Source organism: Carassius carassius, chromosome 39 (genome assembly GCF_963082965.1).
Source record: "Carassius carassius chromosome 39, fCarCar2.1, whole genome shotgun sequence".
Lineage (NCBI taxonomy): Eukaryota > Metazoa > Chordata > Actinopteri > Cypriniformes > Cyprinidae > Carassius > Carassius carassius.
The window spans coordinates 6,300,747-6,361,752 of record NC_081793.1 but is presented as its reverse complement, the minus strand read 5'-3'; the positions used below and the strand labels follow the sequence as shown (position 1 = coordinate 6,361,752).

Genomic DNA, 61,006 nt, shown 5'->3' with positions numbered 1-61,006 from the left:
CGATGAGTTTAATACTTTTACTCCGATATTTTTTATGTGCTGCATCGTTACTCGTTACAATTATAAAAATGTTACGAATCATTCCATTACAAACAGAACTGTAGATGGCAGGTTTGATGAAGCTGGCACATCATTGAGCGAATCAAGCGATTAAGAAGACTGCGCGTGCTGACTGAACTGCTGTGAAGAGAGAGATGAACACCGAGCCGAGCCAGATAATGACTCGTTCACGAGTCAAGAACCGGTTGCATCGGTTTTCGAATCACCAGTAGTTCTTTCTGACAGTTCGATTCAATAAACCAGTTGAAGAAAACAGTTAACCGATTCTTCTGCACTCGACGTAATGGCGTCATTGGCGTTGACTGCAAGCCTTCGGTTTACCTGGGCTCATAACATTAGCACTCATAATCAATCACCAAAAGAATCAGTTCGGTTCAGACGCTCTGTGTGTCGGTTTGCTTTCACGCTGAATCACACATGCTTATCATCAGCTCCTCGGTTCTCGAATCGGACACGTCTGACAGAAACGGTTCTTGACCACTGATCTATAATATAAGTTATATATATATAGATCAGTGTTCTTGACTCGTGAACGAGTCAGTCTGTTGTTCGTTATCTGGCTCAACTCTGTGTTCATCTTCAGTTCTCTCTTCACATCAGTTCAGTCAGTGTACTGTTTGAGTAAATTAATTACTCCGGGATATTGTTTTTTTTTTTTAACTCAGAGGGAATGTCAGCCACATTAAACAAGTTAACAGCTCAAGTCATTTGTGGATTAATGCGTATTGGAGACGCGAACCGTTTAAAACAATTCAGTTCGATTTGGTGAACTGTTTCAAAAAGATCCGGTTACATCGAATGATTCGTTCGCGAACCGGATATCACAAACTGCTTTGTTTTGAACTGTCTTACAACAGACACGGAAGAGAAGACAATGATGAATAAAGTCGTAGTTTTTGCTATTTTTGGACCAAAATGTATTTTCGATGCTTCAAAAAATTCTAACTGACCCTCTGATGTCACATGAACTACTTTGATGATGTTTTTCTTACCTTTCTGGACATGGACAGTAGACCGTACACACAGCTTCAATGGAGGGACTCCGAGCTCTCGGACTAAATCTAAAATATCTTAAACTGTGTTCCAAAAATAAACGGAGGTCTTACAGGTTTGAAACAACATGAGGGTAAGTTATTAATGACATAAGTTTGCAAATTGGGCGAACTAACCCTTTAATCTGTTTTTTGTTTACAAAAAGTTACAGTCAAAGGAATTGTGATTGTCCTTTAGGTTAATCATTTGAAATAGTAAAAACAATATGTTCAAACTTTTGACTACTTTCTTTAATAACTACATAACACAATACTTGTACTTTTACTTTCAGTACTTTAGTAAGTTTTCAAATAGACTACTTGCAATACTTAAGTACAAAAAATGTTGAATACTTTAGTCCTTCTACTTAAGTGTGGTGCTTAAAGAGCACTTCAACTTCTACTCAAGTCATTTTTTGATAGAGCACTTGTACTTTTACTCAAGTCTGGGTCTCTAGTACTTAATACATCTCTGGCAAAAATGCACGCTCTGTGTAAAGTAAGCACATCTTATGAGAAAGGATATTTGTCACTGAGCTCAGGATGTGTTGAGCAGCAAATCCTTGTCAGACTTCTCTCCTTTCAACCCGTCTGAACCCCACTTCTGTCAAAGTCCCTTTTTTATTCTATAGTCTTTGCCACTGTCCTCTTTTCGGGAAACTAAAATATGGTCACGCCAAGTGGCAACCTTCCGTATTCTTTTGTGAGGCCAACACGGAAGTGACTTAAACTGTAATACATCGACTGGCCGCTAAAGGCTGGCTGCCAAAGGGAGTCAATCCCATAGACTCCCCATGTAAAAATTTGAAGAAAAAAAAAACTTTACAGCAGATAAAACATGTCTACAGCCTGGTTAAATTTTTTTTGGTCTATATAGCTAATTTTGCCCTTAATGACAACTGTGAGGGGGGTGATTTTTTTTTTAACTCATCTGTTTAAATTATATTAAGCCTTAAAGTTCTGCATAATTAAGGGCGTGGCCACTTGAGTGACAGGTGGATTGCCGCGCTGTCACTGCCTTTGTGCAAGGTGGGCGTGGCTTCAGCAACCAGCTCCCACCTTTTTGCCCATTTTCGATTATCTAGGCATAACATCTCAATTACGTATGTAACCATGGTTCCCTGAATAGGGAACGAGATGCTGCGGTGACGTCATCTGCTGGGAACACCCTTCGGTGTGACGAATGTCTGAAGCCCTATACCATCCCACCAATCCTATTGGCCAAATAGCGCTTGGCATAGCCCTACGCATGCGTACGCATCGTATACCTGGGTGCCGCGCGCCATTTCGCTCAGATTTCAAGAACTGAAGAAGAAGAATGCTATCAAGGTATGGCACGGCCAGGACCGCAGCATCTCGTTCCCTATTCAGGGAACCATGGTTACATACGTAACCGAGATGTTCCCTTTCATAGGTCACTTCGATGCTGCGGTGACGTCACCTGCTATGGGAACGCTATACCATAACGCCTGACGCACCTGATAGCTGGGATCCAAGGAAGCATCTGCTCAAGCGGAGAGAACCCGGGAGCCAGGGGCCATCCTTACATCCAGACTGTAAGACTTGATAAAAGTGCTCGGTGAGGACCAACCTGCCGCAGCACAGATATCATCCATAGAAGATCCACTGAGAAAAGCTTGAGGAGAAGCCACTGCTCTCGTGGAATGAGCTTTAACTCCTAAGGGCGAAGCGAGTCCACGCGCCTCATAGGCTAAAGATATTGCCTCCACCAGCCAATGGGACATGCGCTGTTTTGTAAGCGCATGGCCTTTATTCTTATGTCCAAAACAGACAAACATGGGGCTGTACGATCCACATAAGTCTTTAAAGATCTCACAGGGCAAAGACTTAGATCTCCAGACCCCGCCTCAGCAGGGGATAAAGCCTCCAGTACCACTTGCTGAAAGCGAAAGGGATTAGATGCGACCTTAGGGACATAATTAGGCCTCGGTCGCAACAACACCTTCACACAGCTCGGTGCAAATTTCATGCACGAGGGTGAGACAGAGAGAGCCTGTAAATCCCCAACTCTCTTGAGGGAGGATAAAGCCATGAGAAGAAGTGTCTTCAGAGTCAGAATTTTATCCGGTACCGTTTCCAAGGGCTCAAACGGATGCCCTGGTAAACCCTGCAACACAATGGATAAATCCCATGAAGGAACTCGCACAGGGCGGAAAGGCCTCAGCCGTCGCGCACCCTGTATGAAACGAGAAACCAGTGGATGACGGCCCACTGAGGCACCGTCTATATATTCGTGGTAAGCTGAAATGGCTGCCACGTAAACCTTTAGAGTGGCTGGTGTCACTCCATCCAAAAAAAGGTCCTGAAGGAACTCCAGTACTGAAGCCACTGGGCAGTAAACTGGATCCATATTACGAATTTCACACCAGGTTTGTAAACAGTCTCCACTTGAAAGCATTTAAGCGTCTCGTAGAAGCTGCTCTAGAATTCAGTATAGTCTCGGTAGTTTCAACAGAAAGACCAGGACATACTAACTCACTCCGCTCAGAGGCCACGCCCACAGTTTCCATAGATCCGGCCTCGGGTGCCAAATCAGTCCCTGTGCTTGGATAATAAATCCTGTTTGAGGGGAATCTCCCATGGAGAGCCCGCTAACAGACTGATCAGGTCCGCAAACCACGGCTGTGTGTGCCACCGCGGAGCCACCAGCAGCAGCTGTTCCATTCTGTCCAGCCGTATTCTGGATAATACCGCTGGGATCAAACGAATTGGGGGAAAAGCATACAAACTGGTCCTGGGCCAACTGTGAGCTAACGCATCCAAGCCCAAGGGAGATGGGGGGCATAGGGAGAACCATAGTGGGCAATGCGTAGTCATGTTCGACGCGAATAAATCCACTCTCGCTTCTCCGAAAATCTGCCATAAGAGATTCACCGTTTGGGGGTGTAATCTCCATTCTCCTTGCTCCAGAGTCTGTCTGGATATCAAATCCGCTCCGAAGTTCAAACATCCGGGGACATGAACAGCTCGGATCGACAGAAATTTGTTCTGAGACCAAAGAAGAACATGTCTCGCCAGCCTGCACAGGGGGCGAGAGCATATTCCTCCCTGATGATTCAGGTATGACGCAACTGCTGTCTGATCTGAGCAGCACATGACGGCCGATCAGCAGATTCGAGAAATACTGGAGTGCCAGAAAAACTGCCAGTAATTCCAACCTGTTTATGTGCCAACTGCGTTGTGCCGCTGTCCCCACTCCGTGGGCTGGGCGCCCTTGACAAACAGCTCCCCAACCGGTCAAAGACGCATCCGTCTTTGGTGTATCCGTGACAAATTGTGCGTAACACCCATTGAGAAATGTCGGGCAAGCATTCCCACGCGGTCCGAAACAATACTAGCGTTCTCAAAATTTCCGCTTCCCGCAACGCTGTCATACACGTTAAAATGTCCGGGCATGAAAAGCTTGTGGCGTTCGTGCACAGGCGAAGTGTATGCATAAGAGCCGTTGCGTCTCGTTGTGTATAATCCTGAAACGTGTCCACGGCAGGAATTAGGCCAACAGATTGAACATCGGGCTCTGCCGCTAGCGAAAAAGCGGCGGCTGTGCGAGCCGTCATAAAGGGTCGTCTGTGCAGGACCCTTGAATCGCCCCTCGAATTCTGAAAGCTGGATTGCGCAGAGTGTCTGAGGGAACGTTTGGCGTTACAGCTCGATCCAATGCTGCTCAAAGCACTGTTTGCTGCGAGACAGTCAATGTTAGAGCGTGGGGACTGCAGTGAGAGGGTTGGATGTGCATTAGCAGTCCAACAGCACTCTCTAGTGGAGGGCACAGTCCCTGGCGAACAGGAAGGAAGCGCATGCGTCAAAGTCGCTGTGTTTCGTTGTGTATAATCCTGAAGCGTATCCACGGCAGGATTTAATCCAACAAGATAAACATCAGGCCACGCCGCTAGCGAGAACACGGCAGCTGTGTGAGCCGTATAAACTGGCCGTCTTTGTCAGCCTCTTGTGCCGTCCCTCAAACTCTGAAGGCTGGATTGTGCAGAGTGTCTGAGGGGCGCTCAAATGATAGCGCAATTCAATGATGCTCGAGGTGCCTTTCCTGCGAGACAGTCAATGTTAGAGCGTGGGGACTGCAGTGAGATGTTTGGATGTGCATTAGCAGTCCAACAGCACTCTCTAGTGGAGGGCACAGTCCCTGGCAAACAGGAAGGTAAGCGCATGCGTCAAACTCGCTGCGTTTCGTTGTGTATAATCCTGAAGCATATCCACGGCAGGATTTAATCCAACAAGATAAATATTGGGCCACGCCGCTAGCGAGAACGCGGCAGCTGTGTGAGCTGTCATAAACTGGCTGTCTTTGCCAGCCTCTTGTGCCGTCCCTCAAACTCTGAAGGCTGGATTGTGCAGAGTGTCTGAGGGGGCGCTCAAATGATAGCTCAGTTCAATGACGCTCGAGGTGCCTTTGCTGCGAGACAGTCAATGTTAGAGCGTGGGGGTTGAGTACGAGAGGCTTTCTCGTTAAGAACCGCCATAAAGAGAAGTAAATTTGCCGAAATTAGACATGACTCGATATGCCTTCGACGAGACTTTAGGCCGCGGCCAAGTTCGGCGCGATCCGTATGGCTAGAGAGTAGTCAAAAAGCGGCACTGAGTCTGGGGGGGGGGGGTAGTTTATCCACCACGCGGGTAGCCAAATAAATAGCTCACTGAGGAACGGGAGGCGCGTTTCTCCTGTCCACTCGGAGGGAGAGAACTGCATGTGCCGTCCAGAGCCTACTCTGAGTTCGAAGCCACGGTTGGACAAACATAGTTTGAAAAAGCAAATCTGCTGATTAACACGCTCGAGTGGGGGAGAGCGAGCAAGTGGAAAAACTCCAGTGCATCACTGTATTCATAGTCAAGCCGCACATATCGTCCCTAACCAACACCTCGTGCGGGGCCTCGGCGACCGCAGAAGCGAAACGGTGGGGGTTGGGCGCGAGGCAACTTATAGAAATACACTCCAGAGCGCGTTTTTTTTTTTTTTTTTTTTTTTTTTTTACTGTAGCCTTAGGCTATCACGGAGAGAACATGTAGAGAGGCTGCTAACGAACCTCTCATGAGTGCCTCCTCGTGATAAACCCATTATACGGCTCTTACCTTTCGTTGACTCATCACGTCCGCGAAGAGGAGTTAACACTGCTCGTAGAAACCGCTGGAGAACGCGAGATGAATCCTAGGGCACAGATGATTCGCTTCCCTGAAGGAATGAAATCTGAGCAAAATGGAGCGCGGCACCCAGGTATACGATGCGTACGCATGCGTAGGGTGGTGCCAAGCGCTATTTGGCCAATAGGATTGGCGGGATGGTATAGGGCTTCAGACAATCGTCACACCGAGGGGTACTCCCATAGCAGGTGACGTCACCGCAGCATCGAAGTGACCTATGAAAGGGAACGCATGTTGACACGCTGCAAAGAATCTACGGGTGACGTCAGGGACACTACGTCCATCTTTTTATACAGTCTATGGGTCACCCTAATAAGATAACATTAGACACTAGTACGTTTTAAGGATGAAATGTTAAAACGGCTTGCCATACTCTGACTGTTACCGATTCCGCATTATTCGCAGCGTGACGTTGGCGCTAGAGATCACATCTTTCAGTCTGAAGTGCAAGAGGAAAACAAAACGGAAATAACGCAGCTGACGGACGGAAGTTTGCATGCTCAAGATGGCGCTGGACGGGATCGAGCAAGTAAGTGATATTTTGTGTTAAATCTTGAAAAATGAACAGTGCAGTTAGCTGTGTTTTATAATTCAGCATAACATATTACATACGATGAACGTGCTGTAACTGTATTGTTAGGAATATAAGATAGAATAGCTGACTTTAAGACGCGTTTGCTCCGAGTGAAGCAGAGTTTGCTGTCTCATTGTGTCACACAGAACATGGGAGATCTAGTTACAACATGAAAAATAATTAATGTTTAGCTTTAACATGCATTATCACTGATAATAACAATAGATCTCTCTTTTCTAATAATAAGAGAAGTCTCCGATAATCAAAACTCTGATCATAACACAGAGAATCAAAGTCGCTGGTGTCTGATCATAACATCATAACAGAAATCTCAACTCTCTAATGTTAGGAATATCTTATTACTGATCATAACATGCTAAACGGTTCATTTATAAGAAAACAGCGCGAATAATCGCTTTACTTCACCCGGCTCTGTTACACTACCCGACTATTAATAAACAGACATTTTATGTTATTAATATTATTGTTAATAATTTTTTCCAGATGGATATTGAAGACAGTAAAGGAGGCACTGGTCTCCGACAGTATTACCTGTCTAAAATTGAGGATCTTCAGGTAAGAATGAAATTGTTTGACTGACTATATTTACAATGTGAAGTACTATTGTGAAAAATACGTATATTTTAGCCTGCTTGTAAAAAAAAAGTTTATTTCAGTTTATTGCTGAAATAATATAATTTAAAAGAATATTCTGAGAAACTAATGTAATGTTTTTTGACACTTAATTGCATGTTATTTGCATGATAAATATAATGTTTTATATTTTACATTTCTCTTAAATTCAGGTCGTTGTACTTTAGAGAGTTAAGAGTTTTGACCAACTTAAAGGAGCATTGCGTAGGTTCTGAAATGTCTAACCGTTACTGACACCAGTGGCTGTTAGAGGAACTGCAGCCAGTCTCATGCTCGTTCTCAGTGCGCACGCTCTCTTTTTTTTTTTTTTTTTTTATACTTACGAGGAGTGTCCGTGGGTGTCTGAATTGTGCTGGAGGCTGGTCGCTTCTTTCCATCTGCAGAGTCCATTTGAAAACACTATTGCCGCTGCTTACTATAATGGCTGGCGTGCCGTACGGTTGTAACCCCAAGTAGACGAGAACGCACATGACGTCACATTTTGTGAATTTTCGTGCCAATTCAGGCACGACTACTCCACACAAAATTGAGCCTACAGGCTGACAGGTGGACAGTCGAGGTGTCATCCTTTTTTTTACATCATGGTTGGCTCATACATGTACAAATGAGAACTCTATCTTAAAGATTGTTTTTAAGTAAAAACCTCCACATAGCTCCTTTAAGTACATCTTTATAATATGTAATTTCTACGGTGGCCGAGAGAGCTCAACATGCTGCAACTTAAGAAAACATATGCAAATTGAAAAAACACCAGCCAATGAAGAAAACATCTTCATCAGTTTGACAACACAAGTGTTGCAAATCCTCACAACACATGAATATAAGGAAACGCGCTGCAAATCCTCACAACACATGCAGCGAAACGCGCTGCAAATTAGAGTCCTGCACGGGTTCGGGTACCCGACGGGTGACCCGCAAATTTGGCTGAAACGGGTGAAAAATATCCAACTGTGTCGGATACGGGTGCGGGTCGGGTTGGACACAGGGGAAACACGGGTTTAAACACGGGTTCAAAACAGTCACGTCCAAACGTAAAAATAGGCCTACGTTCCACTTTTTAAAAAATCACAACCACGCAAACGGCTGCATGAGTCATTAGTTAACAGACGTAAAAGATCAGCCAGCTGTTTTTTTTTTCGTTGTTTTTGTTTTCCGTTTATATATATATATATATATATATATATATATATATATATATATATATATATATATATATATATATATATATATATATATATATATATACAGAATCTGAATTAAAATGTGTTTGATTTAAGCCTATTTCAAAATTTGTGTCATAAAATTATACCGCGCATACAGCTCAACTAACGCGATCGTTATAAAGGTGTTTAAACAACAATACACTTCCACTTGCATGTATTTGACAATCGGAATATCAGATATTTCATTCCATAGCTAACACATTTGTAAATATGGGCCTAATCTAGGCTATCCAGGGTTGTTTAATGTGCATGTGTTGTAAAGGATTTGCAGCACGTTTCGTTATATGCATGTGTTGTGAGGATTTGCAGCGCGTTTCGTTATATTCATGTGTTGTTAGTATTTGCAACACTTGTGTTGTCAAACTGATGAAGATGTTTTCTTCATTTGCTGGTGTTTTTTCAATTTGCATGTGTCTTCTTAAGTTGCAGCGTGTTGAGCTCTCTTGGCCACTGTAAATTTCATAATTCTATTATTTTAGAATTAGATTAAAGTGTACTGCTGAATGTACTGACAAGCAATTATGAGAAACTAAAATATACTTCTATTAAAACTTGTATTTCATGTGTTAAAATATTGTTTGTAACAGCATATCTGTAATAATAAAGCTGCAATTTGGAGCCTTTCGGTAATATATGAAATAAGTGTCATCAGGAACTTTACATGTGATTTATGTTAGGCAACACATCAAGACATGCAGTTCATTAAAACACAGTCCATAAATTTAAACATAATGATTTAAAATGTACTTTAAGTACACTTAACTGACTTTTTTTCATTCATATGTGCAACTACATTTTATTAAAAATATACTTTAAGATTTGAAGTAGACTACAAATGCAGGTTCAATACAATTAAGCACACTTTGTTTTCACAAGGGTATGTTGTCTAAATGTGCTGGTCTCTTTACTCAGTTGACAGTGAATGAGAAAAGCCAAAATCTCAGACGTCTGCAGGCTCAAAGGAACGAGTTAAATGCCAAGGGTAAAGCCATTTCTACCTGCTTTCTCATAAATGTCATTTTGTGGTGTTCAAATGCATATGCCAAATAGAATATGCTAAATATGTCATCAGTATGTGATTTGTGCTGTTTCTTTTAGTGCGCCTCCTACGTGAGGAGCTTCAGTTGCTGCAGGAGCAGGGGTCTTATGTAGGAGAGGTGGTGAGAGCCATGGACAAGAAGAAAGTGCTGGTCAAGGTTTGACAGCCATGATTTCCTGCTTACATGATTTGTGCTGCGATGTAACTATGCAGTTTTGTTAATCATTTGTATTTATGCTTTGTTTTTAGGTGCATCCTGAAGGAAAGTTTGTTGTGGATGTGGATAAGAACATTGATATAAATGATGTAAGTGTTTTGTTTTGGGTTTTTACTAAGGCTGGTTAAACGATAATCATAATTATTTTGCTCAGAAAAATTATAATCATAATTATTAAGAGAACAACAACAACTCATTCGCAGGTTGTATTTTTCATCATCTAGTTTCCTGTTATGTCCTATTTATATTATATACATTAACACACTCTTTACATTATAAAAACTGGTAAAATTCTAATTAGTTTATGTCAGAAGCTAAAACAGTAAAATTCCTAATAATAATTTAATAATAACAAATTATGGTTCCATATATCTATTAAAACAAGCAAAAAAGACTTACGATGCATTGAGGTTACTTAAGTGCATGTATTCAGCGACCATAATCGCAAACAATATAGTTGAGATTGATGAAAAACTATATTGTCGGGTTTCATGTTTGGATTTATTACTGTTCATCACTCAGAAGGTTTGCTCGCAGATTTAGTCGCTACAAATAACACAGACGGCCTATGTGCATGGTTGTCAGGTTGAGAAGATTAAAGGGAGAAGATTTTGGGGATGTGGGAAGATTTGCATAACACCACCCAAATGTTTCACAAAAGAAAAAAGGTGTAACTTTCGCGAATTAATCTTTCTATTTAACCAAATCTTCTTAGTGAACCGGTCAAACCAGTTCACCAAATCGAACTGAAGTCTCATCCTGCTGGGAGATGCACAGTTTGTTAAGGGGTGTAACATTTCGGTCACATGCTTGAGGCATACGGCCAATCACAACACACTGGATAACTGGCCAATCAGAGCACACTTCGCTTTTCAGAACGATGAGCTTTGTAAAAATCGACCCGTTTCAGAAAGGCGGGGCATAGAGGAGAAACAATAATGAACCTTAAACAGCGTAAACACATTTCATTACACCAAATACACAAAATAATGTTAATTTTAGCAACATCATATGACCCCTTTTGATAAAAGACAAAATGTATCAATTTAAAAGAAAAGCTCCAATTGGGGGATTTAAGCTCTTGACATCTGGCAACCCAACAGATAAAAGCTTGTGGACACTCATTGCCAATACAAGATGATCACAATGTAAAAAAAAAACATAAAAATATTGGTCACAAATTATATTTAAGTGTGTATCCCTATTTCATACAGTCAAAAATGATACCTCAGAATTTCAGGAGAGTATTCAGTTTTTGCCTGGTGGCTCATAAAATCGAAAAGAGTACTGATAGAAAAATGTTTTGATATTATAGCTTTTTTGTATTAATGTTGATAGTAAACTAAATCCTCATATCCAACAGGTAACTCCAAATTGCCGTGTAGCACTTCGAAATGACAGTTACACACTACACAAAATTCTGCCAAACAAAGTTGACCCGCTCGTCTCACTGATGATGGTGGAAAAGGTGCCAGATTCAACATACGAGATGATTGGAGGGCTGGACAAGCAGATCAAAGAGATCAAGGAAGTGATTGAGCTTCCAGTCAAGCACCCAGAATTGTTTGAGGCTCTAGGAATTGCGCAGCCTAAGGCAAGTGATGACATATCTTATTCATGTCATGTGAAAGAGTGCTACCTTCTCAAAAAAAGCTCTGTTGGCCTGCCAGATCTACTTCATCTTCTGTAATGTTTTGTTGGTCTGCAGGGTGTGCTGCTGTATGGACCTCCTGGAACAGGAAAGACCCTGTTAGCCAGAGCTGTTGCCCATCACACCGACTGCACCTTCATCAGGGTGTCTGGATCAGAGCTGGTGCAGAAATTCATAGGAGAAGGTTGGTTATGCTTCCAGACAAATCACTTTTTTTTTTCTTCTGTGGAACCCAAAAAGAGATGTTTAGCAGATGTTTTTTTTTTTTTTTAAGTCTGATTTATCCTTTTTTGATTCTGTGTGTTCATTCCAGGAGCTCGTATGGTGCGAGAGCTGTTCGTCATGGCCAGGGAACATGCGCCCTCCATCATCTTCATGGATGAGATCGACTCCATCGGCTCGTCTCGGCTGGAGGGCGGATCAGGAGGAGACAGTGAGGTGCAGAGAACTATGCTGGAGCTCCTCAACCAGCTAGATGGGTTTGAGGCCACCAAGAACATCAAGGTGAAAAGCAAACACCTGTAACTTATGTGCTGATCCTAACACGAGACTAAAATGACAATAAAACTGCTCCACACGGACTCTATCTCTGCAAGCGTGGTGAGTTGGGGTCGCTTTGATGTGCATTCGAAAATCTGACACACGTCAACCACCTTCCAAAAATGATATGCAGAGTCACACATAAACCTTAGTCAATCAAAGAGAAGCTTCAAGGGCTACAACTGGTTTTCCAGTTATGATTTGGTATTCAAAATATTATTTAATTTATTATTTAAAAGTATAAAATAAAACATTAATAAAGAAATATATTAGTAGTGTACTATTAAAAAAATTAAATGCTCTGATTTTAACTCTTGTTTTTGGAATTGAATAAATAAATTAAACATGAAAGGTTTTTGTGTCTTTTACTGATCACATGCCTTAGTACTATTAAAAGTTGTTTGCAAAAACTGGTCAGATGTTACATTGCTCATTCAACTGCTTTTCCAAACTTCACCACCAGGGGTGCTGTGACCAAACAAAACTACTCAAACTTACATTAATACTATTTCTTTGATTGGCTCCAGCTGTATTTTTATAATTTGCTTTAAGGAAAGTCTGAGTTTCCCGAATATGTTCTTGTTTCCCTCAGGTTATCATGGCAACAAACCGTATTGACATTCTAGACTCTGCGCTTCTTCGACCAGGCCGCATTGACAGGAAGATTGAATTTCCTCCTCCCAATGAAGAGGTTAGCTGGGATCATTGTGTGTTTTTACATTTCAATATCATCTTGATACTGAAATACTGATGCTTCTGTTTTTGTATAACTCTCTATTATTGAAATTATAAATATTAGGAGTAACCTCATAGTGTTATGTTGTCCTCTTCAGGCCCGTTTGGATATTCTGAAGATCCACTCCCGGAAGATGAACCTGACGCGTGGTATTAACCTGCGCAAGATTGCCGAGCTGATGCCAGGAGCGTCTGGTGCTGAGGTCAAGGTGAGGGCTCAGTCTCCACCATACATGACGCAGAGCTACACTCATTTCCAGTCATTTATAGACGTCTATACACTTTATTTTCAACAAGCTGTTTTTTTTTTGCGCTCGTCTGACAGGGCGTCTGCACAGAGGCAGGGATGTATGCTCTGAGAGAGAGGAGAGTCCACGTTACCCAAGAAGATTTTGAAATGGCAGTAGCTAAGGTACTGAAATCACTTTCTTTTTCAATCGTTCTGTTGGTACAACTAATATTTAAACCTACAAATTCTTGTTACGTTTTCAGTGAATAGCTCTCATTTATAATTGACTGTATGTTTACAGGTGATGCAGAAAGACAGTGAGAAAAACATGTCCATCAAGAAGCTCTGGAAGTAAACATTAGACTATGTAATGTGCTTTTTTGTTTGTCTTTAAGGTGCTTCATCACCCAAATGTATTCAGAATAAATTTTCTCACTTAACATGCTCTCTTTTTCTATCCACTTCTAAAAAAAACTGTACTTAGAAATGCATTTACATTGAAAAAAAATGATTGTCACATACACCTTCACTGTAAGTGCTCAAATAATTTTTTTTAAGACAAAGGCCAAAGAAAATAAAAAACACAGAATCCCCGAAATTAAAAGTACCCTTGACCTAAATTAGAAGTTCTTAATGAGTGTGAATTTGAATTTGAGTCTGAATTCTTTTCAATGCTAGTTTTGTGGTTAAACATTAGTTATTTGTTCCCAATTGTCATTTCATTAAACTGAGCTCAATATACTGTCAAAATTCTTAACATTTCAATTTTCCCATGACCAGAAAAGTCCACCACTTTGTTTTCAGATTTAATAATAAAAAATAAAAAAGATGGGGAGGGGGAATTGATTGCACAATAGCTAGAGCATTGTGGGAAGTAAACCAAGATAGTTTAACTGAATTTAATAAAAGTTAATTAATGTATTCTAAGAGATATATAAAGTAATTACAAGTTTTCATGGATTGACACCAGTTTGAAAAAACAACAACAATCAGTTCATTTGATTCTAGTTCTGTTTTAAATGAAATGGAATTGAAAGTCGTTCTCAGTTCTGCATGGTGTAAACTGTGCTGTTTACAAACCCAACCCCGGATGAGTGCTGTCTGCCTGGAAGTGTGCAACTCAAAGTTCTCCAAAGACGTTCCAGACACTTTTGGAAAGCACGTACAGTCTGACTGACTTTGACTTCCACTTTCTTCTGCTTTGGGGCTGATGATATGACAGCTGTGAGTATGACATTTCTAAAAACACTAGAATATGAAAACATGGTACATTTTACAATGCATTTTTAATTAAACTAATCTAGTTCTAAGTTAACTTGCTTGAGGCTATTAAAAGCACATTATGTAGATTTAAGATGCTTCTTAAACCAAATTGATGTTCACATGTATCCTAGACACTTGCTGACTGCTTTTCCTTCACTATCCACTCCAACTCATTAATTTTGTTTTAAATAAAGGGTTAGGTTTGAAAAACATTTTTCATGGGCACAATGTATATTTGTCTACAGTAGTAATATAAGATCAGTAGAGACAAATTCAGTCATTTAGTGTTTTTTTTAAACAGATTTTGACAGTTGACAACCTGAACACTACAGGGGCCCTCTATATGAAATATTGACTTTTTATGGTATTATTAATGGTTATACCAGGTATAACTACATAATTATGGCAAAAAAAAGCAAAAATTAAAAAAATGTTTATAGCTTAATTTTAAATTTAAGTATCCCTCATACAAAGATGATTGATTTTGGGGGACCATGCCATCTAATAGACTGAAAATAATTTTTTTAAGGAATATATATGCCTTTTAATACACAGTTTTAGTATTTTGACTTTAATCTCCACAAAAAAATAAAAATAATAATAATTCAGAAATCAAAAGTTTTCAATAACACTTTAGGGACGAGTTGTCACTTTTAACTAGATGCTTATTTGCATGTATATTACTAGCATATTGGCTGTTTATTAGTACTTATAAAGCACATATTAGTGCCTTATTGTGCATGACCATATTTTAGATCCATAAACCTACCCCATACTTAAACTTAAAGGGTTAGTTCACCCAGATAGCAAAATTATGTAATTAATAACTTACCCTCATGTTGTTTCAAACCCGTAAGACCTCTGTTTATCTTTGGAACAAAGTTTAAGATATTTTAGATTTAGTCAGAGAGCTCTCAGTCCCTCCATTGAAGCTGTGTGTACAGTCTACTGTCCATGTCCAGAAAGGTAAGAAAAACATCATCAAAGTAGTCCATGTGACATCAGAGGGTCGGTTAGAATTTTTTGAAGCATCGAAAATACATTTTGGTCCAAAAATAGCAAAAACGACGACTTTATTCAGCATTGTCTTCTCTTCTGTGTCTGTTGTGAGAGAGAGTTCAAAACAAAGCAGTCTGGATATCCGGTTCGCGAACGAATCATTCAGTTCACCAAATCGAACTGAATCGTTTTAAATGGTTCGCATCTCTAATACGCATTAATCCACGGAAGACACGGAAGAGAAGACAATGCTAAAAAAGTCGTTGTTGTTGCTATTTTTGGACCAAAATGTATTTTCGATGCTTCAAAAAATTCTAACTGACCCTCTGATGTCACATGGACTATTTTGATGATGTTTTTCTTACCTTTCTGAACATGGACAGTAGACCGTACACACAGCTTCAATGGAGGGACTCAGAGCTCTCGGACTAAATCTAAAATATCTTAAACTGTGTTCCAAAGATAAACGGAGGTCTTACGGGTTTGGAACAACATGAGGGTAAGTTATTAATTACATAATTTTGCTATCTGGGTGAACTAACCCTTTAACAGCTACCTTACTCTTATTATACCTAACTTAATAAGCAGTAAATTGGGAGATTATTGAGGCAAAAGTCATAGTTAATAGTTGGTTAATAGAGAGAACTGGTCTCTAAAGTGTGACCAAGCTTTCAATATAGCAGATGTATTCAAATCAGCGTCTGTGTCAGCTGCATTTGTTAATACATTCATAGATCTGTACACAAATAATAAACCTTAAGTCATTAAATCAATTGCATTTTACTCAAAGCTATGCTAACTTGTTCTGATAACATACAGATGTACATTCATATTTAATATTTTTTTTCTCCAGACTTTCCTGCACACTTTAATGGCTGATGATATATTCTACTATATCCAGTAAGTATGAAGCGCATCAGATCTTCATAAGATCTTTCTGTATGTAAGCTACACATTGTTTGTCTGATGATTGCAGGATGTGGCTCCCGCCGCTGCTGGTTTTGACCGTGAGTCTGTGTATACTGAGGTACTGCTGCAAACTGTGCAGTAAAGTCTCAGACACTGACTCAGATCTCGACCTGTCAAACAGTGACCATGTCTACGTGATTCCCAATCCCATTCATGTGAGAGAAGAGAGAGAGGAAAGAGACGAGACAAACTCTGATGGTGATTCTGAGTTCGCACCACCACCACCACCACCATATGAGCTAGTGTGTCCACCACCATCATATGCAGAGGTACATCTGCCTGTCTATCTAAAGCTAAACTGGTTTTAGATTGTCAAGCAGTCTACGTTTCAGTTGGTCATTAGCTCAAACTAGCTATTACTTACTTAGGACAGCTTAAGCTACAGAATGTATTTCTTTGCACAGAATGTAATATAGTTTCAACAGACTTATGATACCCCCCCCCCCTTTTTTTTTTTACAGTCCAGCTTAAAATTAAGCATTTGTGATGTTCAGGTGACTCCAGATTCAGATATGGACACTTCCGACACGGCGCCTCCACCGTACAGCCCACCTTTAAATATGATCATGCCACAATCATCCAGCCGTCAACAATAGACACTGCTGAATATATATTTTTGTAGTTGTGATATTAGATTCCACGCAAGTTCAGGTCTGTTGGAGTTTTCCCTGAAACTTGGTACAATTTTCCAGAATGGTCATGAATTGTTGTTTTATATTAATGAGAAAATGAACCAAAGTCTGTCATACTGCTACTCAACAGTCCCACAGGAAGATTTTTTTTGCGTTTTTACGTCAGAGATATTTATTTTTTTAAGAGCAAGAAGTTTATTGCTTTTGCGAACCATGTCAAGAGGAGTGGCTGAAATACAACCATATTTTTCGTAACTATGTAGATCAAAAATTACTGGGATATATTCAGTTTTCTAGTACATTAGAAATGTTGGTAGCACTTTAGTTTTTAGGGGAGGTGTTGGCGCACTGGAAAAGACACATGCCTTTGGTGTGAGAGACCCGGGTTCAAATCCACTGTGAGACACCAATGTGTCCCTGATCAAGACATTTAACCCCTAGTTGCTCCAGAGGCGTGCGACCTCTGACATATATATAGCAATTGTAAGTCACTTTGGATAAAAGCGTCAGATAAATGTAGATAATAAACTTATTCTGCATGACCACATTTTAGATCTCATAAACCTATCCCATGCCTAAACTTATCAACTCTTAATAAGCAGCAAATTAGGAGTTTTATTGAGGCAAAGTCATAATTAATAGTTGGTTAATAATGACAATTCTATTATTGCTACTTTGCAACTGCATGTCAGCTAGTGTATTGGTAGACTGTCTGTGTAACATCTGCTAACACCTTATTTTGATGACCCCCCCCCCCAACTTAATTGGAGCTTAATTGGTGAATTGGTGGGTTTTTGTTAAATGTGAGCCAAAATCATCACAATTAAAAGAACCAAAGACTTAAAATACTTCAGTCTGTGTGCACTGAATTTGCACTGAATTTGAGTTGAATTACTGAAATGAACTTTTCCACGACATCCTAATTTATTGAGAAGCAGCTGTGTGGGTGTGTGTGTGTGTGTGCGTATAAATATGTATATATGTCTATATATGTATGTGTATATGTATATACGTGTATATACTTGCCAAATAAATAATTGGACATGAACAACTTGTTTTAGTTGATATTAATTTTATTACGTGAGAAAAGTGTGAAGTGATTCGAGAGACACAGTGAAACTATTACAGTCATGTCGGAAATCAGTTTCCTGGGCAAAGCTCAGTTACACAGTTTACCATCATTATAGAAAAATATATGAATGCAGAATGCTGCGATTGATCAGTCACAGTGAATCATTCTAGAATTCTTGGATTGGAATGATACAGTTTGAATCTTTAATCTTTTATAATGCATAAATACCAATCAAATTACGTATTTCGTGACACATTTGGCTGTTCTCTGAACTGAAATAGATTTTGTACTAACAAACGTTACAAGAATGCAAACAAATCAGAACATGCACGAGAATATGACACGCCAAAACAATCTTCAATTTTGCTTTTAATACACAAACTAAATCCCTGCAAAACACTACGTTATCAAACAGCTTCGATACATCCAACATGATTCTGAGTATCTTTATTGTAATGTAGGGTGCTAAAACATATTCTACAGTTTCTATACAAATATACAGCCCTACTCTCACAGGAATAACAAACGTACAGCACTGTACAGAAGTCCTTTAAAACAAATACAGATATACAGATCAGCTTCGTTTCTTTACAAAATAATAAACCAGCTTTGTATTGTTGTATTTTTGGTGCAAAAAAATCTAACAGGCAAGTTCACATAGATTACAGCAGTTAACTAGACTTCTAGCCACTGTGAGAAACGCAGACCGAAGAACCCAACTGCTCTCAGAAGACCCAGCTGACAGGAACCCACTGGTGGTCTGTGCTGAGTCTGTCCAGTGCCCTCCTGAGGCTGCGGTACGCTCCGTCCAGGTTGTCATTCACAATGCTCAGATCAAAATAATGACTGTACGCCCTCTGGATCCTTTCACTCTCATCCACTGTCCGTTTGAGCTCTGAATCCTAAAGAGAGAGACATCATCAATGTAATATTCATCAACATTCAAAGAACTAATCCTTCTCAGAAATTACCGTCATCTGTTTAGTAACAACACCAGCCTCAATGGCTGATCTGTTCATGTCTTTCAGAACCTCAAAGTTTGGGGCTTCGATGAACACCACATATGGAAGAAACTCGGCTGTTCGCAGAACTTTGAGTGCCTGTAGGAGAACAATGAAACATATGAAATGGGGTGATAATTGTATAACTCTAATATTTATTTGCATTGCTGAAAAAATGCCCAGTAGATTTCCACTGTGAGTAAATTCACTCGGTATCAGTGCAATAGCTGGGTTCCGGATGTAAAAACCTCACTGATTTTCTGCATAGGGAAACTTACTTTTAACAATAACTTTAAAAGACAGAAATGTTATGAGCTCAGAGGTTGTTAAATGGATGGTATATGGTTTTATTTACGTTATTCAATTGCTTTATTTTAATTATTTAAAAAATAACCGTTACATTTGTGGTGGAAAAACTACATTACCCATGATGCCGAACAGTTAAAGCAAACAAATCATGCCAAAAGAGCTTACAGGGAATGTCCACTTTCATGAATCACAGCGAACAACGTAATCGAGTTGATCATGCAGTCAAAATGTATTTGTTTGTTTGTGTGTGTGTGTATACATTTATATATATATATATATATATATATATATATATATATATATATATATATATATATACCATATATGCAATATGCAATATATGCAATATATGCAATGCATATATATATATATATATATATATATATATATACACCAGTTCAAGTTTTTGTTGATCCAAAAATCTATTCAATTAATCTATTCAACTAATCAATCTAAAATCTATTCAACTCATCAATCGTGAACAATAATGCTTTGTTGATGCCAGAGGTCAGATGTGAATGGTCAGACTGGTTCAAGCTGATATGCAACAGTAACTCTAATATCCACTTGTTACAACTGAAGTTTGCAGAAGATCATCTGATGTCAAAACTTGATGCAGTAGACCACTCTGGGTGCCACTCCTGTGAGCTCAAAACAGGAAATTTAGGCTGAATGAATTCACCATAATTGGATTGCATAAAGAGAATATTGGAAAAAGTTTGCCTGATCTGGTGAGTCTAGATTTCTGGATGGTAGGGTCAGAATTAAGCATAAACAACATAAAGGAATGGAGCCATCCTGTCTTGTGCTATAAATGTATAAACAATTAACAATTTTAAATTAATAGTTTACTTCCCCACAGTTTTTCATTAATTTGTTCACGGCTTATAATGCTTGAACAAAGACTTGTTTAAAATATCCCTATGGGAAAATCAATGAGAAAAATACTTCAGGAACCAACAAAGGTGGGCAGGCACTCATGCACTCTGAAGGATATCGAAAATGTAAAAAATGTACCTGCGGATTGACATCTAGAATGCAAACCTTCCCAGAGTCCACAACCTCATGAATGGAGTCAATCTTGGTACCGTAAAGATTTCCATCATATTCCCCGTGTTCAAGGAAACGGCCACATTTGATGTCGGTTTCCATCTCACTGCGAGACATAAACAGGTACATCTGCCCCTCCTTCTCATCCACCTTGGGTTTACGAGATGTGTCTGTCCAGAGAGACAAATAGGGCAGGTTAACATTGGCACTGCAAATAATCCAAATAATCATTTATTGATTATTACACTCTCAGAAAATAAAGTACATAATTGTACCTTTAGGGGTACAGTGTTTTGTCACTGGGGTCACTTGTCAGCTTTTGTACCCTTGGCAACAGGCTTGGGAACATATTTGTACCTTTTTGATCCTCAAAAAGGTACATACATGTACCTTGAGGTCCAATAATAAGCCCCATTGGGGTACGTTAGTGTTGATTGTACCTTGGGGGACAGAAATGGACTCCTACTGTACCCCTATTTCTGACAGTGTATTATTATTATTATTATTATTATTATTAAAGATTAGATAAGGTAGATTTTATTTTTACATTAGTGAAATTTCAGTGAAATTCTGTGGGGGGAAACAGTTACATTTACTGTCAACAGCTTTCTGTTGGTTAAATTTGCATTATCAACTGCAATGTGTATTACAATGAGAAATATTTATGGGGAAAAATGTTGTCCTCACGAAAAATCCCGACAATATTCGCTGAACAACAGTTAAGGTGGCCCCATTTTAATTACATCCAACATGAAGCCCATTTTTAAACATTAATATTTAATAAATGAATATAATATATATAAATATGTATATAAATATGCACTGACAAGGTGTGGTGGTTCCGTAACGGTGTGGGTCCGACACCAAAAGTTTATTTTTCAAGCTGCGGCGGCCCACACCCTGTGCTCCAATCAGAACCAGCATCTTCCTGCGGAATGGAGGCACCTTGGCCACTTCCTCGTAGATCCTCAACTCATGTCGGTCGAACTCTGGTATGGTGAAAAGATCTCATCTTTTGTTAGGCTGATTAAGTGACTATATCCAAATCTATCATTTGTCAGTCCCAGTTCAGTTAGTGAGATAAGTTTGGCTTTTACCGAGGTTCATTTACTTGATTCCTCATTTTCTTTGACTAAACACATTTCAGTTTATGAACCTCAAGCACTTCTCCTGAAATGGAACTGACTGCAAACTCGTTATGACAAACGACTGCCATTAAAAAAAGTGTCATTTTAGAATGAACTCATACAACTGATAACAACAACAATCACAACACAGAGCAAGGGTATGACACATGCGCGTCCATCGCACTGGACAGCAGTCATCTTTACCAGCATTCTTTGTAGTCAAGTACATCATCTTCTTCTTCTTCTTACCCCCAATCCCTGCACACAGAGGCCCTGCGGACATCAGCACACATCCTGGTAGTATAAACACGCAGAATGACTCCTGTCTACTGCAGAAGTCAAACACATCACTGTCCTTTTAACCTCAGACCACAATTATCAAACCTTTTAGATCACTCCAATGTAATTATCCTATTTCACTAAGTAAAATAACAGAATACGGATTTTGAATGAAATGAGGATGAATAAATAATGGCCTGTTCCTATAAGCAACAGCAGAGCATTCTGCTTACAGTAATCACACAGACCACGCTGATCTTCCTCCAGGGGGCGCTACACTTCGTTCAGTGTCCCCTCAGGCTGTTAACAGATGTACTCTTTTGAAGTTAAATATGTCAGTGACAGACAGTTCTGAGATATTCAGATTCATGCAATAGTTTAGATAAAACACACAAAAACAGGTATCTTATCACTTCACTGCAGTGTCGATACGTTTTCATGTAATTTTTTCTTCTTTCTATCTGTTTTTGCTGATTATGCTTACTTCAAAATACATAATTTTAGTTGTATTCATGAAAATGTGAAAATCTTAAGATGCTTAAGTATGCTTAAGTGTTAAAAAAGCCTGTAAGTGACAGAAGATGTGCACTCTATTAATCCTGTAAAGCCTGACATCTGAAATAATAGTGAGAAAAACTATTTTTAGGTTTATGTTTTAGGTTTTTTATCATGTTTGATTGATCAGGGTTTTGTTCTCATACTCAAGGAGGAAAAACACAATTTGAAGTGAGCGAAAATATGCAATTTTGTACAGATGTTTTTATTTACATGACAAAAAAGGTTAAATTCGAATTTGTATCGTAAACCAATGAGTTCCTAATAGTAGTTTAAAAAACTACTTACATAAAAGGCAAATAAATATAATTTGTCACTCTATATTGCTCAAAAATATGTCTTATTTAGATTATATTTAATAACTGAGAGATATAAACGTTCCTCAAAAGCCTGATTTCAGAATGAAATATAAATATAATTAAAACAAATTATGATTTACTGTATGGATATTAAAGTAAAGTTGCTTCAGTCTAGTAAATGTTCATCTTGAAATATTAATAACAACATAAAAGATATTCATTATAAAAATTGTTAAAAGGTTCACAGCAAAAGACATGTACCCCAACCTGAATTTATTATATATAAATATCTTTAGTGCTCTGTGTCCTACCTGTGCTAGAGAGCTCCAGGTCTCTCTTGACAAATGCTTTTCTCTTCTCCTCTAGCAGCTGACTGGGGATCAGGCCTGCACTGCCTCCTTCTAGATGACATGCCTACAGGTGAGACCAGAGTCAAGGTAAGACCACCATACCGAGCTTAAACATCACCACAATATATTCACAGACACACACACCTGCCACCAGTTGGGGTCCTCCTGGTTGAAGATCTGAAGGATGTCTCCACTGTTGAATTTGAGTCCAGCTTCTTTACAGGGGATCAGATTGTCATGAGAGGGGTCATAGTCAAAGTGACACTTCACAAAAGCCTGCAGACAGACAGAAAGAGAGAGTAAAGACAGGGAAACACATGGTTCTTATTACTGAATATGTCCATCAATCAGAGTGTCATACTGACAGCCTGCTGAAAACACTAGGGGCGTATGGCTAGCATAAATGGAAGTGGGCATATCTATATCTCTAGTGATTCACTTATACTGTCAACATAAATACACACTCAACTTCATCATTTCCAATCAAGCTGTAATTTTGTACATTTAAATGTGAAATATTATCTGTGTGCATTATTATAAATTAAATACTGACACTTGTAAAAAAAGAAGTACTCTGTAAAGTGTACTGCCAAAATTCACTGAATAGAATGAATGGTAAATAAAGTATACATTAAATGTAATTTTTCAAACAACACACTACAGTTAAAATTATAATCAAGTATTTACATGTGCTTTAGTATGCTAGTCAACACGTCAAAATAAGTGCACTTCTGTAAGCACAACAAAAGATGACAAAAGGTACAACTTTTAATTTGACATTGTTACAAGTGCACTTAAGTGTGTTAAGAAACAGTCATGAGAGTGTAATCACTGTATATACACTTTAGAGTGGCTTTTTATTTGATTAACATTATGTTATCAGCAAGTACAGTTCTTAAAAATATATTGATTGGCACTGTCGTCTTGGCTTGCTTAGTTGGGGACACAATTGTTGCCAACATTATTGACTTGATTGCACAGAAACTATTTGAAGAGAACTGAACTGAGCTTGTCGATGATGTCACCGAATCAACAATCAACTGACTGACTTTTCTGGTTTCGCAAAAGTGTTTTCTAAAATCCTGTTGTCATGGCAACTGTAGTCACCTGCAGTCCAATGGAATGTTGCTATTAGGTGCTCGAACGCCAACACACAGAAAATACGCCTGGATTACATCATTCAGACAGGCAACAACAAGCATCCTCCACACACACAACACAACACAACACATGCCAACAATACCATCTGCCAGCACAAACACCTACAGCAGCTCTCAAAAACATGAATATTCCCATCACAGTAGTGGGAATCACATTAGTAACATGAGACTGTGATGTCCAGTCCCATATTGGCAGCAGGCACAGGAAGTTGTTCGTTTATTTTGGGATCAAATAAAGACAGGCACAGATGGGACACTCTGAATATGGCCCCCATATGGAAAGAGAAACAGAACTCCACCCATTTAATTCTCATTTAATAAGAAGAAGATCTCAGAAATGCAGAATGAGGGTAACATCTGCAGTATGACATAGCTGAAAATGTGAACGGGCAGACTTGAATACTGTTGGTGTCTCATCTCAATAGGTGGGGTGGCACAGCGTCAAAAACAGGAAGGGCTTTGGCGTAATGCACCAAATATCCCAGCATGCTTTGGCATAGACACAGGTGCCCAAACCCGGTACTGCAGTCATTTTCCAGAAAAAAAAATGTAGTTAATATTTCTTAAACATTACTACTTACAAATGTCAGATGATTTAGAGAAAATTAAAATGTTACATTCCCCATTTTAAAAATGTAATAAAATGGAATGTTCCCTTACTGTTGTCTTAAACGGTCACATTACCAAGAAGAAAAAAAAAAAACTTTTTAAACATTCAAAAACAGGAGCACTCAGAGAACATTCAGATATACAATTTTCATAAATGAATGGGAACGTTAGCAAAACTTACATAGAATATTTTAGCAGGAAATTTAAGTGATTAAATGGATTTTATGATGGTCCGATTCCTTGTAAGATTATTATTATAACACACACACACACACACACACACACAAAAAACCATAAATGTTCCCGTTTGTATCTGAATGTTTATGACTTCCTGAAACTTGTATTTTTTCATCTTCTACCATTATACTTAGTGTTTCAAAATAACAACCTGATATACAAGCTTATGTTTTCTGATTTCTGTGTGATGATAAACTATGTATTTGAAGTAATTTATTCCAAATCATCAGGTGCATTAGCGAGCCAGCCGACACATGTTGTCATTTTGTTTGGAAAAGATAGATAGAAAAGCAGTTTTGGCCAGAAACTTCATCTGAAAGCTGCTCACCTGGCGTGGTGTGTGTGGTTCTTGGTAGCTGGGTAGGATTTTGAGAACCACGCTGCCACTGGACTCTTTCAGCATGTTCTGGAGAACCTTCGGGTCACTCCCCACCTCTTTTCCGTTCACCTCTTTGATGATGTCGCCCACATGCAGCAGGCCCTGCTGATCAATCATGCCCCCATGCAGGATCCGAGCAATCACCAGCTCTCCACCCTCCACCCGAAACGTCACGCCCTGGCAGAGTAAACACAATGTGATTCAAACAAACATTAAACGATTGTTTGTTTGTTTGTTTTTTTTTTTTTTTTTTTTGAGTTCTTTGGTAGAAATGAAAGTGGGAAAAATTAAACCTATACATTTTATTTAAAAATGATGGTTAATTTCAATTATATTGATCCATTTATGCAATACTTCACTCTGTAAATATAGCAATGTTTTTTTTTTGTAATATAATATATACATGTATATTTTTATAAATGTACTGTACATTTATAACACTATACTTTGGTAAATGGACTGCATTTATATAGCGCTTTCAACAGACCACATGGCCATCCAAAGCGCTTTACAAGTTGCCTCACATTCACCCATTCACACACTCATTCACACACCGACTGCGGTGTCAGCCATTCAAGGCGCCATCCAGCTCGTCGGGAGCAGCTGGGGTTAGGTGTCTTGCTCAAGGACACCTCGACACTTGGTCAGGTGGAGCCGGGGATTGAACCACCAACCTTCCGGTTTGTAGACAACCTACATGAACCACTCATGTAGGTTGTTACAATTTTGTTACAATCATGTTACAATCATGTTACAATTATCGCATGTCAGTGTTATTTGAGTATTATGTATATTCTATTATAGTTTATATTAATATTTTGAAATAGCTTTTATTTTTAGATTTTATTCATTATAATTTTAATTTTGTTACGTGCCCTTGTTATTTTTATTCATTTTTCTTTCTTTTTTTTTTAAATATTACTATTTACCTTTAATTTGTTTTTATTTCAGTTTAGTTTATTTATTTATTTCTAGTTAGTAATTTAAGTACTTCACCTTATTAGTTAGTGGCCAAGGCAGCATTTTTCCTTTTTTTTTCATCTAATATATATATATTATTTTAATAATTAATTTACAATAATTTTTTTATGCAGTTTTACGTTAACAATAATAACCTTGGCCCATGTACCTCTAAAGAAATCTAAAAGTCCTTGTTCCAAATCCTGGAAATGTGAAAAGGCTATATTTGAAAAACAGATTAAAAATAGATTAAATAGATGAAGATGAAAAACAATCCTTATTTTTGCTAATAATGTTAGCTCTTTGAGTGACAGTATAAGCAGCTCACATTATAATGTTCCAGTTTAGATTTATGAAGGCAAAACCATGTCTCACTTAATTAAATATTTAATTTCAGTTCAATTAATTTGCATAGCGCTTCTCACATGGCATGAAAGTATAAAAACAACATATAAAACAAATAACAGCAAACAGTAATGCAGTTTGTCAGGTCTCACCAAGTGCTCTCCAGACACTTTGCGGATGCCCACCATCCTGACAGCATCCGGTGGCACCGGCTGGTTGTTGAGCGAGGGGTCCATAAATGCGCAGGGGCTGGGGGGCGGAGTCTCATAGCTTTTGGAAGCTACAGAGTCATGTGTTTCAAGTAAAGACTGTAGAGAATAAAACAGATATTGATGGAAACCACTTTGAATTGAAACTATTGGAATAGACTGAATGTAATGCCCAGTGTTTCTGAGAGTACCTTAAAGTGTGGCTCTTTGAGGATGCAGGCGAGCTCATGTGCCGCCTGACTGTGAGGTGTGAGGGTGGTGAGGTCTCTCAGGATGTCCTGCACTAACTCCATATTATTGTCCCTCACTGCCTCCAGCTTTGGCTCTTCATAGTGCTCACGAGACTGCATGCACAGAACCACACAAAACATCAAATGTTTAATTAATATGAAAAAAAGTGAGTATTAAATATGAGATGGTCAGAAATTTCAGCACATGGTCTGTGAAGGTGTGTGTGTGTGTATGTGAAGGTGAACAGTCCAAATTTAGACATGAATGTATGATTTTTGCCAGTGGTGAACCTTTTTAAAATGTATCAGACGATTTTGCCAAAATGTTGCTATTTTCTGTTGAAAACATTTCCTCAGGGAGTAACTAAATGAGCTGAGCTACTAGTCTAACTACTGTAAATTTTTTCAGAAGTGTGACAGCTGATTTCAAAGCAGTTTAGCTTTTTAAGTAACAAGCTATTTTGTAATGTGCAGCGTGACCAAACACTGATTTGTTTAAATATTGGACTCATTTAAATATTGGAAAAATCAGATTAACTCTATTGAATCATTTCATTTGGACAGCTCTCAGTTGTGATGAACAGATATAAAAACAAATCACTGATTTGAGTCCCTGTAATGTATTCAGTATAAATGTGCCTTCTTAGGTTTGACTGGACAGTTGTAATCTTTTATTTATTAAATAATGACCTCTCACGTAAATTTAATATAATTAACTAGCCTACTTACAATTGCGATTTGCAATTTTTTTCTTCTTTTGAAAAGTCATAGAAATTAAATTGTGGATTTTTTTCTTTTTCTTTTGGAGCAAATGGAGAAAATATATATGCTGTACCTGTTGACAGATTCAGAATTAAAAAAGCCTCATGTGGACACATGGACATCAAGGACTCACCACTGGACTCTCCATGATTCCTTTCAGGAAGATGAGGTCCAGGTCATTGGCTGTGGTGGAGCTGGTACTGTTACTTAAGGTGTCCAAAAGACTCTGCATCACTGAGGACGAGAAGACAAAAGGGTTCACAGGTTAGAAAAAATACTTTTCTCCATCCATTCATAGAGACACAAGCCACTCAAATGACAGTACATTAGAAATTAGCTCTATAGACCATATGAGCGATGAAAACAGTTTCATTGCTCAACTGTTTTCATTGGTTTATTAGATTATCTATGCCAGTTACTGGTTCAAGCTAAGGTTCAAGCTGATAGGGTCAGCTGCAAATGCTCCCCATCTGTACATTAAATTGGATTAGGCTTTAAACCACAGCATGATACTCAGTCTATAGTTTAAAAGTGTGTCCTCAAATGAAAAATGCATGAATAAAACACGATATTGAGATTCATTGAGATTTCATTCATTTCAGAAGCACTCCACTATACACTGTTCAAATGACAGAAATGTAAATGGGAAATAAATGTATTGATTTGAACTTTTGCCCAGTGATAAAAACTGTTTTTCCTCTCAAAGATAAAATAAATATTTATTTTCTTACTTGGGGAGCGTATGAATAATCATGAGAAAGATCAGAGCAGTGGAGAAGCATCAAAACTGAATCTCCTCAAACAGAGTTTCATGAAAGGAAGTTTCTAGAAAGATTAGTGTAATTCTCTTAAGTTCCCCCTGCAGCAACCTGCATCGCTTACACAGAACATGTTTCCCTTGTGTTCTCAACTCTATTTCCCTTTGTTCAGTTTTCAGACATGCTGCATAGTCAACTTCAAAGCATACAGAGTGAAACGTAAAAGGATGTGTGTGAGAGCAATTCGTGTTTTGTGGAATTGGTCAATGCTGGAGGAAAGAGCAAACAGATTATGAGGAATCCCACACATTTTACAGATACACAGAACTGTAAATAGAACTGTATTGTCATACATTTTTATTAAAAACGTTATTCCCAAAAAACGTTAATCGGGTGTGTCTAATGCACCGGATTCAACACATCTCATCAGTAAAGTGCTCACTGCATGAATTGGGAATGTCAAATAGGGGACACATGTGCAACAGTATTGGAGAAGCTCCAGGATCAGAATATTAAAATGTATGTGTAGGTGTCTCTTTATTCACATGAATACATTTCAGCATCAGAAAACACAAACATTGTCATTTCTCATGAAATTACAGAGATCCATAAATCCTTTATGAGATTTGCCGTGAGAGCTGAAAGGTGAAATAAAGTTCTCTTTGGACTCACACCACAAAGAAGTGAATGTACTTCTGCATCAAGGTCAATCGCTATTGTGACGGTGGATGTGAGGTAAACTATTTGTGTGTATGTATATGTATTCTCAATATAACAAACATCTTGGATCTCCTTCTGTGGTGGAAAACAAAACAAAGGTTGGCCTTTTAGAGGATGATTTTCTCTGTCTCTGTTCCTAAACTAGTAAGTATAGACAGCATATATGTATGCACCTGATGTGAAAAGCTGTTTGATACAGTTGGCAGTAAAACTATGATTCAGTACCGTACCTTACCAAATCTCAATAAAATCTAAATCTAAGGCAGCATCGCATTCTCTGCACAAATAAGGCAATCCTAAAATACATTGCAATAAACTCAGAAAAGTCTATGAAATTATACTGTAAAATGTGCTATAGATATACATTTTGATTGAATTGACTGAATTTCCTGTTTGTTCGTTTTTTGTTTTGTTTTGTTTTGTTTTGTTTCTAACATCACTTTAAAATTAGGCAGAAAAAAAAGATTTTAGAAAATATAATAGAGCCAGTAATAATTTGCTTACAGTGCAGTAACAATTATTAAAAAACAATTATTACATTTTGGATTCAAACTAAAATAACTGTGAGTATTAGCTAAGTCCTTTATGTACTATAAGGGACCCTATTTTATGATCTTAGCGCATGGTCTAAAGCGACGACGCAGGTGCACTCAGGGCGTGTCTGAATCCACTTTTACTAATTTAACGACGGGGAAACAGGTGGCGCACCCGGGTGCATGGTCTAAATGAGTTGTTCCTATTTTCTTGGTGTTTTTTGAGTGTAATGTGCAATAAACCAATTAGAGTCTCATCTCCCATCCCTTTTAAAAGCTAGTTGCGTTCATATTTTTTAATTTTTTTTAAATGTTTGTGTGCTGCACGTCCTGGTGTGTGTAATAGGCAAAGTGTACATGCATTGTGCAACTGCCTATAGGCGCATATTACAAACGCGCTCTTTAAATAACAAAGAAAAAATATTGCTCCAGACTTTAGACCTGGTTTGAGTTGGCCTATGGAGCAGTCTATTTTCAGTTCCTCAAAATAGTAACGCGCCAACAATGCGCCTGAACACACCTCTTTTTTAGACCAGCACGCCCATGGGCGCACAAATGGGCACAAATGCATTTGGTCCTAAGCAACTAGCTCCTGCTCAGGACCAGCTTAAACCAGCTGCCATGCTTCGAAACATACCTGACCAGTATTTTTTTTTTCTCAACAGGGAAGTTCACTATTAAAAATTAAACTTTGCAAAAATATCAAATTAAAAGTTTTACATTAAAGTACATTTTAAATGATGTTTTAATTAGTACCAGTAGTACACTTATTTTGATGTGATAAAAGTACATTTGGGAGTACACTTTGACCATATTTCAAAGATTTGTGTGTGTGTGTGTGTGTGTGTGTGTGTGTGTGTGTGTGTGTGTGTGTGTGTGTGTGTGTGTGTGTGTGTGTGTGTGCGTGTGTGTGTGTGTGTGTGTGTGTGTGTCTGTGTGTGTGTGTGTGTGTGTGAACTGTATATAAAAGAGACTCTAGGGCCCCTATTTTAACAATCTAAACACAAAGTGTAAAGCGCACAGCGCAGGTGCACTCAGGGTGTGTCTCTCAATATGTAATGGGTGTTTTTGGGGCGTCACATGCAATAAACCAATCAGAGTCTCATCTTCCATTCCCTTTAAGAGCCAGTTGCTCTCGTGCCATCATGGATTTGCTATTTACACGGCAGAATTTGGCAAGTGCAAAGACAGAACGCGTCTCCGAGATGAAACGAACTGCTCGTGTGCGAGCAGAAAAAATTATTATGCATTGCAATCCTTCAATTTTTCATATTTGGCATGTTTGTGTGCTACTGTACGTTCCTGTGTTTAATAAGCAGTGTGGACGCATGTTACGGACCCGCCTATACTAATACGCTCTTTAAATAACAAAGAAAAAACATTGCGCCAGACTTTAGACCAGGTTTGAGATGGTCTATGGCGCAGTTCCTCAAAATAGCAAAGCGCCAACAATGCACCTGAACACACCTCTTTTTTAGACCAGCACGTCCATGGGCGCACAAATGGGTACAAATGCATTTGCTAATTAAACAACATGGCGCTGGATGGGAAAATGTGAATGGCGCCGGACTGAAACTACAGTAGCAAGCACACTTGCGCTGTGCCTTGCGTCGCATTGCGCCGGGTGTATTATAGGGCCCTAACACTCTTAAGATCTACTAATTCAATTTTTTTACTATTATTGCAATTATCATTTAAATCTGTAAAATACTTAAATCAGTTTATTCAGATCACACTTTAGTGTACTGTAAGGTATATTATTTCAGTAATTAGTACTCTTTTAGAAGGCAAAGTGTAGCATCTGATTAGCCTTTGGAACAGAGTTTGATATGTGGCTTCTAATGAGAGTGTGATGTGAGAAAATTCCAAACTAGCTACTGGAGTTTTGCTATAAACATTTTTATCTACTGGTGCCACACACAGTACTTTTAGATTCTTCTGTTGCTGTTGACATTAAAAGTAGCAGGCACTTCTGCGGGGTCCTACGCCATCCGAGCAACTACCATTGAGATGAATGGAAACACTAATGAATAGCTATCTCCAGGTATTATAGACCTCCTTGCTATAATTAATACCACAAGAAGCTTTGTAATGTACATCTCCATGGAAACATGTCCTACTGGTCTGTCTTCGAGCAGCAGGGTCAAGCTCATTACTAACTCTGGGTCGACATCCCGCCGAGACTGAGTGACATTTAAGCTGAAAGGACACACCAAATACACCGTTTTAAGTCTGACCCCAGAGACCTTTAAACTATGATGGATTAGAATTCTAAAACATGTTTTGTATGGACTGTACTGTATATGTGACTAAGTTCTGCTAAATGACTTGAAGGACATGCTTGGATGTTCAAAAAGCATCTGTCACTGTATCCCGTCACATTATGTCTCACAGTGAAGCAGCTCACTGTAGCACTGGTCACATTCAAGTTATAGATTTTTGTAAGAGCTGCATTACTGTTTATTTTCCCAGCTCAGGACTACCGCTGAGTGCTTGACTTCTGACTCATTTCCATTCCACCACTCCTTCAGAAACAGAGAAACTCTGTAGTATTTAGTTTTCACTTAAGTACAACAGTCATTTCCTGGAAGCCTGGTTGACAAAACAAGTTTGAAAGCAATTTAGCATACTGTTACATCAAATTCTATTTCTTCTATTCATCTGTGTAATTGAATCATTTCATGACTTTCAATTGTCAAATTTTGCCACAGATTTTACTTTACCGCAATTTTATTCATTCTGAGGAGGTTTATTCTGCTTATTATAATATTCAGTCAGCACAGTAACACTTAATTTATTTCTGAGCATAAATACATGGCAAGTTAGCTCATCTATTTTATATAAAATAGATGAGGGGGAAGTCGTGGCCTAATGGTTAGAGAGTTGGACTCCCAATCGAAAGGTTGTGAGTTCGAGTCCCGGGCCGGCAGGAATTGTGGGTGGGGGGAGTGCATGTACAGTTCTCTCTCCACCTTCAATACCATGACTTAGGTGCCCTTGAGCAAGGCATCGAACCCCCAACTGCTCCCCGGGTGCCGCAGCATAAATGGCTGCCCACTGCTCCGGGTGTGTGCTCACAGTGTGTGTGTGTGTTCACTGCTCTGTGTGTGTGCACTTTGGATGGGTTAAACGCAGAGCACAAATTCCGAGTATGGGTCACCATACTTGGCAGAATGTCACTTCACTTCACTTATATTAAATAAGTAAGCAAACAAGGCTATCAAAATTGAGCTAGGCAATCAGTTAATGATATTCGATGTCTCAATATTTGTTCTTAAATATCTTAAAAGGGTGAGTTTTCAATCTGTTATTGTTGTCAATTTTTGCTTAAAGCAAGAAATAAAATAGAGGAAAAATACAGTTTAACAATGATGGTTTGCTATCAAAACAATTTTAATAACAGCTTGGATTATTATTTTATTCATAATAAAATGTAATATATATGATATATATTATATATTTAAATACATTTAATTTACAGTTATTTTGATAATAGTTAAGTTCACTAAATGAACACAAGAAAGAGTTGTACTGAATTGTTTTCATTCATATGCACTAATATAACAAATATAGTTTTGTTTTTTTTATTACATATAATTTATGGTATCCACCTTCAGAATAAAACATTTTGTATTTATAACAAAACTGAATATCTCAAAATGAATAGTATATCAATGGAGTGTATTAAAACTCAAGTCACTTAAACCTGCACCTCATTTTTCAAGTGATGTGTTAATTGCAACCTGTTCATTCCCTGGAGCCAAAATTATTACCCACATTTTTTCCTGTTCTCATTTACTTTCATAAAGATGCCTCAACTCAATTTCTAATTATATTTCCAAACCCCTCATGGGTTTTAATGGACTGTCTTTAAAACTTTTGGGCTTTAACTGTTTCTTGATCATTTCTAAGCTTTAACAGTTTTCATCTTATCTTTTATTAATGATCTTGTCCTAGTTTTTACATTTGGTAATCACTCATAACAGTCTGTCTGTCTGTCTGTCTGTCTGTCTATCTATCTATCTATCTATCTATCCTGGGTCATGCAACCTGATAACAATTATATTAGCTTCTTACAATCATTTGTAAAAAAAAAAAATTTTGCATTTCTCCAAAAATCTTTCCAAAATTCATCTGGAGAATCCTGCATTATATTTAAAGTAGTGCTGTCAATAGATTAACATTTTTAATATGATTTATCTCAAACTTTAAAAAAAATAATAATAATAATAAATCATAGTATGTGTACATTTCAACAGAAAATAACTAATTTACATTTTACACAAGTCAAGTTGCAATACCAAGCCACATGGAGATGACAAAAAAAATAAAACTAAACCAACTGCTTTGAGATATTTACTATAGTACACAGATGCATTCAGAATGACTAAACACAGCAATATACACATGACAAAACAAAATATTATCCAGAGTGTGTGTGGTAACAATGTGGAAGTACTGAATGTGTCTGTGCATAAATACATTGTATATGTCAAGAGCGCTCATACTTGGTTTATTGTGCATAAATAAATCAGACTCATCTTTATCTTGACTGCAATACTTAAATAAAACTTTACTAGTGGAAGCTGGTTATCCAGACGAGAAACATGTTTTGTGTCTCATCTGGCATCTGGCCATAAAGCGGTGAGATGTTGGATTTAACTAAGCGTGATGCTAGAAAACTTGCTCTCTTCTAGAAACAATATGTCAGAATATGTCAGAGCTTATGTTTTAAAGTGTAACAACAGTGGAATGAATAATTCACTGAAAATGTGACATGAGTCTATTCTCTATGCCATCTCTTATGTAATCAGCCTGGTTTCTTTACATTAGTGCTGTTTTGGATGGATTGTTTGAATGCATTCGCTTACGAAGAAGCGAAATTGAGTAAAAGGGCTAGAACAGAAATTTTGCTTCAACAATTTCACGTTAATTGCATTTAATTATTTTATTTAAACCGATTAAAAATTTTAATTAATGTGTTAACACTGATAGCCCCAATTTAAAGGAATGCATACATAAGTAGATCCAGTCATCTGAATTCTAATTGCACCACAAATAATCTAATGCCAAATCTACACTGCAAATGCACTTTAGAAGTGGCATTTAGTTGTATTTACACGGAGTTAAGGCTGCTCTTTGCTGCTCTGTGTCTGTGACGTAAACCCCAATATCACTGTTGTAAAGTAACCACCGAACCACTCCAGGAACAAAATGTTTCTGACAAGGTTTTCCACACAGCATTATGTTATTATATTTCTGCATTAGTGAAATTCCATATCTACGCAGCGCATGGCATGCAGGAAAACTATTTTGTTCCCTCGATGTACTAAAATGTGTATGCGATGTACTAAAATTTTAGTACATCAAAGGAACGAATTAGTAAATTGTGCGCACAATTAATTTTTTCTTGCATGTCATGTGCAGGGCTCCGTACATATCACCAATAGAACAACTGATCAAATCACCTTCACTCCATCTGCGATCTCACTGTAGAAGTGAAAAGCAATCTTTGAGTTCCTATACACAATCTGTCATTACACCCATAGTTCTCTCTGCTTATTTCTCAACAGATGTATAAATAGAGGACACATCACATCTACAATATTAAAAGACTCATCTTGCTAGTCTCTCATAAATATGTCATTCCTGCTCATGTTTTGGATTGGAGATGTCAGTCCTGCTATTCATGCAATATACACAACCAGCCTACAGGTCTGTAAGCGTGTGATTGAATGTAATCATGTATTATTCAACAAGCTGACCAAATATTCATGAGGCCGACGCTGCTTGCTGTGTTCAGGAAGGACACGTTGTCAATATATTGTCAGCCTTTCAAGTCCCATGGGAATAGTTTAATTCCAGAATAAAAAGTTGTGCAGACAGTCCTATAACACTGCTTAATGATCAAGGAAATGGATCACTTAAATGAGAGGAAACTGCATTTATGTGAAAGATGCAATGGAAAGTATTCCACTTGTAAATTATTATATTTTGAACCTCAAAGAAAGGAAGTTGAGAGAGAGAGAGGAAATCTGGAAATAAAGGAAGTTGTCAGACTCATTCTCTCCAGGCATCAGTAACAAACACAGGATGCGCTCTCATGGACAAAGCTAATTGGACACTTGTCTGTAATCTCTCTTTCAATGCACCCTTCCCTGTCTCTCCTCTCCACATGCACATACATAATTTGTGCTATAGAGGGATGTAGAAAATATTGGTGACAATTTCTATGAAGCCTGTATATGTAAGGGTATTAATAATGAATTCATAAGGATTTCAATTTAATCAATATACCTATTAATGTTTATATAATGTTTACATTTTTAAATGCTGAATTTTTTTAATGAACAACAGAAATAGTATTCCTTGATCATGTTATCCACTACAGTAAAAATATAACACACTCTATACCAACATAACATAACACCAACATAACCAACATTCTACCTACTTTTTATTGTGTTTTTATTTTTTATCTAACACAGAAAGATCAAATACAATGAGAATATGATCCTTCTCAATCCCAACATAATTTACATTTTACAGGCATATCAATCAATTCATCCACCATTACTGTTGTACGTACTGTTCTTACTGCAAAAGCATGCTAAGAACTAAAGTCCTAATTCCTCCACTCAAATCACAGCATGCTTTTAAAGAGCTGATCTGATCTTATGCTCTCTGTGTCTTACCTCCTGGACCCTCTAGAGAACTGATCGATCCAATCTCCTCCAGAGACGATCTGTTATAGAGACTCCCAGCCATAGTTTAATCTTTCTGAAACCTCTTTTCCTGCCTCCAGTTCACATACGTTCCTTCCCTCTTTTCAGTCCCTTCACCTTTTTCACCTCTTTGACGTCAGCGTTGGTTTCCAGAAAGCCTCCCCACCTCTCATTCGTCCCCTCCCTGCCTAGATCTTCAGTTTCTTGACTCTTCCCTCCCTGTGTTGTGACACCTCAGGCTTCCTTGTTCTACCCATTTTGCCTTCTCTCTGCATCCCTCCTACTGTAAGATTTAAAGGCAGCATAAATGGCTAGGCTTTCTTCGTCCTAATATCCTTTTATTTGACTAGCAACACAGATTCCAGATACACAGTTTGCCAGAGAATTTCAGCCTCCTCCCCATCACTTCCTCTCAGCTGCTGAAAACTGTGACAGACTCACCAAGAAAGCTCGACATAGCTGTAAAACCAAACGCAGAGACATAATAAGGGAGAGAGACTGAATAGAGAAAGACAGGAAGAAGAAAATGGCTCATGTGATGATCTGAACTATCCTACGCACATTTATTTTGTTTCTAGCTACGGATAAGGTGGTAATTTTGTCCTAAATAAATAATATATTCTTTTATAAACCGTGAAAGTGGTGGAATGGAGATGAGTGCTTGTTATCGCTGTTGACCTTTTAATATGAATTAACCAGGCATTCAAAATTAACACTTGGCATACAAAATTTACAATCAAAATATAACTCAAAAAATATTTTAGATTACAAAAATGACAAAACAAGTAAAAATACATATTAAAATCATTTAAAAAATACAAAAATGTGTTCATGTATAAGATATCATGAACTAACAACATATTTCCTATTAATCTAGGTTAACGTTTATTTATAAAATGAATCAGTTTAAATGTTTACTAATAATGCATCAACTAATGTTTTTTTGTTTCGTTTTAGGTTATTTTGTTTTACAACTTAACATGTTTAAATTGCATCAGTATATAAGTAAGTATGCATTGGTCACTACTGACAAATGCAACTTGTTGTAAACTGTGACCCAAGTAACTTAAAGAGCTACAACAAAATAAAACAAGAGGCAGAAAAATGTGACCGTGCACTGTATTCATGCCACAATGCATGCTGGGAACCTAAGCACCAGTAAGGTACTGTGGACATCACACTATTACAGTTAATCTGTAAATAAACATGAGATGTCTGTAAATAGAAACAGATATTAAATACAGACACCGATAATCACTGTGATACTACAGCACAATGCTGCTACAATCTATTACTTCCTGTTTTTGTTCAATGTGACGTCCCAGTAAACTATTTATTTATATTTAACTGCAATACACTGTAGAAATACTAATGTAAAAAATTGTAAGAACTATTATCCAACAAATGCTGTAAATTCATGCCAATTCAAACAGATGAATAAATTGTACTTTGTTAACATACATACTGTAAACAAATTGTTAATCTAAACCTTGTAATGATGAATAAATACAAAACTAACTTGTGCACATTTCTAACAGCTGGCTAAAGGAGTTGTATGTATGACCAGTTATTTGTCATGACGTTAGCAGCCAGTGTTTACTTGTGGCTAACTGGACCTCATTATCACAAGTTGCATGAAGTGGTGATATGAGGCTTGTATCTTTTAGACAGATCTAGATGAGTTAATATAGTGCTGATAATGACACTTCAGTAATGGCAAGTAAAGCAGTTTCTTTAGGAGATTGGGTGAAGGAAATGCATAGGATGGATGGAAGCCAGCAGGTACTAAGGGTGATGATGTACCAAAGTCTTGAATGTCAGTGCTCACAAGTTAAGTGGAAATTTGATTGGGCACTTTCCAGTGCTCAGAAAGAAATCTTGTTAGAGCCGTTGCTTAACAACTGGCACCAAGAACTAGAGGCACTGACATCCCCTATAATGAAGACCCTGAACAGTCTTATCTTAACCCACTTTAGAACCTAGTTCAGCTCAAGACATTCTGTCAAGAACCACTTCATTCAGTAATTGATTAATTGAGCTGGCCTTCTGGATCAGCATGTTTAGGTGCTTACAATCTGCTGAAATGGTACTGCTTCCTCAGCAGAGCACAGTGCAGAAAGGCATGCAGGATACAACAGACTGGTAAAGCTACAGGTTTAAAACTTAAGCAGCTTCTTTAAGTACAGCCACATTTCTAGAACATTTATTAGTTTAAACTGTCTGCTCAGAATGATTCCAAGCTATGTCTACTTCAACATCAGTGTACAAATCCTACATAGACAGCCATGAGCTACTAACATGCCCTTATCCCTAGGTCACCACAGAGAGTTGTAATTAGTAAGTCACTTTGGACAAAGAGAATCTACCTAATGGACACTTGGGTCATTGTAATGTTTATTTTACAGTCTACAAAACCTTTTGAGTAGACATCAGAGGACACAGAGCACATAGCCAAAACAAATGTCCTGAAGTAGGTAGTATGGCTGCAGCCCCAGAGGGAGTAACTCAACATTTGAGTCACTAACCTTTGAATAAGAGTAACGTGTCCCAGGTTGCACCATTTGTTATTCACATAAATGGTCTCTTTTCTGTCCCTGTGCACAATCCATTCAGTGCGATCACCGAGCTGAAAGTATCGGCTCTGAGCCAAGATTCTGTGCAGTGTAAGAGATTACAATGTGTGTATTCTTGTGACCGCTGGTCAGTTAAAAAATGCTACAAAATGTTTCAGTATATGTATAAATTAACCTTTACATAATGCTGTGAAAGTATTGTTAATTGTTAGTGCATGACACTTGTATAGTGTCTCTAATTCAATTTAAACAACTTTTAAGCATTTTAATTCTGATTTTAGTTTCTCCATTATGAAATACTTTGAGTTATTGAATTGCAAAAAACAAATGTATATATATATATATATATATATATATATATATATATATATTAAAAGTGAAACTTCTGCACCATTAAAGGGATGAACAGAGCTGCAAAAATCGTTTAAAAATGTTCTCATCTTCGATTGCAGTACCAAGTCCCCTGTTCTCAGAATAGTTTTTGTATGGAAGATGTGATCATCTCTATGTTTTCATCTTTGTTTCAACAAAAGAACATCATAACAGACCAATGCATTGATTACATTCTGTGTAGCTGTCTAGAGAAATGCAATGATATTGACTCAAGTGTCTCTCTGCTGAAAGCTACGGTTGGAAGCTTGGCAGATGTGTGGATACTCAGTGAAGCACAAACATTTAATCCAAGTTTATTGTGGGGTTTCAGCCAAAAATGGCTGACTGGCTTGTTATGGTTGTCACTGACGTTATATCACAAAGCCTCTTGTGGACTAACAAGGTTTTGGAGTGGTAACAAACTCTAAGTTCAGTAAATCATTAAGATCATGCATCTTACCTGAGTCAGAGCTGGCGGATGCTACTGGCATTTTCGTTTTCTTGTGAGTGTCTGTTCGTGTACCAAATTTGTCAGAGGCCAACTACAGAGAGAGAGAGAGAGAGATTCTGTGTGAAAATCACATGGTCAGCCCGAGTATTTACCCCAAATCCACCCTCTCTGCAGAGAACTGTAATGCATTCAGTTCTGGATAGATTACTTACAAATTGTAGTTCATTACTGAATACAAATTACATGGTAAAAATGGTCCCGGCAGGAGAAAATGAAAAACGGGAGCATAGGAAACAAAAACATAAGGGAAAGTCCTTATGTTTTTTATATATATATATATATATATATATATATATATATATATATATATATATATATATTTCTTTTTTATCAACAACATGTCATGCACTATATGTCGAGGTTTCTCAAACTGGGGTTTGTAGAAATACTGCAGGGAGTTTGTAAGTTGATGAAAAGCTAATTGATTCCATCATGAAAATGTTAATTTAAAGAAAAAATAAACACTTTTTAAATAAAAATAAAATAAAATAAATACTTGAACACTAAAAAAACACTTTTAATTGGTTTACCTGCATTTCAGTGTTACTATAAACTGACATTAGAAAAACAGGAATATGCAAATTATTACATTGCTGAAATATTAACTTCAAGAAAATATTTAAGGTCAAAATAATGTGTGAATAATATGTGATTATGTAATACATAAAAAACATAACTGTAATCTAATTAGAATCATTTTAAAATGCAATATAATCAAATGATAAACACTTCTGCCAAAATATTTTTTCACTTTATACATAACTATGAATTCAGATGCATTTTTCATTTGAAACAGAAAACAATCCAATTTCAGTTAAGCAAGCAAACATTAATTATAGACTTTCAACATTTCACATAAATAGAACTCATCACAACATGCAGTCTCTTGTACTCTCTTGAGAAAGTTGTGCGTTACACTATCCTAGTGGGAAAACAAATGTGTGATGCCATGGAAAATATGGCAACTCTTTCACACAATTTAAGCTCCACACCTGCATACACACACACACACACAGTTAAATGGCACTTTATACCACTATCTTACACATCTACACATACAGTGTTAAATATAGCTCTCATTGAAGCTGTTAAACTCTGACTGTGCACCTTAGCAAGACTTTGCATAACCTAGTTGAATGTGTGTGTGTGTGTGTGTGTGAGAGAGAGAGAGAGAGAGAGAGAGAGAGAGAGAGATTGTGTAAGGGTGTGTGTTACGCTCCAGTGCTCTTTACCAGTCTCCTTAGCTCACTGTCAAAACCAAACCCTAATCACAGAAACATGACAGCACTTGAGCTTGGAGAACTACTAACATGGTAACACAGAGTTTTTGGAGACCATGATAACATCAAAACATAAATCAAAAAGGAAAAACCACATCATTTTTTACAGCAAAATCATGATTCTATATAATCCTACTTCAGTAACAGGAGTAAAAAAAAAAATCACAGGTTTTTTTTTTGTAATTAACATAGTAAAGCTCTACTAATATAATTTTGCTGAGTTAACTGTATAAGTTTCTTATTTAAATTGCCCCATTATGCCATTTTTAATGTTGCTAATATTGTTTTATGAGTCTCCTAAAACAGGTTTACATGCATGCAAGGTCAAAAAACATGTTAGTTTTTTCAGAAAATACATTTAATTTTACCTAATTTCTAAATGATTCATAAACGATCTCTCTATGGCTCTGGATTGGTCTACCACGTACAGCGGGTGTTGGAAACTAAGCGTCCATTGCCATGACAGAATGACAGCCCTAGAGACTTGTCAATACAAAGAAAATATTGTATGGATTGTAGCTTACCAACTCGAGCCGGAGTCTGATGATGAAACAGTTGAAGTGGTTGATTGATAAGAGACTGATTCACAAGCATGACTGGAGCAGGACATTTCTCAGTGGTAAGTGTCAAGTGTTGACAAGTTTTTGGTAATTATGAGATGTGATCAAACAAATTTACTCTCACAGCGTAGGACACAGCATCTCCTCAAAATGATGTTGACCACATAGAAATTTTACTGTGTTTGTGGGCAGGCAAGTTGGTGACGTAGAACGTGTACAGACATTATGCAAATGTTACTTTGTGATGTAGAGCCGTAAAAGAAAAAGATTCAAATTCCAGGGGCTTGCGAGCCAACTCTTTTTTTTGGACAGATAATAACTTTATCTATCGCGCACTGTCAGCTTCACAACTTTGCAGATAGTTTATGTTCACATACAACTACATGACACACTGCATGAAAGGTAATAGTGGAAAAGGCATAATAGGGCATAATACTGTAACAATTTCAAATATATAAATGATGAGATTTCCGAAAACAACAAAAACAATTATTCAAAAGTATGGTTTTTCAACTCTGCCTCTATCTGCATTTCTGTGTACTTCTGCATGTTTAAAGCACATGTTAATGTGACCAATTATAGCTTGACCAATTATGATGGATTTATTTTTACAAACACAGCTTTTCACTTCAGAAGACATTACTTAATTGATTGGAGTTGTGTGGATTACTATTGATTATTGTGATGTTTTTATCAGCTGTTTGGACTCTCATTCTGATGGCACCTATTCACTGTAGAGGATCCTTTGGTGAGCAAGTGATGTAATGCTGAGAAAAAAAAAGTTTCTCAAAATGTTCTTATGAAGAAAGAAAGAAACTAATCTACCAAACTCTTGGACTGCCTGAATGAGTGTATATTTACAGCAAAATTTCATTTTTGGTTGAACAATTTCTTTAATACTATATTTTTACGTAGGCTGGTATTTGAACAAGTTGGTCAAGTTATTTAATTTTCATTGGTTCAAGTTAAAAAATATAGATGTGAATCATTACCCAACATTTTTTTCAGTGCAGTATAGTATATTATGGTGCCTCAAACAAAGCCATAGTCATTAACACTGAGTGATATACTTATGTTTTATCTCTCTTTGTTACGGTCTCTATCTCTCTCCAACATGTCTGTTGTGAACACTGGCTTCCCTCAGTGGCAGAAAAACCAGCAATCAGCTCCTCCTGCCAGCACAGGAGCCTGAACACAGCTGTGTGTTTGTTACTGACAAGTGAGATAAAAGACACAGGAGTGATAGACAAAATTACATGTCTTAACACAAGAAAGACAAGAATAACATCTTAAAGCAATCCTGATCTCAATAAAGACATGCTTTATTCATTCTCAACAAAGCTCAGTTATCTCTACAAAAATGGTGAAGTCTGTGACATTAGTGTTACCAAATGAGATTCCTGGTCTTTTTGTTATAGATTCATAGATTAGTGTAAATAACTTGCTTTGGAACAACTCAGCACAATACAAAACAAATGAGGACAATAGAAGCAATCAAAACCAACAAGAGAGCAATGATATGCAAGTTTAACGTAGTACACATTATGTTTTATGACAATTTGTAACTATTATATAATTATACAATCTACCTGAGATAGGTTAGATGTGAAACTTCATGCTCACTTTTTTCCAAAAGTCATACATTTCTGCACAAATCACATCATACAAATTACATAAGAAATCGCCACCTCGTAAAAGATAAATTCTTAAGATTGGACTGACTAATTAAAACCAGACAAAGCATTTTCGTTACTTAAAATAAAACAATAAAACACTAACCGTAAAAAACAATAAAACACTAACCGTAAAAAACAATAAAACTAACTGTAAATAAATAAATATATATATATATATATATATATATATATATATATATATATGAAGAGTTCAGATGCAAAAGCCTCTAAGTGCCATCTGAAATTTTCATATAAAATTAGGATTTTTATCAGGCTCCTATATTTATGTTCAGTTATTTCACTTTAATAGCCTGGAAAAGGACCTGCACATTGCCATTAAAGTAAAATGACTCAACCTAAGCATAGGAGGATCCAAATTTTAGATGAAAATTTCAGATGGCACTTAGAGGCTTTTGCATCTGAACTCTTCATATATATACAGTACAGACCAAAAGTTTGAAAAATTACTATTTTTAATGTTTTTGAAAGAAGTTTCTTCTGCTCATCAAGCCTGCATTTATTTGATCAAAAATACAGAAAAAACAGTAATATTGTGAAATATATTACAACTTAAAATAATAGTTTTCTATTTGAATATACTTAAAAAAAAAAAATTTATTCCTCTGATGCAAAGCTGAATTTTCAGCATCATTACTCCAGCGTTTAGTGTCACATGTAACATCTATCAACAGTCTATCACATGATCATTTAGAAATCATTCTAATATTCTGATTTATTATGAGTGTTGGAAACAGTTCTGCTGTCTAATATATTTGATGAATAAAAGGTTAAAAAGAACTGTATTTATTCAAAATAAAAAAAAATCTAATAATATATATTCTAATAATATATATTTTCTTTACTATCACTTTTTATCAATTTAACACATCCTTGCTGAATAAAAGTATTGATTTTATTAAAAAAAAAAGAAAAAAAAATTACTGACCCCAGATTACTGACCAGTAGTGTATATTGTTATTACATAATATTTATATTTTAAAAACATAGCTTCTTCTTTTTTTTTTTTTTACTTTTTATTCATCAAAGTATCCTAAAAAAGTATCACATGTTTTGAAAAAATATTAAGCAGCAGAACTGTTTCCAACTTTGATAATGAATCATCATATTAGAATAATTTCTAAAGGATCATGTGATAATGATCCTAAAAATTCAGCTTTTCATCACAGAAATAAATGATAATTTAAAGTATAATAAATTTAAAAACAATTATTTTAAATTGTAATAATATATCACAATATTAAATTTTTTTCTGTATTTTTGATCAAATAAATGCAGGCTTGATGAGCAGAAGAAACTTCTTTCAAAAACATTAAAAATAGTAATGTTTCCAAACTTTTGGTCTGTACTGTATATATATTGTGATGAGCGTTGCGAAGCTACATCAACATCGCCCTGGAAACAAGTGTGGAACACCTGCCCGTCCTCATCCCAGGCTGATCGGTCATAGTTGCAGCTCATCAGGTGGTGGCTCCATGTTACTGAGCACTAACGCGGACTCTAATTTCTCCCACAGACAGCAGCATTTAAAAGAGAAGCCCCACAAGAGGACAGCACGGACCGACTGCACTGGAAAGAAGGACGAGAGCACTCGCGGCACCAGAGCACCCACCTGGACCTTTTTCATTCCCTTTGCAAATAAATCCACCCTCCAGGGCATTTATCAAGCGATCCTTGTTGTGTGATTCTTCACCATGTGACACTAGTGGATAATGCGGGCAAATCAGAGAAGAATTGCCGTCAAGGGATCTCCTTCACTTCATCTTTTTTCTTTGTGTCTCCGGTTTCCAGTCACAGGTAAGCGCTCCTCCCCCAACATGAACAAAATCCTCCAGCTGCTCACTGAGGTTAGCATCCGCCATCAGCAGATCTTTGAGCACCTCACCACGCGTCAAGGAGAGATGGAGCAGGAGCTCGTAGCTCTTCATACCGCCGCTGACCCGTACAAGCTGCTAAACTGGATCCTCGACCACTTCCACTGGCCAGGCTTGGAAGCTGAAGTGAATTGATTCAGCCAAGACTGCCAGACCTGCCAAACAAGGTGCGCTGTCTGCAGCCTCGGTCTGTGGTGATCTTCATTTAGAAACGTGTCATTAAAATGAACTTTAACTCAGCAAATACTCAACAAAGAGACATGAGAGATCTATAGAAAGCTTGACATGTCTACTTTTAAACTAAGCAAGTGCTACCGAAAACAAATATTCTGTGATAAAGTAATCCATATGAAAACAACATGATGTCCCATCTTTCATGTCTCCCTTCATTATATCTAATGCGACCACTCCAATGCACTGAACGTGCTATAGATATTATAACATTTTACGTGAAGCTTGCAGCGTGTAAATGCCCATACCACAGAAAACAAACCAGCGAGACTACGAGTGGGAGTATAAGTCCTGTCTGCCAGCCTGTGCCCAGGCAGCCGAACTCATGCGACTTGCGCAGCACTGGCTCCTGGAGTGGGCTCCATCGGCCAGTCAGGTGGCAGAATGAGTGGTGATAGATCGTCTTCTCTGCCATTTCTGTTTCCCCAGAGGGTGGTCCAGGAGCGATGCTGAACTCTTCCTGCTCTCCAGCCGAGTCTGCATCCAAGCAGAGATCCTAACCGATCAGGGTACCCCTTTTATGTCCCGGCTTATAGCTGACCTCTGCAGGCTGTTGTGGGTGAAGCAGTTGAGGACCACCATCTACCATCCCCAGATCGATGGACTGGTCGAACACTTTTTCCACCCTCCGGGGCATTTATCAAGCTGTCGTGAGAGCGCGTCGGCTGCACGATTGAGCTCCCCTGGAATGTGGACAGCGCGCAGTGATTTGAGCCACGTCTAACTCCAGAGGAGGAGATGGCGGGCGAGTTGAGACATGTGACGTGATCATAGACCGCCCTGTCGGTTGATGTACAAAACAGCCGCAGTGTTGTCAGTACGAACCAACACGTGCTTGTCTAGCAACAACGGCTGAAACTGCCATAAAGCTAGATGCACTTCCAGCAACTCCAGACAGTTGATGTGCCCAAGCAGTCGAGATCCTGTCCAGGACCCTGAAGCTGCCTGCCCATTGCACGTCACGCCCCAGCCCGTGTTGGAGGGATCTGTCTTGACAACAACATACCAGGACAATTGTTCTAAAGGCACTCCGGCCCGATAAAAAGGCAAGGTCCGACCAGGAGCTGAATAGGCGGTGACACATCGGTGTGATGATGACAAGATGTGTGCCGCGGCGCCATGCCCATCTCGGGACTCAGGAGTGTAACCAGTGCTGAAGTGGTCTCATATGAAGCAATCTGAGTTGCGTGACTGCGGCTGTGGATGCCATAAGCCCCAGGAACCTCTGAAAATGTTTCAGTAGTACCACTGTCCTACCTCTGAAACAACTCGTGCAGTTCAGCAACGACTGGGCATGCTCACTGTTAAGACGCGCCATCATACTCACAGAGTCTAACTCCATACAGAGATAAGAGATTCTCTGCACAGGGGAGAGCTTGCTCTTCTCTCGGTTGACCTGAAGCCCCAACTGACTGAGGTGCCGATGCACCAGGTCCCTGTGATCGCACAACTCGTCTTGGGACTGGGCCATGATGAGCCAGTCGTTGAGATAGTTGAAGATCCTGATGCCTACCTCCCAATCCTGGGCTTGAACGCATTTGATAATAAGTTTCTCCATCAACATCTTGAATGGGATCTTGTGCAGGGCCCGATTCAAGACTCGCAGAACCAGGATAGGTCCAATGAGCCAACAGGACGGGTTGAGTACTGCAACTCACGCCCCCAAACTCCATACAAGTGGCACCAAAGGGACAGTCGATGTACCCGCAGTTGTGCAGCAATGGTGAGTCATGTTGGATGGCCCCAAAAGCATTGTGTTCTGAGTCATCACAGCAAAACTCCCTGTGTTCTGGCCAGAGACGCGTGGAGATGTATTGCGTCTCCGAACCATGACCTCTTGGCTACTGGGTCATCCCTGGTGAGAATGAGGAGGCAGTGCGTCGCTCATCTTCAACCCACGAGGCTTGCGACTCGGAGGAAAGGGAAATTGCTCTTTTATTGAAAATGTGGTACAAAAAGAAAAGAAAACTGAAGATTCTCCACCCAGCCCTCCTCCGGGGAGCAGTCTCCCACATCTCTGAGTTGCCTGTGTCCTCTTGGACGACCAGATGTGACATGGAAGGCGCCGCTCTCCTGCGTGGGGCTCGATGCGCCAGCCTCAAAGAACTCTCAGTGTGGGGCGCAGCTGGTGTGGAGGACGCAGGGGGGCACCCACAGTGATAAGCAGGCTAAGGCACTGCCCACAACGGAATGGTGGCAGCAGGAGGATCACGTCAGGGAAAGATGTGTTGGAGCGAAAGCCCTCGACAGTGTCACTGAACAGGCCTGCCTGGGAGATGGGAGCATAGAGAAAGCGAGCTGTCAACGTCTCTCATCTCGGCCAGGTTTAGCCAGAGATGGCGTTCCTGGATCACTAACGTGGACATCACCTTCCAGAGGGACCGCGCCGTGACTTTCATTGCCCATAAGGCAAAGTCAGTTGCCATGTGCAGCTCCTGCATCAACCTTGGGTCGGTACCACTCTCGTGCACTGCTTTTAGCACCTTGGCTTGATGTACCAGCAGGATAGCCATGGCATGCAGGGCAAGAGGCAGCTTGGCCCACAGCACTGTAAGCTTTGGCAGCTGCCGACGGCTTACAGGCTTTGGACAAGAGACGCGGATGATTCCTCCAAGTGGCGGCATTTTGCAGACACAAGCACACTGCAACCACTCTCTCCACCTGGGGAATGTCCACGTACCCTCTGGCTGTACCGCCATCGAGGGTGGTGAGGATGGACGAGTGGCTTCTGGCTGTAAAAGGAGCCACCCATGACTTCGTCACCTCTTCTTCTTCGCCGAGAAACCAATCATCCAGCCGCGAGCGCTCAGGGCTGGTCGGTGAAGTCACCTCCAGCCCGATGCTCACGGCTGCCCATGCAAGCATGGCTGACAGCTCTGGGACAGATTCGGCAGCAGTGACAACACCCGAGGAGAGCAGCCCCACCGAATCCTCTCATCCTCAGAGGCTGATAGCCCATCCCCCGATGCTGCAATCGATATCTGATCTTTGGGCGCACACCGAAAAACAAGCTGGGACCGGTACGAGATGGCCCAGCAGAATCAATTGGCGGCCGCACGGGACATGTGCTGCGGAAGGAGTGAGAGTTCCATGGGGGCGTGGCCTGGCGGAGAAGCTCTCATAGTCAACCTTCAGATCTACCAGAGTGCCAGTCGGTGGTCCCATGCTCGAGCCAGGGAAACTGGGACAGGTGGTGGCATAGGGTTCTGCTGCACTCCCCTTGAGGACTGAGAGACGCGATTGCAGTGATGCCATTCTCATACACCCACAACAGACACATGAGTCATCCACGAGCACCGCTGCAGCATGTTGGATTCCCAGACACTGAAGACAACGCTTGTGACCGTCAGGACAGGACAGGAAACGACCTCATCCAGAAGGACAAGGATAAATGTTATGTGAGTTGGCACCACCTAGGGGTTGAAGCAGGAGATGGGAATAAAGGACCTATGACTTCAGCTGAGGGCGTGGCCAGAACCGGAAGTAACAGTCTTTGACCTCACGGCCTGACTCCATAGGAAACAGATTGATTCAATCAACCTTATATCTTTTCAATCCTTTATTTATATGAGGGTTTGATTTTTTGATTTTGTATAAACATACTTTTTTGTAATAAATATTTCACTTTGGAAATCTATCCTGTGGACAATGGAATAATTTTGGCAAGTGAGCGTCAAGCCTTTTTTTTTGTTCAGCCACCAAAGTGGACTATTTATCTGCTACATTAAGGTCATAGATTTTTATTAAAATGATGTATTAAGACAATCCATTCTTTCACTGGAACAGAGTTTACCAATTGGGGGTTGGTGAGTTGATGAAAAGCTAATAATTAATTAAATGAAAAATTACATCAGTGGGTTTTCAACCTGTGGGCCGGTACACAGGTAATGGTATTGCAGGTGGGCCGCCAATTACTATTAAAAGAAATAATAATATTGTTCATATATGTAAAAATGTCTAAGTCATAACATAATAACATCATTTCATATATATAATTGTAATGATAAACTTCCTAATCGTCGGGAAGAAGGAGGCGGGAACCGGCGGACAATCAAAATGAAACTTTAATTACAAAACAAACACAAAACAGCGCACCAGCCCCTCACGGACGACTGGTGCGCGCAACTAAAAATAAAAACCAAAACACAACTAAAAGCCCAGGCCTGGTCCTCTCTCGTCCTTCACTGTCGTCACTCCAGTTTTATATCCTTCCATCTCCTCCATGGGCCTCGAGACCGGCGGGTCGAACAGGTGTAGTTCATCTCCAATCACTCCACCGGCCTCGCTCCCATGTCCCTCGGCCCCGCCCCACTCGTCACAATAATTAAATAACAAAAAAAAAAATTTTAAACTGTTACTATGCTTCCACTATTCGAGCTTGCTGTTTGGTTTAAGAATAAGCCGTCAATTTCTCTTAGATATTTTTGCTGCATATGCTACAGAACAACAGCAGTTATGCCAAGCAGTGCCAGCCAGAGTTATTTTCTGTTCATTGCCAGTTCATTCAATAAAGACAGTTAACAATCTAGCTTCTGAGTACTAAGTTATTAACCCACAATAAATTTTACAGTGGGCTGCGCAAACATATGTGTTTGGTTGTATGGGCCGTGAGTTGAAAAAGGTTGGGAACCACTGCATTACATCAAAATAAAAAATGGGCCAACACAATTTGAAATACGCCTGAAATTGTGATTTGATCAAATAGCAATTATCAAATTAAAGGCTGTGATTTAATTAATAAAATATATTGTCAGTTGTCCTGCATGTTTCAGAGTGACACTATGTTCATTAACTTCATTTACACGCAGACAGCCTTTACACAAAACCTTTTTCAACTAAAAATGTTAACTTAGTTTTTATGCATTTTGGCCATTTTTTAATGCAAAGGGTGTTTGGGGACAAACTATTGAAAACAGGTTTTAGTTAGCAAATTTCTGAAAATTATATTGTTATCAGTTCCATGTAAACTAAAAAATATGTGAAAATGGTGATGTTATGCACATGCCTATTATGTATTAAATCTATAGGTATATCTGCATAAGTGCGAAGGCACTCAGTGTTTCTTTACAATGCAACACTGCTAGCTACTGGCTTGGCATGCATTATAAAGCATTTTTAGTAATTTTCACAGATCAGCATGAACGGGGATTGTTTTGACAGCACTATTGTCTGTACACAAAACTTAAAAAAAAAAATGTCCCCTCATAGTGGCTCAGTTCACAGAAAATGCTGCTTCTCATTAACTCCATCTCTGCAAACGCTGTGACTTTAACGTGTATTTAGGAACATGTCACCAATATCAAATAAAATAAAAGTAAAAGCTTGAAATAAAACCTTGAAGATTTGACCTGTTAAAAGCTTGAGGGTTTGAGTATTTGAAAGTGAAGAATTTAAGCATTTGTACTGTATTGTAGTGTTATAAGTTTTACACTTAATTTTTTTATCATTGGAGTCTTCTTTGTGTCTGAATGTCTCAGCTTTAGCAATGCAACATCAGCTTTATGTGGTTTTAGATTTTTCAGGATTTGAGGGTATTTTTCTAAAAATCATATGTTTAGAACAAATTCATATTCAGAGCACAGTTTTTCTCAAAAGTTGTGTTTATATGTGTTTCTTCTAATAATTAACAAAGATGACTTATGTATAAAGAACTTGATCCTTAAAGTCTATTGTTTAGAACAGTAATTGTTTTATTTTAAAACAATAATTTAGAACGTTATTTTATATTTGAACATTCAAAACAAATAATTCCAGCAACTTCCTTAGCAACCTACACATTGCTGGAAAACTACAGAATTTCTACATGTTGCTACTGTAAGCCAAAGGCAGGGTAGTATTTATAATTTCTACTTATACAAAGAACCTCTCAGCATGATTCCGTGTATTCCTTGTCCAATAATTTATCATTAATTTTCTCATGACCGGCACACAAGTGCTTCTGAATTACACAGCTACAGCTGTGTTAAAGATACACACACAGTTACACACATAAGCTCAATTAGCTTAACCAAAAGCAGTCAGGACAGCAGATGACAGTGGGAGGTCAGCACTAACAGCACTGTAGCATTTACTCTCCAGCTGCGCAGCTGCAGCGACGGTTGCTTGGCAACACACAAAATCCCAAGAGCCTCTACTGTAGGTTATTTGAATGGAGCAAAAGAACTAGAAAACTGGGGAGTAAATCTTGTTATTAATAGTGCCGCTCTATGTTTAGGCATGTAATTTAGAAATGCAATTTATTCTTTTTACGTGATTGTGATGTAGATTATTCAAGTTATAGGACAAACTGTGGTCAGAAGTGTTCACGGTTTGTCTCCGTGTGTCTACACACAGATAATTAAATAAGCACATTTTCAACTTGGGCAGCTGTTGTGCCACCTGGAGAACAATAATCTGCCAAATGAGTGACAGAAAACATCTTTTCATTGCATGTTGATGTCCCACAGTACAGTATTATTCAATCGAAGGAATGACCTTACAAACAAACTCAGTTTTAAAATCAGAACAAAATCAATCGAATCTTGAATATGAAACATCTTAGACCTTCTGAAGTAAAATACCACCTCTTACAAGGTCACTGATGCACATGTCACCAGTTTTCATGGAAACAGTCCCTGGAGCTGCACACGTAGGGGAAGCTGTCACACAGAGTGGAACAGAAGCAGAGAGGTCATGTCATGTTTATGAATGAGACACAGAAAAGAACGTGGGAGTTGAAGAGGTGTCGACTTTCCCACACAAGCCAGCAAACATGTTAAATGATAATCGACTCAAATCGGCCCAAAATATTCCTAACATGAACTACAACAACTACAAAAGATATTACAAAATAATAAGTATAAATTACATAATAATAGAAATATATCAATAGAAATACAAAGCTGTGTTATTTTAGCATCACTGAAATATTAATATAGCGTTTATTAATATTTTTAATTATTTTTATATATTTTCTGTTTTGATTTTAATTTGAGTAATTTTGTTGTTTTTGTCAGTTTTGCAAGTTTTTTTTAAATATGTAAAATATGTCTATATGTCTAGTTTTTATATTTTTTGTTGTTATTTTAGTAAAATTTTAGTATCAAGTTAAAGTAAATGAAAATCAAAAATTTTGCCTTTGCAACTGGCAGAAATAAGTTAAAGGGTTTATATATATATATATATATATATATATATATATATATATATATATATATATATATATATATATATATATATGTGTGTGTGTGTGTGTGTGTGTGTGTGTGTGTGTGTGTGTGTGTGTGTGTGTGTGTGTGTGTAGAACACAGTTTAAAATAACTGTTTTCTATTTTAATATACTTCAAAAAACAATTGATTCCTGTTATGTAAAGCTGAATTAAACTTTTTTTTTGTTTGTTTGTTTTTTAATGGTTTGTTAACTATAGAAACCCTGATACAAATACATATAATTCAATAAAAAATAACAAGTAACATTTAAAAGTAACTGACTCTGTCTCAAAACTGTAAGATAAAAGATCAAATAAAATGGAACAAATATATTACAAAAAATTATAACAATTTGCTTTTAATATTAATAATAATAATAATAATAACAGGAAAAAATATATTAATACAAATTTTTGACCAATCATCATGCAGTTCAGTTGTTGTTTTTGTATTTTACAACCAAAACTTTATGTGAAAACAACTAAAATATAATAAAATCTTATAATCTTATGAAGACTTCATAATAGGTGACGTAATTGTGAACGATCCGAACTGTTAATTAACTGTAACACACACACACACACACACATATATACATATATATATATATATATATATATATATATATATATATATATATATATATATATAACATGTAGAAATTCTGTCTTATATATATATAAGACTCAGTATTGCGTCCTTTTCCTTTTAAGCCTAAACACATTTAATTATGTGAGGTATGGTACAGTGATGGTAAAAAAAAATTCTAATACTATCCTGTTATCAGATCTCCAGAAAAGCCCATATAGTACCGTGATATTTTTGTGCGGAAATCTCATATAGACACTGACATTAGTAAAATAAGATTCAAATTCAGTCCAAATCAAACTCTACTGTACTTGTTTGTCTCATCGCTTGCTGTCATGAACGTCTTGGCTCACCTGTGATGTCTGACAAGGTGAAATAAACCAGCAGTGCACGTCTTTCACGTTTTGCAGACGGTGGTCATGATGATGGGCGCTGAATTAACGCGTTTAATCCATTGACTCTCGAACCATTAAAAAATTCACGTCGTATTCACCGCAGACAACCCTGATAAACCAATAACCAATGAGTCTAATAGACAGAAATATTATCACATAAAGCAATTTAAACTAGATAATCTATTTAGTCAGTATCTCATTACCTTATAATTAAACGAAGATTTAAACAACCTGTGTAACCGCTTTACATCACGTCTCTGACTGGCGGCGATGCGCTTTTGTTGAATTGAGATACTGAGTCTTAAAGGGGCAGCACACTCCACGCCTCTCTGCGGACCCCGCCACATCACCTCTTCTACTCAGCTCAAATCACTCAGACCTTTACAGCTTTAAAAGCATTTCACCATATTCCGCAGTCTCTCAGTTTTAGATGCTTTTAAATTATAGTTATTCCATAAATAACAACTCTAACTGGGATCAAGTTTGGCTATTTTTCCAAAAATAAATTCTTATGGCTGTATCATAGTACTGAATAATCAGGTAGGCTATTTGAAATATAAAAAGGGGTATCGCCATTCTACATGTCCAAATGTATGGTAATAGCATAGGAGATTTTCAGTCGTGGACTATTTTTATTCATAGTATTCATAGTCTTAATTTACAAGGGAGATATAAAAAAAAAACGTTAGATAGATTAATAGAAATATTTTCTTTTTGACATTTTATACAGTGTTTTTGAGCACAGGCTATATGGTATTTATATGGAACTTTAAAAGTACATTAAAATAATGTCTATAAAATATGATTTTTGGTTCAGAGCAATATGAATAGTAATGTGTGTGTGTTTTTAATAGTAAATAGTATGTATATATAATTTACTAATGAGTATATAATTTAGGTAATGAGATACTGACTAAATAGATGATCTAGTTTAAATGTGATAATATTTCTGTCTATTAGACTCATTGGTTTTTGGTTTATCAGGGTGGTTTGCGGTGAATAAGACGTGAATTTATTAATGGTTCGAGAGTCGATGGATATATATTTATATATGTATATGTATCTTATACAGATGTATTAGTTCAGAAACAATCTTTCAAAAGTCTTTATTTAAGGATAGCTAAAACAAAATGTAAAAAATGTAGAAAAATAAAGAGAGGGATCAGGGCTCAACATTCAGTAATTTGTTTTTATTATTGTCAATTTAGACAGTGAATAATAAATTATTACAATTATTATTACAATATACAATTGTCTTTCACAAAGCATAAATCAAATCATAAGAGAGAGAGTGAATGACAGGGGAAAAATAGGCTGGCAGAGATGTACATATCATGAGGTGTTTTTGGAGCCTCATAATGATGAGGTTTTGGCTCATGCTGGTTTCTGCTGTTCAGTAAACTAATTTATTATCATAGAGATGGATGGATGAAGAAAGCCACTGCACCAGCCACAGAGAAGGAGAGAGGAGTCACATCACCATAACAAGTCTTCCACACTGCACAGAAAAAAAAACAATTTCAATATCTCCACCAGGGGTTTGTCTGAATGTCTCTGAAGTGACACTGACTGACTGAGCAGGTGCATTTGTATCTTTGTGACTAAATAATATGCATTGATACATAACAACAGAAACAAAGATATTCCAGCATGTTCCCTTCCTGCTCACCGGGGCCTGACGTCCTGTTCTTCTTCACCGAACAGCAGTTCAGCCACAGCAGCCTCAGGGGTGGATCGCTTCCCATATCTGAAGAATGAGCAGATGCATGAGAATGAATCATTCAAGTCTGTAGCACAAGTTACATGCTTAGTACTAAGAGTTTGTTCATTTCCATTACTCTAAATACAAGCAATTGTTTTAGTGATGCTGGCTTGAACAAACGTCACCAAAAATAATGAAAATTCAACTTCCTGGTTTAACTGAAAGAGAGTGATCTTCCAGAGAATTGAGGAGAAATTCACAAATATAAGGAAATCCAGAAAAAACTGTACCAAAATAACCATTTAATTGCAGCCTTTTAACTCGTTGTAGAAAATATCTGGGTACATCTCTAGCATGCATCATCAGAGACATTACCATACAGGTTGAAGGATATCTGGCAACTCAACCCACCCCCCAACATATATATATATATATTTCACAATCACACACACACATTTAATCAATTTTATTTTAGAATATCAAAGTAAACTAAATTAGAAATGTTTGTTGGCCACTAGATGAAATAAAATATCTTGTTTATATTTTCTTTTTACTATAGTATTAACATATATCATACCTGTATCTGCTATAGTACTTCTTGTAAGACATATTTAAACAAATATAATACAGGCTAAAGTAGTAAGCCAGTAACTGGAAAATGGGATATAAAAAAATGCAACACAGTGATTCAGTAAATGACGTCAATATGAGAGAGATGTGCTAGAAATGGTGCCAGTAATATAAGTATCATACTCTCCATTATCATCTGAAAATCTTTGTTGGGCCATTAGCTGTTTTCTGTTGATTTTCTACATAATCATGTTTCAAGAATCATCTGAATGGGCTTCAGTCATAAAACACAAGCAAAAGAAATTTGTGGATAAATTGTTTGTAAAATTATTCTTACGTATTTTGTCACAGTCAGGCCAGTGTGATCATTTATGCAAGATGCTTATACAAACAATTTACACAGAAATACTTTCTAGTGACTATTTTTAATGGCTTACAATAATGAGACACGAACAAACATTATTGATCTATGTTAATGTTAATTTATACATATACTCTTTTTTCAATGTTTGATGTTTGTTTATAATAGATTAACTCATGCTGTAAAAAATCAGCTTATTTATAATTCATGATCACTAATGTATTAAATAATTTTAACAAATGGTGTTACCAAAGAAACATGCATATATAATGATAGATCAATAACATTCCCCATCATATTTGCTGAATGAAATCCAATACTTGTTTCTTACGAAATTTGGACTGCTGATTCCAAAAATAGTGCCTGTATGATGTGTATTTGATAGCATTTTTGCTTTCAACATGATTTCTATCTTTCTCTGAGCCAGTTTAGGACTATTTGTGCAAATCTTAGCCAATTTTCACATTTATGAATGATTCTGAATACATTATTTTATGCCTAATTCTGATTTCAAGGTTAAAATTATAGACAGTGACAGAAGAAATGCAAACATGACCCAGATATTTTTCTGCTATATCTGTGGGTGTTTTACTTTCAAGATGAAGACATGCGTTTGTTATGAAAGTTATTATTAAGTAATCAGTGCTACTAATAGCCTCTGTTACTGACTAATCTGCCACAGTCTGCTCTGACACATGTAATTATACAAAGGTAATGGACAGGTAATTCTAGTCTCACCTCTGTCGTGTGATGAGGTTGATGTAGTGTCTTAGAGCCGTGTGGTACTTGGCCATCTCCTCTGGACCCATATCTCCTGCTGGAGGTTCTGGTTTGGGCGGGTAAGCTTCAGCTAGGCTGCTGAGACACACTATGACACACAACACAAGAGCCAGCGGAACGGTCCAGGATCTCAGTGCACTCGCCATCTGATAGACACAGACAGAAAACCTTTGGGATTCATACAAGTAGGATGAACTTTTAATTCCAATGGATTTCGGAGAGCAAGTGCCCAGGTCTACAAAACTTGAAAGCATTTCAAATATACTATTAAACATTTGCTGTACATTTTATACTCTTGATCTGTGATAGCCTCAATAGTTCACTTGATGCATTTGTTATGGAGCTATCCGTGGTGCTGATTCCGATGCCGTTATGTTGAAGTTCAACTAAAGGCTATTTCATATTTTTGCTTTAAAGTGTGAAAAAAGCAGAATTCTACTTACCCTGTAGTAGATGTTCGGGCCCAGAAGGATTGTATAGATCTGATGTTTGTTGTTGGCGTTGATCTGCTCCTCTCTCACCAGACCATGGTTCTTTTATAGCTCATGAGACCCCAGAGGGAGGTCCAAACCCCACCCAGCACTTACACACAACTAGAGTGTTAATGATAAACTAATGAGTCATTGGCACAAGCCATCCAATCCTATTATCACAATATCTATGATACTCTGAACATTAACAAGACTGCTGTATAATATGGATTCAAATTGAATAAAATGAGACTGGGTGGGTAAGGCAAATACCAATCCAGCCAATAGTTAATTTTTTTAAATCTCAACAGTTGATGATGAGAATTGAAAATGGATAAAATTAAATTGAGTACTGTGATTTTTTCATATATAGTATAGTCAATTTACCACTGTTACATAATTCCGCAATAAGGTAAATGTTGTGAATATCAGCATCGAAATGGGTACTGGTTAAACCCAACATGCATGAGTATATTCACAGTACAGCACAGACATACCCTTAAGATCCTTATTGTTTTTAGAACATGCTTGGAGCATAATAAGAATACTAATTACACAAAATGTCCTCGAAACTCAAAAATATTTTTTGGCAAATTTACTGGCATTTTCACAGTTATACACAGTGTCTAGATACTGTATTTTGACTTGACTGGAGTGATATATTAACTAATAAGCACCTGGGACTGTAAGTACACTCAAGTTTTTTATAAAAACAGTTTTGATTTGATACTCAATTCTGATTGGATCAGCTGTTTTAAGACACACACAAATCAGTCAAATTTTACAATAATGTAAGCTATTTATATGGCAACAAAACACTTTTTTATTTTTTATAATACTTTGATTTTATCAAATTGCTTTGCTTTGAGACAATAAAAACTCCCCTGATGTGGTAAAATCTACATACAGCCTTGTGAACAAAAATAGGGATTTGATCATGATGACTTAATTTCCAAATATAACATCTAAAAAAAAAAAATAATAATAATAATAATAATAATTAATTTTGTAACAGGATTTGTTTTATGTATGCCTATTAATTGATTGATCTTTGTATTTTATCATCATCATTATTATTATTATTATTATTATTATTATTTGAATGTAGCCTAACTGTCATGTTGTGTCAGAAGAATAATAAACACACAGGTAAGGTAAGTTCAATATAGCGTCAGCTGACTATGGATCATAGTCATAGCTGACTAATATTCCCTATTAAAGTAGGGAATGTGTACTGCAAATAAGATTCATAACTTGCTTTGAATTGAAGTGTCTACTAAATAAATTAATACAATTAAAACGCTTGTGTAAACGGGCTAGGGGGCACATTTGAATGGACACAGAGCGTCCTGAATGCGCAACTGTTATCATGGAGCTTTAAATGAAAATAATTTCTCTCAAATCTATAAATAAGAGCCATTAATTTAGAATAAAGAATCAGGATGAAAATGAGGGCTTGAAATGTTAATAATACGTCACTGATTACTAATGAAGGCAGGGGGTGGTTAATCAATATCTGGATCAGTTAACTAGTGTAATTAATCTTCAAGTGTTTTAATGAGACCACCCTAATTATCAGATCCCTCAAATTACAAACAGCCATTTGACAAACAATTAAATTCTATTGTGGCGTAATTGTTGAGAAATTTATTAAAATGATAATAGTATGGATGAACAGACAAATCAACACAAACTCATGGCAGTTGTAACTATTTTATGTTTTGGGGAAATGCGGGCTAATTTATGAATTCGTATGACTTGCTAACACCTCACTGACAATTAGGACCATCGTGCTTTTTTTTTCTTTCTTTCTAAAACAGCACGATTTTATACAAACACTTCATTAAATTAAATTTATTTGAAGTCAACACCTCATTAAATAGTTACATTTTCGTATGAGATCGGACTTTACATATCCCTGTATTTCTTTCCCCTGTTTACATCCTAAATGCTGCAGTGATTATTTTTTCAGGTCAACTCAGAAATTTGAATCACTCTGCTTTCCTCTTAAAACCCCAGTATGATTTTGTCATTGGCTCTTATTGCAGTAATAATTTCTGTGACCAACAAAAGTTATGAACACATCTTTATGCCTAAATAGGCCTAAATATGCCTACTATGGCCAGAAGTAAAAAGCTAAACATAGGTTATTAACATCACCGCCGTTATGATAACATTTCCCTGAAAGTCTGAGTCAGAATAGTTTACAAGATTATAAAAATAATGAGGCTGTGAAACGGACTAGTGAGTAGATGAGTTTAAAAAAAAAACATTGACTTCAGGAAAAAATTCATTTTTTTGTCCACTCTCCGAAATCTTTAATGAATGAATTCATTCTACTGTACTAATAACAGTATTCTTCACTCAACAACGGAGTAATCGATCTTCTAATTTGTTATTAGACTACATATTAGATCTTCCTCCAGCAAATCCTCTTTTGCAGGTAGAATACTTCATTTGAATTTGTAGAATCTTATTCATGTTTTTGTGCAATCTTCTAACACCCAATTGATGGGGTGTACAGTTTCTGTACAGTTAATATCAAATTAATTCATATTGCCACTTCATAAAATTAGGTTGTATAGTTGCATTTAAAGACACCTGGCCAACTTTCCTCTGAGCTCCATAAATGCAGGAATAGATTAAAGTGTAAATCCTCAAGTTCGTGGCCGCTAATAAAATGCTACAAACTGCATAAATGTCAGTGGTCTTCTGCACATTGCTTTTTCCTTGAGGACATTTTCTTTATAAAATATAAATAGGATCACCCTACTAAGAACTCATCTGCTGGTACAAATTGCTAATTTGTCTGTTTATATTACATATACAATTTACAGGAACATTTAGGCCTACTATAAGGCTTCTTTTGTGAAGTTTTTAGCACTGTCTCTGTGGCTGGAGCCACTCACTCCTGGTCGCTCAACCTGTGCAACCATAAAAGTCAGTCAGGAGAACACAACACACAGTAGATACTGATACTCACACTTCATCTTATCAGTATGAACAAACACTGAGAAAGCCATGGCAGATAATACAAGTGGATGAATGTTTACGCTATGATAACTCCACAAATACCAGATAATGTCATCTGACGCTGTGATTGCCGTGAAATGCTCAGCTGAACTCAACAGAAGACACTTTTTGATCAGAGTTTTGAATGTAGACACTCTCATATGAAAATATATGGTGTTATATTTTCT

General features: G+C 37.6%; 3 protein-coding genes across 6 annotated transcripts; 1 reads left to right on the top strand and 2 right to left on the bottom strand.

Annotated features, from left to right (window-relative positions):
* The first annotated feature begins 6,682 nt into the window (after window positions 1-6,682).
* Window positions 6,683-13,557, top strand: LOC132121296 (26S proteasome regulatory subunit 8-like). Its single transcript, XM_059530570.1, has 12 exons — window positions 6,683-6,792; window positions 7,342-7,413; window positions 9,627-9,696; window positions 9,813-9,910; window positions 10,003-10,059; window positions 11,334-11,564; window positions 11,679-11,805; window positions 11,935-12,125; window positions 12,754-12,852; window positions 12,995-13,105; window positions 13,222-13,308; window positions 13,427-13,557. The coding sequence occupies exons 1-12, from the start codon at window positions 6,760-6,762 to the stop codon at window positions 13,478-13,480; spliced, it is 1,230 nt and encodes a 409-aa protein (XP_059386553.1). The 5' UTR covers window positions 6,683-6,759; the 3' UTR covers window positions 13,481-13,557.
* A 4,483-nt stretch (window positions 13,558-18,040) lies between these two features.
* LOC132121294 (MAGUK p55 subfamily member 2-like) lies at window positions 18,041-54,209 on the bottom strand. 4 transcript variants are annotated; one of them, XM_059530568.1, is made up of 14 exons: window positions 54,127-54,209; window positions 53,882-54,032; window positions 40,063-40,144; window positions 28,055-28,155; window positions 27,121-27,273; window positions 26,873-27,028; window positions 25,365-25,592; window positions 23,175-23,306; window positions 22,992-23,094; window positions 21,752-21,820; window positions 21,248-21,409; window positions 20,388-20,590; window positions 19,032-19,160; window positions 18,041-18,962 (listed from the first exon to the last, which is right to left on the bottom strand). In XM_059530568.1, exons 3-14 carry the CDS (start codon window positions 40,091-40,093, stop codon window positions 18,786-18,788), a joined length of 1,644 nt encoding a protein of 547 aa, XP_059386551.1. In that variant the 5' UTR covers window positions 40,094-40,144; window positions 53,882-54,032; window positions 54,127-54,209; the 3' UTR covers window positions 18,041-18,785. The 4 variants fall into 4 exon arrangements, with proteins under 4 accessions (XP_059386551.1, XP_059386550.1, XP_059386548.1 ...); XM_059530567.1 differs by having other exon boundaries at window positions 53,882-54,199; XM_059530565.1 differs by lacking the exons at window positions 40,063-40,144; window positions 53,882-54,032; window positions 54,127-54,209 and adding an exon at window positions 36,628-36,827.
* Window positions 54,210-55,172: 963 nt separating this feature from the next.
* LOC132121295 (peptide Y-like) lies at window positions 55,173-57,858 on the bottom strand. Its single transcript, XM_059530569.1, has 4 exons — window positions 57,780-57,858; window positions 57,295-57,482; window positions 55,593-55,670; window positions 55,173-55,421 (listed from the first exon to the last, which is right to left on the bottom strand). The coding sequence occupies exons 2-4, from the start codon at window positions 57,480-57,482 to the stop codon at window positions 55,400-55,402; spliced, it is 288 nt and encodes a 95-aa protein (XP_059386552.1). The 5' UTR covers window positions 57,780-57,858; the 3' UTR covers window positions 55,173-55,399.
* Window positions 57,859-61,006: the final 3,148 nt, after the last annotated feature.

Excerpts from the sequence above, each read along its gene's own strand:
- LOC132121296 (XM_059530570.1), top strand. The coding sequence starts at position 6,760 with ATGCTCAAGATGGCGCTGGACGGGATCGAGCAA. Across the intron at positions 7,414-9,626 it reads CTAAAATTGAGGATCTTCAG|TTGACAGTGAATGAGAAAAG; the intron begins GTAAGAATGAAA and ends CTCTTTACTCAG. Across the intron at positions 12,126-12,753 it reads AGGCCACCAAGAACATCAAG|GTTATCATGGCAACAAACCG; the intron begins GTGAAAAGCAAA and ends TGTTTCCCTCAG.
- LOC132121295 (XM_059530569.1), bottom strand. The coding sequence starts at position 57,482 with ATGGCGAGTGCACTGAGATCCTGGACCGTTCCGCTGGCTCTTGTGTTG. Across the intron at positions 55,671-57,294 it reads AACCTCATCACACGACAGAG|ATATGGGAAGCGATCCACCC; the intron begins GTGAGACTAGAA and ends CTCATTCTTCAG. Across the intron at positions 55,422-55,592 it reads GAACAGGACGTCAGGCCCCG|TGTGGAAGACTTGTTATGGT; the intron begins GTGAGCAGGAAG and ends TTTTCTGTGCAG.
- LOC132121294 (XM_059530565.1), bottom strand. The coding sequence starts at position 36,700 with ATGGCTGGGAGTCTCTATAACAGATCGTCTCTGGAGGAGATTGGATCG. Across the intron at positions 25,593-26,872 it reads AAGTGTCTGGAGAGCACTTG|GGCGTGACGTTTCGGGTGGA; the intron begins GTGAGACCTGAC and ends TTACTCTGCCAG. Across the intron at positions 23,307-25,364 it reads AACCACACACACCACGCCAG|GCTTTTGTGAAGTGTCACTT; the intron begins GTGAGCAGCTTT and ends GTCTGTCTGCAG.